The sequence below is a fragment of the Wolffia australiana genome, chromosome 6 (assembly GCF_029677425.1).
Source record: "Wolffia australiana isolate 7733 chromosome 6, ASM2967742v1".
NCBI classification, from domain to species: domain Eukaryota; kingdom Viridiplantae; phylum Streptophyta; class Magnoliopsida; order Alismatales; family Araceae; genus Wolffia; species Wolffia australiana.
Genome location: NC_135840.1, coordinates 15,517,373 through 15,587,363, shown reverse-complemented (window position 1 = coordinate 15,587,363; position 69,991 = coordinate 15,517,373). Strand labels below are relative to the sequence as shown.

At 42.6% G+C, this 69,991-nt stretch overlaps 5 protein-coding genes across 22 annotated transcripts; 4 read left to right on the top strand and 1 right to left on the bottom strand.

Annotated features, from left to right (window-relative positions):
• The first annotated feature begins 10,402 nt into the window (after positions 1-10,402).
• On the top strand, positions 10,403-11,875 carry LOC144704562 (small ribosomal subunit protein eS27y). The gene is made up of 4 exons (XM_078577024.1): positions 10,403-10,502; positions 10,628-10,729; positions 10,838-10,866; positions 11,572-11,875. The coding sequence occupies exons 1-4, from the start codon at positions 10,500-10,502 to the stop codon at positions 11,696-11,698; spliced, it is 261 nt and encodes an 86-aa protein (XP_078433150.1). The 5' UTR covers positions 10,403-10,499; the 3' UTR covers positions 11,699-11,875.
• A 5,889-nt stretch (positions 11,876-17,764) lies between these two features.
• Positions 17,765-27,109, top strand: LOC144704557 (uncharacterized). 9 transcript variants are annotated; one of them, XM_078577011.1, is made up of 13 exons: positions 17,766-18,062; positions 18,405-18,436; positions 18,881-18,976; positions 19,716-19,801; positions 19,889-19,987; positions 20,168-20,254; positions 21,124-22,072; positions 22,168-25,189; positions 25,264-25,523; positions 25,732-26,062; positions 26,338-26,460; positions 26,564-26,692; positions 26,978-27,109. In XM_078577011.1, the coding sequence occupies exon 8, from the start codon at positions 22,203-22,205 to the stop codon at positions 23,358-23,360; it is 1,158 nt and encodes a 385-aa protein (XP_078433137.1). In that variant the 5' UTR covers positions 17,766-18,062; positions 18,405-18,436; positions 18,881-18,976; positions 19,716-19,801; positions 19,889-19,987; positions 20,168-20,254; positions 21,124-22,072; positions 22,168-22,202; the 3' UTR covers positions 23,361-25,189; positions 25,264-25,523; positions 25,732-26,062; positions 26,338-26,460; positions 26,564-26,692; positions 26,978-27,109. The 9 variants fall into 9 exon arrangements, 7 of the variants coding, with proteins under 7 accessions (XP_078433141.1, XP_078433137.1, XP_078433142.1 ...); XM_078577016.1 differs by having other exon boundaries at positions 17,767-18,062; XM_078577013.1 differs by having other exon boundaries at positions 17,767-18,062; positions 21,124-24,743; positions 24,820-25,189.
• Positions 27,110-27,590: 481 nt separating this feature from the next.
• On the top strand, positions 27,591-30,315 carry LOC144704558 (uncharacterized). 5 transcript variants are annotated; one of them, XM_078577021.1, is made up of 5 exons: positions 27,591-27,796; positions 27,895-28,091; positions 29,004-29,215; positions 29,339-29,399; positions 29,481-30,315. In XM_078577021.1, the coding sequence occupies exons 3-5, from the start codon at positions 29,013-29,015 to the stop codon at positions 30,045-30,047; spliced, it is 831 nt and encodes a 276-aa protein (XP_078433147.1). In that variant the 5' UTR covers positions 27,591-27,796; positions 27,895-28,091; positions 29,004-29,012; the 3' UTR covers positions 30,048-30,315. The 5 variants fall into 5 exon arrangements, with proteins under 5 accessions (XP_078433147.1, XP_078433144.1, XP_078433146.1 ...); XM_078577020.1 differs by having other exon boundaries at positions 27,593-27,796; positions 27,895-27,998; XM_078577018.1 differs by having other exon boundaries at positions 27,591-28,091.
• An 835-nt stretch (positions 30,316-31,150) lies between these two features.
• Positions 31,151-56,228, bottom strand: LOC144704511 (ALBINO3-like protein 2, chloroplastic). Of its 6 annotated transcripts, none has more exons than XM_078576953.1 (14): positions 55,336-56,228; positions 54,102-54,208; positions 51,866-51,993; positions 50,563-50,634; positions 49,279-49,380; positions 43,160-43,219; positions 42,797-42,862; positions 35,443-35,490; positions 34,303-34,455; positions 33,926-33,981; positions 32,588-32,705; positions 32,176-32,244; positions 31,901-32,010; positions 31,151-31,765 (listed from the first exon to the last, which is right to left on the bottom strand). In XM_078576953.1, the coding sequence occupies exons 1-14, from the start codon at positions 55,632-55,634 to the stop codon at positions 31,642-31,644; spliced, it is 1,512 nt and encodes a 503-aa protein (XP_078433079.1). In that variant the 5' UTR covers positions 55,635-56,228; the 3' UTR covers positions 31,151-31,641. The 6 variants fall into 6 exon arrangements, with proteins under 6 accessions (XP_078433079.1, XP_078433081.1, XP_078433083.1 ...); XM_078576955.1 differs by lacking the exon at positions 55,336-56,228 and adding an exon at positions 51,306-51,442 and having other exon boundaries at positions 51,921-51,963; positions 54,102-54,157; XM_078576957.1 differs by lacking the exon at positions 55,336-56,228 and having other exon boundaries at positions 51,866-51,963; positions 54,102-54,209.
• Positions 56,229-61,028: 4,800 nt separating this feature from the next.
• Positions 61,029-68,034, top strand: LOC144704686 (RNA-binding (RRM/RBD/RNP motifs) family protein). Its single transcript, XM_078577193.1, has 12 exons — positions 61,029-61,263; positions 61,490-61,561; positions 62,673-62,897; positions 63,548-63,629; positions 63,750-63,917; positions 64,626-64,787; positions 64,892-65,062; positions 65,141-65,228; positions 65,726-65,784; positions 65,855-65,920; positions 66,050-66,129; positions 67,649-68,034. The coding sequence occupies exons 1-12, from the start codon at positions 61,037-61,039 to the stop codon at positions 67,689-67,691; spliced, it is 1,443 nt and encodes a 480-aa protein (XP_078433319.1). The 5' UTR covers positions 61,029-61,036; the 3' UTR covers positions 67,692-68,034.
• The last annotated feature ends 1,957 nt before the right edge of the window (positions 68,035-69,991 follow it).

The window sequence follows — 69,991 nt, the reverse complement described above, 5'->3', positions numbered from 1 at the left end:
ACACACTAGAAACGTCTTGTGGACGAACAATTGTACTTAACTATGATGTATGAGCCTCTAATCGTTGGATTATAAATAGTCTTAGTTCGGGTGCATCAAGAAGTCCAAGAAGATGATTGAGTGGTTAATATAGGATTGTCCACAATTGGTATAAGAGGTGACATCTCAAGGAAGACGATGCGATTAAGTCCTTGGCCAAGGCAATGAAATATCAAAGAAGCGTTCTCCGATGATTTTCAAATGCATTAGTACTAACTCGGATGACCGATTAGGGTTTGATAGTTGACCATACCCTATGTTGTCCCATGAGCATCAAGTGGATGAAGGATTATACATACATTGTAATCCATGTTGAACATGTTCATGTTGAACACTCCTTTGTGTATTGTATACCAAAAGGTGTATCTTGGCACCACGCGTGTTGTAGAGTCAGCCTATCGATTGAGTTAAATCGATCTGACGTTAACTAATATATATGATAATATAATTCATTGAATTTGGAAGGCCAATAAAGGTTATTTGCCCCCTTGAGTTGTTAACTAGGCCGATACATGGGCCTAGAGGGTCACACGCAAATAGTCTTTTGGAGGTCAAAAGATAAAATTAACTTTTGAGTTTTATGAAAAATACCCACATAGTATAAATAAGGGAAGGCCCTGAACGAAATTAGGTCAGGCGAGAATTTTTCAGGGACTTCCCCTTCTCCTTTCTCCTACACTTCCTCTCCACTCCTAATGTGATTGGAACAACGTAACGATGACTGCGAGGGTTGACTTGTTCAACACTCATGTTTAGTTTCCAAAATGATCTAAACTCTTCTAGAATCTCCTAGATGCTTCTAGAACCTCTAGATGCTTCTAGAATCTTATGAAGTCCTCTAGTCCATCCTAGAAGCTAATGGATCTTTCTAGAAGCTTGTGGGACTTTCTAGGTGTTCTAGAAAGTTGTGGAAACCTTTTAGAGGAGGTTTCTAGAAGCTTCTAAGGAGTTCTGTAAAAGGAGGTGTCTATAGTGGCAACGACGTCAACACACCATCTTCGGATATGCCTCCACCGTCATCCGAGACATCCCAAATCATAGCTCGTCGTCATCAACTGCAGGACTGCCTAGATGGCGACCACGTCAACGCACCGGCATCGAACGCGCCTCCACTTACACATGAGATGTCCCGCGTCAAGACACGTTGTCAACGCCAACTGCAGAACCACCCTTTGATGTGACTGGCTAACACGTTGCCTACGTCGACATGACATTTATCTTTATACTTATTCTCTTTCCTCCAAGGCCTATACATAGGCCAATGTTACAAGGAGCACTTGGTGAATTTTATTTCAAGAGTTGAAGTTTTCTTCTTGAGAAATTTGCCCTAATCTTCTCCCCTTCCGTGCTGCCACCACTACCGCCACTACCGTTGGCGTCGCCGCCAGGGGGGAAACATCCGCACATCGCCCGCAGGCAGGCCGCCGGCCACGCAGCCCGCCAACCACGCCACTGCGCGCAGGCTACCTGCACTGTGCACAGGCTACCCGCCCGCAGGCAGGCCGCCCACCCACGCAGGCCACCCGCCCGCCCACGCAGGCCACCCGCCATGCCACCGCGCGAACGCCGCCCATCCAAGCGGCCGCCGCGCGCAAAAGCCCGCCCACCCGACCGCCGCAAGTAGCCGTCTGCCCATGCGGCCGCTGCACGCTACCGCCTGCCCTCGCGGCCGCTGCGCGTAGCCGCCGCCCTTCATGGCCCTCACACCCAACCGCTCACCCACACAGCCTCCTCGCGCGCACATGATCCCTACGATCAGCATCCTGGCTTCATATCCTTCATTCTGCAAGCAGACGCCCTGTTTATCGTTTAGGTTTCGGGGCGTTGCCCCAAACCCTGCAAGGGGGCGACTCCCCCCTTGACCCCCACCAATTGATCGCGTAGCTGGATTCGCGACACCCTATCGAAGCGCACGTCAGTCGTCCCACCAACGATGCGTCAAGAATTTCTCGCATCGCCACTATGCACTACTCTAGTGCCAAGGTACTTTCTGCACTCTTTGGTGATCGTGTTCTTCATCTAGTATGCTTCGAGTGTTTATCCACCGCCGTCGGATTATTTTTGGATTTTGAATCTTCAAGTGATTAGACTGAATAGGCCTTTGAATCTTCTAGTGATCGCCAGTTTGAATTTATTGAAATTGTTATTCTGATTTCACCGCGGTGGTTGTAAGACAGTACTCCCGCCCTCGACGAGGAAAGTTGCTGCACTATCAGTATTTACACTAGACTTAAACTTTTGAATTCAATTGTGTGATCCGTGGTCTATTTTATCCCACCCCACACTAGATAATCTTCTTACCCAGTTTCCCCTAGTCACCCTGCATCAGTCTACCTCATATTGTAAGAGGACTTCGGTGGAGGAATTCTAAGGGAATTCTGGAGGAGGAATTCTTGAGAGCATCCTATGAGCTACGTTGGAGGATTTGATTTTAGCTAATTGGAGAGTTGGAGAAGAGTTGGGAACAAACCATCTTGCAAAGAGGCTTTTGAATGAAGGTGACACCAAGGGTGTATCTTCTTGTTGGTTAGTCCCTTTGGTGAACTTGTTCTCTTTTCTCCTTTTGTACTTGCTATTTTGGACCTCTATTGTGAACACTTATCATCCCATTCAAGAAGGTTATTTTCCCCAATTCAGTGTGTGGGTTTTGTTTACTCTCATCCTTATACTCATGGTGGAATCATGAGCTTGGTTGGACACATACTTTAGGCCCCATTAAGCTAAGATCCTCAACAAACTGGTATCAGCGCCAAGTTGAATCTTGTTGGAGAAGATTGGAGTCTATTACTAAGGCATTGCTTTTGCCCAAGATGGCTACTAAGTTTGATATTGAGAATCTTGATGGAAGCATGAACTTTAGCCTTCTCTAAATTAAGATGAGGGTTATTTTGACCCATCAAGGACTTCATAAGGCACTATTACGGATTGAGAATATGCCCAAGATATTGTCTTTTGAGGAAAGACAAGAGTTGGATGAAAAGGCACTTCTGGTCATTCAATTGTGTCTATATAATGGGGTGTTGAGAGAGGTCGCCGATGAGAAAACTTCAGAAGGATTGTGGTCTAAGTTGGAGCGTCATTGTATATGACTAAAACACTTATGGAAAGCTATATTTCAAGCAGAAATTTAATGTTGAGAATGTTTGAGGGAGCTTCTATCAAAGCTCAAATTGAGGAGTTCAACTCCATAGTCACGGACTTGGAGAATGTTGATGTAAAGATAGATGATGAAGATCAAGCTCTTCTACTACTTTGTTCATTGCCACCTTCTTATAAGAATTTCCGTGAAAATTTGATGTATGGAAGAGAGTCAATAACTCTTAAAGATGTGAAAGCTGCATCATTGCCGAAGGACATATTGGATAAAGGGCTTATTGGTGAAAGTGGTGAAGGGCAAGATTCTGAAGCTTTGGTGTCTAGAGGGGGACCCAAAGAAAGGAGCCATGATGCAGGAGATAGATCAAGATCAAAATCAAGAAACAAGGATAAATCCTGCAATTGTTGTATAAAGAAAGGGCAAATCAAGGCTGATTGTTGGAAGCTTCAAAACAAGCAAAAAAGCCAAGAAAGGAATTCTCCAAACAAGTCTGAAAATGCGACAGGGGCAAATGTGGCCAAGGAGGAGGTAAGTGAGATGGTTCTTTCTGTTAACACCATTAGATCTAAAGATGATTGGATTTTGGATTCATCATGTATGCATCACATGACACCCAGTCAAGCATTGTTCTCCAATTATGAAGCAATTGATGGAGGAGTTGTCTTGATGGGGAATTCCTATTCCTGATTCACATGAAAGCTCTTTGAATAATGATTACTCTCTTGCACGAGATTGTAAAAGAAGAGAGATAAGACCACCATTAAGGTATGGATATGAAAACATGGTTGCTAATGCACTCTCTATGTCTCAAGACACTACTTATGAGGAACCAATAAATTTGTCCAAAGAAATTACCTCCAGTGAAGCTGATAAATGGTTGGTGGCCACGAAGGAGGAGATGGAATCTCTTCAAAAGAATCATACATGGGATATGGTGAAGAAAGGTAAAAGTTCAAGTGTTGAAAGAGAAAAAGACAAGGCACCTTTGGTTGCAAAAGTTTATAAATAACTGGAGGAGGTTGACTACACTAATATGTTGACCAAGACTCTTCCAACAACATAGTTTGAGAAATGCTTGGATAACATTCGAGCACATAATTAAGCTGTGTTGACCAAGCCAAAGGTGGAGATTTGTGAGGGTTGACTTGTTGAACATTTATGTTCTAGAAGCTTCCAGAATGATCTAGAATTTTCTAGATCATCCCTACGGTGGAATCCATATATTCTTGGATACCATTGGGTTTTGTTTACTCTCATTCCTATACTCATAGTGGAATCTTGAGCTTGGTTGGACACATACTTTAGGCTCCATTAGGCTAAGATCCTCAATAATGACCATGGAGATTGAACGGGGTTCATCAATGAGAAGGGGGACATCTGATGTGCCAAGGACCGCATGGATACTTCTAGAGGCTGCACACATGATAAGCTCCACATGACTCGTTCGAGGATCAAAGGAATCACGGATGTGATCCATGTCGAGGAAATTTTGTTCATGATTTTAACGATGCAGTTTGATTCTGTTACATGTCTTTCGTTGTGTGGAACCCTCGTGTTCATCGATATCAAGGCCTCTAGAACCCAACACCATTTCAGGCGGTGACTCACGTCCCTAATCTTAGAAGCCAAGGCCCACATGGTGGTCATGCTCGCTAGTCGAGGATAGGCAGGAGGGGTCGCTAGAGGTCGCACGTGTAGTGTGCACAAGGCATGGGCGATGCGCACACATGCCGCGCAAGCAGCGAACACAGTGTGTCTGGGCATGGGGCAAGATGCAACGCCTCAATGCTAAGACATGGCTCATGGAGCGTTGAAATGGTTGCAGGGTGTAGGGCATCCCTGCGGGTAGTGCTCTAGCGCCAATGCAGACCAAAGGGGTAAGGGTTAGTGTGAGTGGTGGTAGCGCGTGGAGTGTCAAGGTGGGGCACCAAGCACAAGGGTGTTGCTTATGGATGTCAGGTCGTGGTATGATTGACCATAACATGCACCCAAAGCATGGCCCAAGAGCGTGATGCCCAACACGTGGGCACGCTTGTGGCAGCAGTGCCCACAGATGCACCTCGTGGGCCTACGTGCCTCAAGGCGGGGAGCACCGCTACCCAAAGGCACGAGATGCACCTTGTATCATTACTTTGATATCAACCATGGTCTTCCCCTTTCATAATGGCTACGCCATCAACGCAATCCTGGATATTATAATACAAAGTCCCGATTTAATGATGAGGGCCTAGCCCTACCCTCTCTCCTTAATCTCCACTTAATCTTCAACTGTCCAAAGCGACTACCCCTATTAATAACATGCATTTTTAGTACCTTGTATGACCACATGATTATTTGCATTAAATCACTCATACTTGCATGTTATCAAGCTTAAAATCATTAAATCTATTTTTAGACTGATTTTCTGAGTTTTCCATATTTTTTGGGATTTTTTTAACGATAGATTCTATAAGAATATAATATTTGAGACAAAATATGATTTTTTTGGAATATTTTGACATTAAATTTGGAAAGATATGATTTTTTGAGTCAAAATATATATTTATACGTATTTTTTGGCATTTTATTTTATTTAATATGAAATTTTAAAAATTTTGGTTTTTTTATGGCATAGGGTGAAGTGGCGCGCTAATGCGCCGCCACATTAGCATCGAGAAAGAGATTTTTTTCTTTGTTTTTTTGTCCTTTTGTCATGTACACGTGGTACAGAATACAAAAAAACCACAGAATATGAAAAGCCAAGGAATACCAAGTGCTTTGACTTCTTAACATGCACGAAATTAATGACATTGATGAGGAGAGAGAAAAAATAAAGGCTAGGATTGCTTCAACTTCAAATGGCCATAACTTTTGATCTTCCCCTCCTCTTTCTATCCATACCCTCTGATCTATAAATAGAGGCCTGGATTATTGTAAAAATCATCTTGAACTTGCTTCCTACTTTTGTGGGTTGATTGAAAGATAGTGAGTTTTGAGATCTATCAAGAGTTTTCTTGGTGTCCTAAATGATGCAGGACAACTAAGGGAGATGGGAATGACGACGACGAGTGGAAGATGAAGGACAACTAGGGGAGAGACGACTAGGGAAATGAATATGACAATGATGGTGGAGAATGCAGGACGAGTTTGGGTAGAGGGAAAAAACAGACTGCAAAATTCACACGATCGAATTCGAAAACCTAAAACCGATGAAATAATGGTGGTGCAACCCCATTCCTCGTCGAGGGCCGGAGTATTGTCTTCAACCACCGTGACGATGCCAAAGCACCAAATCCAATACTCGAATTCACGTTCGCGAGAAATCTCACGAAAGGAAGAATTTTAAGGAAAGAGAGAGATATTCAAATCAAATCTGACGGCGGTGGAAGAATCCTCGCGGAACACTGGACGAAGAACACTCGACACCAAAGAGTTCAAGCGTACCTCGGCACCGGAGTGCATGATGAGGTTGCGGGAAATTTAGGTCGAGACATAATTGGGCGATCCGGGAGTTGTACGGCCAATTAGACGAAATATCTGGGCATTTCGGGCGTTGAGTAGCCTTGGCGAGGAGCGTGACGGAAGAGAGACGAACACAGACAAACATGCATGAGCGGGTACTGGCGCCGACGGGTGCTGGCGTGCGCTGGTGCTGGTGACACTGGCATACGTTGGCGCTGGCGGGCGCTGGCGTGCGCTGGCACCGACGGACGCCGGTGTGCGTGGCGCCTGCGGGTGCTGGTGAGCGCTGGCATCGTCATGCGCTGGCGTGCACGGCCGCCCTACAGGTGCTGGCGTGAGCCGGCGCTGAAGGGCACTGGCGTGCGCGGCCCCTGCGGGCGTTGGCGTGCGTCGGCGCTGAAGGGCGCTGGCGTGCGCGGCGCCAATGGGTGCAGGCGGACACTGGTGCCGGCAAGAGATCTAGGTCAGATATTTGACCGGCAGGGCGAGGAGAAAGAGAGAGAGGGAGGAAGAAAGAAAGAAGAAAGGGAGGGAGAGAGAGGAACGGAGGCGGCTGCCGGTGAGACGTGGCGGCGACGACGGCGAACAAGAAGAGGGAGGGAGAAGGAGGCTAGGGCAAGTCCTCCAAGAAGAGTTAAAAGAAAACTCAATTCCTGAATTATGACTTGCCTAACTGTTTCTTGGAACATTGGCCTATACATATAGGCCTTAGAGGAAAGAGAAAATACAGTTAATAAAAATAAAAATAAAGACGAACGACGTGGTTTCGTGTCACGTTAGGGGGCAGTTCTGAATTTGCCTTTGGTGACGTGTTAGGACGCGTGAAGGGGCGTGCGTGGGTGGAGACGTGCCTGATGCTGGCGTGTGGACTTGGTTCGGTGACGATGGCGGTGTGTCCTTAGCAGTGGCGTTGACTTTGGATGACGGTGGTGGCGCTTCCAGTGTCGATGCGTTGACGCTGTCGCCACCACTAGGTGTGTGGGGAGAAGCATTGGAGAAGAGGGGGAGCTTACCGGCACTCGTAAATCGCTGTGATCCTAGCGGAACGTAAGGATCTAAGGTAAGTATCCTCGCCTTACATTGTCTCTTTCCCGACGCCATAGTTAACATAAGTAATGTTTATCATCGTTCTTGCACTCTCATTTTACTCTCTTCTCTCGTCTCTCCATCTTCGCCACTACACCACTTCACATCTAATCACTATCTTCGTTCATACCGTCGTTCATCATCATATCCATCACAATCACTTACTCTTTTCATTAAGTTAAATTAGCTTATAATTACGTATCTTTTATCGATATCACTAGCTCGCGTCCTCAAATCTTGCTTTCGTCGATCCTCTCGTCCATAATCACTAGTATAAGAAAGTAATTCCTTAATCATCATTCCATGTGGAGACGATCCGTACTCATCACTAACTACATATTTCTAAGTATGGTTAAATATGTTTTTATTGAATAATCTCAATCACCAACCACAAATTTTAACCCTAAAATTAAGATTATCACCTAGACAAGTGAATGCATCTCAATGTTCCCACCCAAGAGTTGAGGCGGGTATGCATTCGATCTGAGGATTATTTTGAGCTCCGAATTTGACCACGTGACACCTAGCACTACGTAAAAAATGATGACATGCTAAAATAGGAATCTTCACATCAGCTAAAATGGATGGATTGATGAAATTATTGCTCCCCATCAATTAATATTACCACTCTGAATCTTTTAATACGTCCCCATATTTTCGTGGACAGTACTGGTGTTGATCTTTTTGAATGTATCAAATTTAGTATGGCAAGAACAAAGCTCTGTTGATTATTAGTCCATCATCCATAAGCATCAAATCCTCTTACGATGCTCTTCTAAGACATGAAACCATATTGCAATGTACTTTCGATCAGTGCAAAGCTCGAGTGAATAAACAAGAAAATTTTGTCATTCCCTTACTGATCATCGTCTAAGGCCTCAAGACATGATGGTTTTTTTTGTCTCAAGTCAAAAAAACCATCCTGTTTTTTCATCTTAGGATGAATTTTGTCCCGTTATTCATCCGACCTTGCGGCGAGATGATATTTTCATCCTAAGATGAAAAACTGTCCCGTCTACGGCCCTATACTATACGTATTATATCCTCTTTTGATGTTCTTCTAACACATGAAATGGTACTGCACCATAACTTCATCTCTTTATTGAATCATAAGGAGATTTAATTATTTGTGCCGTGTGGATTAAACTTTTGGAAGTTGGAGGTATAGGTTTGGATCGGCCGAGACGTGGACGTTGGACTAGACAGGATGAATATCATCCCGTCCATTGTCCATCTATTTCAGAATTGTCCGAACCGTTCCGTCTAGGAATTAGTCCGCGAACTAAGTAGTTTGTGCGCGTCCCGTATCTGCCATATTCATACCGACCCTCATCCCGGACGAAAAAAAAATTAGCTTTTTTTCATTAGGACATTACTCTGGCTCTCTAGCCCTCCCCCTTATCCACCCCCTCTTGTGAGACTCACCGGCTCCCTCTCACTTCCTGCTCTCCCTCCTTCAATCTCTCCCTCTCTCTCTCACCCTCTCTCCCTCTCATTCTCTCCTTCTCTCTCTCACCCTGTCTCCCACTCTCTCTCTCCTCTCTCTCTATCACCCTCTCTCCATCTCCTCATTCCCCTCTCTCCCTCTCATTCTTTCACTCTCCCCATGCTCTCACTCTCCTCTCTCCCTCTCATTCTCTTTCCTGCATCCTCTCTGGCACTCTCCCTCTTTTCCACCCCCACTCTCATCCTCTCTCCCATTCTCCCACCTTCATCCTCTCTCTATCACGCTCTCCCTGTCTCCCATTCTCACCCTCATTCTCTCTCCCTCTCTTATTCTCTCCCTCTCTCCCTCCCTCTCTCTCTCTCACCTTCTCTCTCGTTCTCCCTCTCTTCCTCTTGAACTCTCTCCTCTCACCTGCTCCCTCTCTGTATGTATGTTTGTCTGTCTCTCTCGCTTCTTTCACCTGCTCCCCCTTTCCCTATCCGTATGTCTCTCTCCTCACACGATGCCACCTGGTAAGATCTCAACCGTTGGAAGAGAATGCAGCAAATTTATCGTCCATCCCCGACTGTCCATCGTCCAAAACCTTCGGACGAGACAGGTTTTTCATTCGACGATAGGAAAACCGTCTCGTCCGTTTGCCCGTGGACAAATTTCTGTCCCGATTTTTCGTCCGCGTTCCTGCACTATAGTTTGAGGGAAAATTAGGGATAGGGTTCTGCAGCCGTCTTTTGTCAAATTTCCGTCCATGGTCGCACAAGAGAGGGAACAAGATTGTGAACTTCAAGGATGGTTTGTTAAATGACGATGATTTGACATGACATCCTCCAAAATGACGACGTTATGTGATTGATCTTTAATGAATACAGGGACACATGACGCGACGAGTGACGTGATGTAATTGTCATGTCACTGACCATCTACCGTCCATAGTTGTCCTTTCTCATCACATATGGGACATGCCAAAACCCTAAAATGTACTATGACACCGTGGCATGAATTGATTGGTGACCACAATGTACTCTCATGGCTTTTTCTAAATTTCAAGGATGCGTGATGCAACGAGTGACGCGACGAAGTATCTGTCATGTCATCAACAGTAAACTATCCGTCAACGTCCCGCCCCGTCACGTCCAGAACGTTCTAAACCCTAAAATGTGGGGCACAAAGATTCAATCAAAAGATAAAACGGTTTTACCTGATATATTTCGGATCTGGATTGTGGGTCTCTGAATCCGAACCGAAACCGATCTCGTTTTATAATCTCTATAAATACCCCTTTTGTTCGTATCTTTAGGGTTTCTCCGAGCGTTCGCAGCCGCCTCCCTGAGATTATCGCTGCTCGACTCGATCGCTCTCGCTGCTCCTCCGTAATTGATCGTTATTGCAATCATGGTAGACTGATCCTTCCGGCGTTGTAGTTTCTATATTTTTCCCGATTCCTGGTTCAAACCTCGTCAATTTTATTTATTTTGAATTTGTATCGTGAATTTGGCTGTTTTTTCAATCGATTCGTACAGGTTCTTCCGAACGACATCGACCTCCTCAACCCGCCGGCGGAACTCGAGAAGCGTCGACACAAGTTCAAGCGTCTCGTCCAGTCTCCCAACTCCTTCTTCATGGTTAGGAGGAAATATTTCTCCTTTCTAGTATTTGCACCTTTTGGCCAACTTTTCGACAGTTGCTAATTTTTATTTGTTTTAATTTTTGGCTCCCCCGGGGATTCACAGGACGTGAAGTGCCAAGGATGCTTTAACATGTAAGTCGTGTCCTTTGATTTTACTTCGAAATTGTGGATTTTTTAAAGTCGTTTATGCCTAGATCCAGGTTGCCCAGTCCTAAGTTTCATGCCAAATAATTTATTAAGAATACATCCCCGCGCCAGATCTTATTTCGTGTCCTAATAAGTGATAACAGTTCACAAACGTTCTAATGATGGGTTGATCACCGATTTCGGGTGATCATCCTTGTTTCTCTCAGAAAACGCACTTATTTAATAATCATGTATACTTTTATTTCTAATCTCTTGGAAAGTTCTCTCTATTTGTATTATTTCTTGATACCCAGATATTAACCGACGAATCCCATGTGTTCAATTTTCTTGTTTTATTTCTAATCTTACTAATCACTGCGATCACATACTGGAGAACAAACATTAAATAAAACAAATGATTCAAACAACAGTTGTGGATAATCTTGACATCATCTGATCTATGTGTTCTATGATTAATTTACAGAACGACTGTCTTCACTCTTCTTTCTAATCTCTTGGAAATTTCTCTCTATTAACCGATGAATCCCATGTGTAATTTGTGTTCAATTTTTTCATTTTAATTCTAATCTAATCTAATGGCCGCAGATTTGAAACTGTGATCACGTACTAGAGAACAAACAAATAATTCAAACAACAGTTATGGATAATCTTGACATCATCTGATCAATGTGTTCTATGATTAATTTACAGAACGACTGTCTTCAGCCATTCTCAGACTGTGGTTGTGTGTGGGGGCTGCCAGACTATCCTCTGCCAGCCTACTGGGGGCAAAGCAAGACTCACCGAGGGATGCTCCTTTAGAAAGAAGGGAGATTAAATTCTCAGCCACTCATGGGTAGATAAGATCAAAGATGAGGGTTTGATAAAGAAAGGATTTCTGAGCAGCACACGTGGAATGAGCTATCGGCGTACTTGTTCTTCCAAACTTTTGATTCCTTGTTTTTCTTCCTTTTTTGTCTAATTTTGTTATGGTAAAGGTTGGAGTTTTATAGTTTTTCTGGTGTGTTCGTCCTGTTAAATTGGCAAATTTTCTCTCTAAATCTTTGTTCTGTTATTTTATTTCAAGGTTATCTTCTTCAGAACAATTTAGTATGGGCGATCGATTACACGCTCATTCTTCTTGGGCAAGGTTTATTAAAGTGATAATTAGGTCTTTACAATATTATGGATTTTTAGCTATGAGTTTTTAATTATACTTTCAATGAGTTTATTGAGGAAGGAGTATTTGTCATTCTATGTTGGCATCCGTTTCATAAACTTAAGCAGAGGGAGAGAGTTTCCCAAACGTTTCCTATTTGATTTTTTTTTCAATTTATTCATGATTCGTTTGAAGATTTTTAATTTTACCGGCATAATATGTAATTTTGAAACGTTTTGCAAGTTGATTGGGGGGATTCAGAGAAAAGTTCCAACTATTTAGCTAATTATTGTCTCAATTCAGTCTAAATTTCTCTCTTTAGATCAAATATCCAATTTTTCTCGCAAGCTCTGTTTTGAATATATCCAACTTTCCCCGATCTATTTAGATCCAAAACTAACCCAACGTAAATGAAAATAATCTTTTTAATTGGGTGTGTGCTAATCGAAGTTCCTCTTTTTTTTTGGTTGAAATTTGTTGTTGAAACCACCTCTTCGGACGAGGGCTTCTGAAAATCTTTCTTTTGTGTAATTCTCTTTATTTGGATTTTGGACTAATAAATGCAAGACGAGGGAGACGCAGAGAGAGAAAGAGAAAGTAAGAAACAGAGAGAGAGAGAGAGAGAGAGAGAGAGAGAGATAAATGGAGAGATGAGATAGAGCGGAGAGGGAGACAAATCGCTATTACATAAATACCAATGGTAAATTAATTAGTAAATTAGATATGGCTATTACATAAATACCCTCACAAATCGCTAGGCTCCTTGCGGATGGTCCGACCACTGACGGTAGGCCGTTGCCCAGTTCAAATTTTCAAACCACACTTCACACCGTCTCTGTGCAGGCTCGTTCTGAGTTACCCCATCGCCACTGTTCCGTTCCCTTATTCGACAATGCTCGATGGGAATGTCTGCTTATATAAGTTTTTTAGCTGTTTTGAAGAATTGATTCTCTGGAAAAGTGATTTTAGGGCAAAATATAGAAAAAAATTGACTGCATTTCTCAAAATAATGTGTTTACTTAAACATTTGGGGTCAACTTTTGACCAATTCTTTATGCAATCTTTTTCAAATGTTCTAGTAAGGAAAATCAATATGATTGTTTTTGGACTAGAAATAGCTTTCACTATAAGATATAGGATGCTAAATCAAAATGAATGTTTCCCAGATTTTTATATCTGGTTTACAAAGTGGTCCATGTTATATCATTGTTTTTTGTAAAATACAAAATAATGGTATGTTCCCTTTAGCAAACATCGGTGGAAGAATTTACTGTTTAAAAATCTATTCTCAAAGCAAGAAAATTGGATTGGAGATCTAGAGTATAGGGTTTCCCATCAGTATTTTACAAAATAAAATAAAATAAAACAGTGATAAATTCTACTCGCATCATTTTGCAAAAAAAATTGAAATAGTTCTGCCAACTTCTGTACGTTCATGCTATTAAAAAATTGAAACAGTATCTTCAGCATTTTTTTACTGTTTTGAATAATTGTTTTGTCTCTGGAAAAAACGTTACGGTGAGCGATTTTAGGGCAAAATGTAGAAAAAAATTGACTGCATTTCTCAAAATAATGTATTTACTTGTACATTTGGGGTCAACCTTTGACCAATTCTTTATGCATTTTTTTTCAAATTTTCTAGTAAGGAAAATCAATAAGATTCTTTTGGGACTAGAAATAACTTTCAGTATAAGATATATGATGCTAAATCAAAATGAATGTTTCTAAGATCTTTTTATCTGGTTTACAATGTGCTTATTCTCTTTAGCAAACATCGGTGGAAGAGTTTACTGTTTAAATATCTATTCACAGAGCAAGAAAAATGGATTGGAGATTTAGAGTATAGGGTTTCACTACCATTCCAGCTTCCAAGCATTTACAAAAAAAACTAAAATAAAACGATGATACGATTCTACTTGCATCATTTTGCAAAAAAATTGAAATATTTCACCAAACTTCTGTGCATTCATGCTATTGAATGTTTATAGATTTGCTAGTTTCAGTAACTTCCGCTTGTTTCCTAAATTATCATTAAAATCATTAACTAGTTACATACACAAACCCCAATGTTTAATATATAATAAATAACAATTCATAGTAACTGTATAACAATATCAATAAAATATCTAAACTATATAAAAACAAATTGAAAAAATACATTTTTATATTTACTAGTGTAATTTTAATTGACAATTATTAGGTCAGTTGGGATTTCCTTCCCACAACTATCCGGTTCGCTCGGCAGTTTTGGGGCGGTCGAGTAATAGTTCAGTTGGGACAAATTTCAGCACCGAACCGCGTGACCATCCCTAATTGATGGCCGAAATCCGAGTCTAGTGGGGTCTTACTCCCTAGTTTGGACCTCAGACGTAGTCAATGTCAACACAAAGGTTGACTCACCCCTTTTCAAAACCTATGTTATAATACTAATATTATTTCACAAATGTCATGAAATACCTTCATCGTATTCCATCTATGCATTTCTAGAGAAGAGAGAGAGGTGGAGTTTGAGATAGATATGGACATATAGATATATAGTGACTGATGCCGGACGTCGTCTCAACGGCGTCCGACCGTCACCGAGGGTAGGAACTCGGTGTCGTATCACTAACTAATCGGGTTACGTCCACGACGTCAACCGATGGATGTGCGGAGAACAGAAATACATGTATGACGATAACGAGGGCGATGGTTCTACGATGGTACGTGCAATGCGCCGACAAGCTATGAGAGCCAACCCGGAGCGGGGACGGGGTCGCCAAGCTGGGTCGAACCAGCCCTCCAAGTCGTCCGAGGTGGGTCGAGGGCGCGCACGCCGTCGAATGGGGTAACTCCCACTGGAATGCTCACACGCGTCGGGGCGTCCCGACTCGTACCGGACAGGTAGACGCTCGTCTTTGTTTCGTCGTTCTCTCAACCTGTCCCACTCACCTATCTAACCCGAGCGCGGTGGAGGCAATACGAAAGAATACTGAAGGAAATAAATGACGTAAAGAGGCGAGGGGAAGCAGAGTACCTTCGTCGCGCTGGCGACGGGATCTTCGTACCAACTGGTCCCGGAGGAGGGAGTTGTCGGGTGCGCCGGAGGTTGACTGGTGCGGAGGGGCGGCTGCGCGCAGTCGGCGCGGAGCGGTGCAGGGAGGCGTGGTCGACGGCGAGCAGTGCGGTGGGACGACGTCGCGAGCACGGCGGCGATGTTGCCGCGGTCGGACGACGGCGGTCACGGCTTCGCGCGACCGGAGCGGCAGCTTGTGGCGTGGCGGAGCGGCGGCGCGGTAGCGGCGGCGCGGGCGGCGGCGGCGAGCGGCGCGGCAGCGGCAGCGGCACGCGCAGCGGGCGGCGCGGGCGGCGGGCGCGGCGCGTAGCGCGCGCGTGGCGCAGCGCGGCGCGCGCGCGGCGGCGCGGGCGCGCGCGGTTGGTGCGGCGGCGCGGCGGGCGCGTGGCGCGGCGGCGGGCGCTGGCGCGGGCAGCGGCAGCAGCGGCGCAGCGCGGCGGCAGCGCGCGGTGGGCGCGCGCGACGGGCCGCGCAGCGGCGCAGCGCGGCGGGCGCGGCGGTGGATGGCGCGGCGGCGGTGGCGGCGACTCCCCTTCCTCCTTCCTCTCCCTTTCTCCTCTTCCTCTCTTCTTCTTCTTCTTTCTCCTCTTCTTCTTCTTTCTTCTATTCTTCTCCACGACCTGACCCTTCTTTCTCAAAATGCCATTCTTCAAAAATTTAGGTCAAAGTAAGGGAAGCGCCCACCTCTTCCCCTTATATATGGGTGAGATGGCCCTTCCTTAGTCCAATAACACAAAAGAAAAAGGAGAGAAAATAAGCAAGAAAATAGGAAACGGGCTTGTCAGGCCCAACATAAAAGAAAAAGGGGGGAAAAAGGGTTCCGCCTATGGGCCCTTCCCCCGCTACACGACAATACGAATAAAGGGAAAAACTATAAGATAAAGTAACCGACTGTAACGGTGTGCTTCGGTGGTCGGCGTCCGCGTCATGCCGAGTAACGGAATGCGGGATCCTGTGTTGCTGCGGCGGCTCGTCGTGGTGGCTGGACTCGTCTCGATGGCGAGCTGGGTAGTGCCGGCTCCTTGGGTGCTGAGTCGGGGAAGTCCTGCTGCTCCTCTTCTGCTGGCTCGATGACGACCGGTGGTGACGCGCCATCAGTGACAGAGAAATAGATATGGATAGAGAGATATATAGTGACAGAGACAGATATGGATAGAGAGATGGTGATAGAGATATATATAAAGAGATAGACAGTGATATATATAGAGAGACAGATAGATAGGCATGCACACACAAAGTGAGATAAATAGATAACGATAGAGAGACATCAAGAGAGAGCTGGAAAGTGATATATATAGTGAGATAGAGATGTATAGATAGAAAGACAGATATATATATAGAGACAGAGAGATGGAGAGAGAGAGGAGAGAGAGAGTACCACAAAGAGAAAAGGGAGGGAAAGAGGGAAGGGGGAGAGAGAAAGATAAAGAGGTAGACAGAGATAGAGAGATAGAGAGAGACAGAGAGACAGAGAGAGACAGAGAGAGAGCCAAAGAGATAGAGAGATAGATAGACAGAGAGATAGAGAGAGACAGAGAGAGAGCCAAAGAGATAGAGAGATAGAGAGATAGAGAGATAGAGACAGACAGACAGATAGAGAGAGAGAGAGAGACATAGATAGCGAGAGTACCACAAAGAGAAGCGGGGGGAGAGAGAGAGTGAGATAAAGAGATAGAGAGAGATAGAGAGAGAGATAGAGAGAGAGCCAAAGAGATAGAGAGATAGAAAGTGAGACAGAAAGATAGAGAGAGAGAATGAGAGAGACAGATAGATAGAGAGAGTACCACAAAGAGAAGAGGGAGGGAGAGAGGGAAGGGGGAGAGAGAGAAAGATAAAGAGAGAAAGATAGAGAGACACAGAGAGATAGATAGAGAGAGATAGAGAGAGAAAGATAGAAATATATATATAGAGAGAGAAAGATATATATATACAGAGAGAGAGTACCACAGAGAGAAAAGGGAGGGAGAGAGGGAAGGGGGAGAGAGAGAAAGATAAAGAGATAGAGAGAGAGATAGAGAGATAGAGAGAGAGAGCCAAAGAGATAGAGAGATAAATAGATAGAGATAGAGAGAGACAGAGAGAGAGCCAAAGAGATAGTGAGATAGATAGATAGAGAGAGAGACAGAAAGATGGAGAGAGAGAGAGAATGAGAGAGAGAGACAGATAGATAGAGAGAGAGACAGAGATAGAGAGAGTACCACAAAGAGAAGAGGGAGGGAGAGAGGGAAGGGGAGAGAGAAAGATAAAGAGATAGAGAGAGAGATAGAGAGACACAGAGAGATAGAGAGAGACAGAGAGATAGAGAGAGACAGAGAGATAGAGAGAGAGGTAGATAGAAAGAGATAGAGAGAGACGGAAAGATATATATATATATATAGAGAGAGAGAAAGATATATATATAGAGAGAGAGATAACGAGAGAGAGAGAGAGAGAACCAGAGAGAAAGAGAGAAGGTAGATAGAAAGAGATAGAGAGAAAGACAGAAAGATATATATATATATATATATATATCTATCTATACTACTATAATAGAAATACATGTGCGCTTCTGGCCTCTGATTGGTCGAGAGAGAAGAGAGAGAGAGAGCAAGAGATTGAGAGTGAGAGAGAAAGACGGTGAGTGAGTGAGACACCCCCCCCCCCCCTCCGCCCCCCCGCCTCCTTTCCCCCCGCCCTCCGCCCCGTTTCTCCCCGCCAACCGCCCGCCACCCTCCGCCCCCTTCCTCCCCCCCCCCCCATACAGCAGCCCTCCGCCCCTTTTACCTTGCACACCCACACCCCACCTCCCACTCTCCCCCCCTCCCCCCGCCCCCTCTCTCCAGCCCCCCTCCGCCCGCGCTCCTCTCCCCTAAGCCGTCCGCGCCCCCTTCCCCCGGCCGCTATCTGCCCCCTCCCCAGCGCCCGCGGCCCCCTACCCCCTCCCCACCGCCCGTGCCCCCCTTCCCCTGCCGATCGCATTAAACTCACAGTTTTTCCTGTTCTCAACAGGTATTTTCCCGATCTCGGCTGCCGATTCTTCATATCCTTTCGCATTTCAACACAATTGAGGAAGAATCCCATTAAAAGGATTCTTCCTCAATTCATAATGGGATCAAAAGGATAATGGGATCAAATTCGTATCCTTTTACTGGGATTCTCTACCCTCAACTCAAATTCTTCATATCCCCGGCCGGTCGCGTTAAATTCATAATGGGATCAACGGCTGCCGATTCTTAATTTCTTTTTAATGGGATCAATGGCTGCCGATTCTTAATTTCTTTTTAATGGGATCAATTTCAATATATTCTTCTGAATTGTTGTGATCTGAGTGTTTTTCTTTACATATCTAAGGTGGAGCTATCACAACGGCGGATCTTGGCCAGGTTTGTTCATCAGTAAATTCTGTTTTTCCTGTTTTTCCTTTTTCCGCGCCAATTTTCTTTCCACGGAATGCATCCCACAAGTCTTTCTCCGATTATTATTCCGATTATGTTTTTTAAGCTTCCGCCCTACACACTCTCTCTTTTTCTCCTTACTACTGTCGTTTTTCTCTCTTTTTATGTCTCTCTTTTCACTCTCTGTGCCTTTCTCATCACATCTCTCTCTCTCCTTCTTCCTTGCATTATTTTCCTCTCCCTACCTCTTTTGCTATATAGTTTCTCTCTCTCTCTCTCTCCTCTTTCTTCATTTGATACTTTTCTCCCCATCTCTCTCTGTTGCACAGTGTTTTACTCTCATCTATGATTTAAGTGAATCCCGACATTTCTTCTTTCTCCGAGTTCTGATCATTTCGCTCTATGATGACTAATCTCGAGTTATTGTCACAGTTCTCGCTGTCGAGTTGTAAGATCCAAACACTTGGACCGTCGCTAACTTCCTTTATTAATTTGAAGGAGTTAAGGCTCGCTGAAAACGAAATCACTGTAAGAAGTGACTCTCTCTATCTCTCCTTCTCCCTCTTAGTATCTACTTCTTACACTCTCCCCCTTACTACCTCTCTCTCCCTCTCCTACTCTCTTACTCCACTTATTCTCTCTCTCTCCTTCCTTCTCTTTCTCTCTCTCACTCTCCTCTCTGTTTAATATCTTTCTCAATATCTCTAGACTAAACCATCCCCCTTCCCAGACTCCTACCCTCTCTCACTTCCTCTTACTCTCTCACTCTCTCATATGCTCTCTCACAATCTCACTTACTCCCCCTGTCTCTCTTTCTCCCTCTTAGTATCTTACTCTTACTTTTACTCTCACTCTCTCTTCTTCCTTCTCACTCTCTTACTTTGCTTACACTCTCTCTCTCTCATACTCTCTCCCCCTTACTATCTCTCTCTCCCTCTCTCATACGCTCTCCCACAATCTCCCTTACTCCCCCTGTCTCTCTTTCTCCCTCTTAGTCTCTTATCCTTATTTTTACTCTCGCTCTTTCTCTTCTTCCCTCTCACTCTCTTACTTTGCTTACACTCTCTCTCTTACTCTCTCCCCCTTACTATCTCTCTCTCTCCCTCTCTTACTCTCTTTCTCCACTTATTCACTCTCCCTCTCCTTCTCTTTCTCTCTCCGACTCCCCTCTCTTATTTTTATCTCTTTTCAATTGTTATCTCTTTCTCTCTGTACCATTATGAAACCCATTAATTTCTTACTCTTACTGTTTGACAAATGCCTCCAGACTTAGATTTCCAATTAAGGGGGAGTAAGTGGAGATTGGTAATTTCCCCTACGTCGTGTGGAATACAGGAGCAAGCCGTTGAATTGGTAAAGCACGGACTGCTTAATGACTCTTATTTTCGTTTGCCATATAAATATCTCTGCTACGATTATCGCAATTTCATTTTTTTCCAGGGTAGGATCTTGCCAAACAGTTCGCGGTTCTAGGAGCTCAGCTGATTCTCTTGGGTCGCAACGTTGCCGAGCTTGAACGTGTGGAAGGAGAGCTTTCTGGTGAATATTATTTCCTTTTAAGATTTCTAGAGTTCTGTTTTCCTCTTTCTGATGAATAATTCTATGATGAGGGCGTATTATATTACCGTAGAAATTGAAAGAGACAGTAAGTTACTGACGGATACATTGAGTAAGATTAAATACAACGTTACATTGACCTTGCTGTTTCCCTCTCTGCAGCTTCAGATTCGTCTCGGAAAGCGAGATAAACCTTTACGAAGGGAACATTCTTTTAGGAAACTAATACAACTTCATTATCTGTCGAAGGTTGGTTATCCCATCCACTTATTGTTTACCCCAATCAATGCCAATATGCTTTCCTATTTTCCTATTATTTGATTCAAAATTATTTATTTCCCATTTCCTGAATTCAAGCACAAAACTTGGCTTCCCATCCTTATCTTGATTAGAAAATTTTGAAGTAATCGAGATTGTGGTTCTCCACAAATTACAATATTGATTTCTCCCACCTTGATCAATATGAGTTGATGAAGAGAACTGAATTGAGCGAAACACAAAACTTTCTAAGACCAAATACTGAGACGAGATACCAGACTATTTCTTACATCGTCCATAGTGCTGACAAGTCACTGTTGAAGCACCGGCTGAGAGAGGAAGTCAGGGGCGGAGAACCACTGCTCCTCTCTTCCCCAGTCCCCGTTGTCCCAATTGAAAGGATTGCTATAGATGAAGAGATGGATATAGATGGACATCGAACTTCTCCATCAATCAATGATGTGCAGTTGACTGCTCATCTGATGTGCAGATTCTAATGCCTGCTCATTTCATGTCCAGTTGACCTAACACAATTATGCTCCTGCTGAAGAGTGTAAAAAAAATTTGGAGCCATCAAGAATGACTTCAAATTTTTTTTCCGTTTCCGTCTCCACTACCGATATCAACTTATAATGTCAGGAATTGATCCCTAGATTTTGTTCCACTCACTACTACTAATGGCCTCTAACAATTTTAGGAACTCATAATGTTTTCGTCTCCACTACCGATGTCAACTTATAATGGCCTCTTCTACTTACATAATGTTTCCGTCTCCACTACCGATGTCAACTTATAATTTTAGGAATTGATCCCTAGATTTTGTTCCACTCACTACTACTAATGGCCTCTAATAATTTTAGGAACTCATCTTTCTGTTCGCTTATTGAGCCCACCATTGTTCACAACCGTATGGCCGAGCGGATCGCATACCGTCGATCTACAGGATCAGCCAACGTGAGGACCCTCCTCGCAGCTTCGCGTTCAGTTGAGAATGTTCAACCACATTCTCTAGGCGGCATGTCTGCAACATGCGCTTCATGCCAATCTAAGATGTGGATGCAAGAACGCAAACATGGTTCTGGTCAGAGGAACCCAGTGTTCCAATTATGCTGCAAGAATGGCGAGGTGCTGCTTCCGGCTTTCCCCAATCCGCCGGTAACGCTTCTCGCTCTGTTGGAGGGGACGACAGATGAGGCGAAGCACTACCGCAATTTCCTTCGAGCCTATAATTCGGCTTTTGGATTCACGTCCAGCGGGGAAAATTTTGACCGAACCCTTGCTGACAACCATGCTGGCATTTACACATATCGCATACAAGGAGGTGTTTATCATCATATCTCCAAAGCACTATTGCCCCCTGTTGGTGAAGCTCCCTGTTTCGCTCAAATCTACATATACGACACGGACTACCAGATTGACCGGCGAATCTCTATCTTCCCAGATCTCCATCGCTGCATTCTTGAAAAGATCCACCACTGTCTGCGTGAGGTCAATCCCTTTGTTCGGCAGTTTCAAGATAACAATGACGAAGTGCTCCATGATGCATCCACCCAAGAATTTGAGCTACGAATCGGTGAACCTTCTACTCTCGACCGTCGTTATGATCGACCCACAGCATCTGAAGTAGTCATACTTATGCCTGGAGATGGTAATGAAGGAGATGGTAGGCGCAATATTGTTCTTCGAAAGCGTGGAGGGGGCCTACAGTTCGTGAATCAGCTTAACAGAAATTATGATCCGCTTCACTTTGTGCTCCTATTCCCATATGGCACTCAAGGGTGGAGCATGCAACTAAAAGAAAGAACCAAGGTAACGATGAATCAGTTCTATGCTTGCCACTTCATGGTTAGAGACTCATCACGAGTGCTTCATCTTTCTGGCCGGTTTTTTTCAATAATATGTAGTGGACGCCTACACCAAGGTTGAAGAGTCACGCTTAATGTGGATTCGATGCAACCAGAGGACATTGCGTGCAAGCCTCTACCATGGGTTGTTTGACCAAGTTTCCACTGGCGATGTTGCTACCACTGTAGGGAGGATGATCATTCTCCCACCATCCTTCACCGGCGGCCCGCGCCACATGCAAGGGCTGTACCAAGATGCCATGGCTATCGTAAGAAAGATGGGGAAGCCTGATTTATTCATCACGATGACTTGCAACCCAAAATGGCCCGACATCATCGAAGCTCTGTTACCCGGACAGAAGTCGCAAGACCGATTCGACATATGTTGCCGCGTTTTCCGATTAAAATTGAAGGAACTCCTCCATTTGATCATCGACAAGGAAATATTCGGCAAAGTAAAAGGCCGTGTGTACGTTGTCGAGTTTCAGAAACGTGGTCTCCCACATGCGCATATGCTGTGGATACTAGATGATCTGTACAAGCCAAGAACTCCTGAAGACATTGAGAAGATTGTGTGTGCCGAGTTACCAGATCCCAATGAGACCGAGTTGCTTAATTGTGTGGCCACCCATATGATCCATGGTCCTTGCGGTTCTGCAAACCCAAGATGCCCATGTATGAAGAACGAAAAGTGCTCCAAGAAATACCCCAAGGAATTTGTCAACACAACACAAGTAAACAACGATGGGTACCCTCTATACTCGCGTCGCAATAATGGTCGTGTTGTCCAGAAAGGTTCACATCTCATTGACAATCGATGGGTCGTTTCGTATAATATGTATTTGTGCAAAGTGTTCAACTGTCACATCAACGTTGAAATCTGCTCTTCCATCCAATCAGTAAAGTACCTGTACAAGTATGTGTATAAAGGCCACGATCGCATTCAAGCAAAATTATCGACAAAGGTTCTGCTAGTTACCGATGCCATTTTACGTGCACCTCAAAACATTACATCCAATGATGAAGCCCAACAATATCTCGATGCCCGATACGTGTCTACATCAGAAGCCTTCTGGCGTATCTGCAAATTTAGCATGCAGAAAATGTATCCAAGTGTTTATGCCCTCCAGGTACACGATGAGAATATGCAATCCGTGGTGTACGCAGAAGGTGAACCAATTAGTGAAGTCGTGGACAGGTCAGCAAGCACCCCACTCACTGAGTGGATGCGCAATAACCGGGAGCATCCATAAGATGAATTAGCTAGACGGACATTGTACGGTGACTTCCCGTCTTATTACACGTGGAACAATTCTACTCGACGATGGTCACGACGTCATCGCCTGGAATGTATTGATAGGCTGCACTTCGTGTGCCCCCGCGACACTACGCGATACTATCTCCGGCTGATGCTTCATCGCGTTCCAGGAGCGAGGTGTTACGAAGATTTGCGGACCGTTGATAATGTTGTTTATGACACATATCAGAGTGCCGCTGAAGCCCTTGGCCTACTCCACTCCGACACTGAGTTTGACAACGATCTCGCACTATCCTCAGCCATTGCTTCTCCCCGTCAAATACGAGAGCTATTCGCAATGATACTACTTTACTGTGAACTCTCCCAACCACATGTGCTTTTTGAAAAATACCTTGACGCAGTGACAGATGACATACGTTTAGAGAACAGTGCTCCACAAGTAACTACCCATATACGACAAAAAGTTTTGAGGGCGCTCCATTCAATCCTTTACCATAACTGATCTTCTCTTGAAGCATACCCAGTGCTGCCCCAAGTCGTTGAACCTCAAGTTATAGATGTAGGATGCAGTCCAAGCCATGGAAGCAACAACCAAAATGTAATGATCGCAGCAGAACGCCTACGAGACATGTTGAATGTAGAACAAAGACAATTTTATGATGCAGTATTTGATGCCATCGAATCAGGAAATCATGCTAGAGAGCCCAGGGTATTCTTCCTTGACGGGCCAGGTGGATCTGGAAAGACTTTCCTCTACTCAGCTATTCTCTCACAAATCAAGGCCTTTCGCCTCACTGCCATACCGACTGCGACAAGTGGTATTGCAGCGCTTCTTCTGGAAGGAGGTCGAACGTTACACTCCACATTCAACATTCCAATTCCTGTCACTCACATCTCAACGTGTGGAATCTCACCTGACTCAGTGATTGGCCAACGAATTCAGTGAGCAAGTATTATAATTGTGGACGAAGCTCCAATGATGCACCGCCATGTTTACGAGACATTGGATCGATCTGTTCGAGATGTGATGAAGACCATAGATGCAACTTTAGAAAATGTTCCTTTTGGTGGCAAGGTTGTTGTCCTGGGAGGTGACTTTAGGCAGATGCTTCCAGTCATACGGAAAGGCTCACTGTCAATGATCATCAGTTCGTCTCTTAATCGAAGTGATGTATGGCGCCATTGCTCTATTTTCAGCCTCATAACCAATGTCCGTGTTTCACCAGAGCAACATGCATGGAGCAAGTTCCTACTTGCGGTAGGAGAAGGACGCCTTGGCCCTGATGTCCATCTTCCTCTTGAGATTCAGCGCGTCCCCTCATTGCTTGATCTGATTGCCAAAGTTTATGGAACCTTTGATGATACCGCAACTTCGTTGGTAACGAAGACAATTTTGACGCCCTTAAACGTTGATGTGGTCAAGGTCAACAACATGGTTCTCGATGTCTTCCCAGGTGAAGTTATGGAGTACTTCAGTTTTGATGCAATCCCTCATGGCGAAGTCGACAACGAATCTCTCTATCCAACCGAGTTCTTAAATACAATAGATGATGCGACAATGCCACTCCACAAGCTCCGACTCAAGATCGGTTGCATCGTGATCCTCCTTCGGAACTTGAACACATTGCAAGGTCTATGCAACGGGACCAGGCTACGAGTGGACAGCTTTCTCCCAACAATGATACAAGCCAGAATCATCAGCCAAGGCAATTTCTACGGTGATGTCCATCTCTTACCACGAATTGCACTCTACCCATCTCAATCGAGGCTTCCATTTCGATTCAAGCGCCTGCAGTCGTAGAAGACGATCGACTCCGATCTCAGGTACAACATCAAACTTCTCCCTCTCAATTCTCATCCCCATAAAAAACGAGAACTAAATTAGTTTTTAATTTCAGGTACCATGAAGCCATTCCGTCATCTGGGCTCCACTAAACAGAACAACATCATGATCGCACACATTATTATTACACCGTCTTCGAGTCATAAAATCTATCCTGTCAGAGAGGCACAGGCCTAGCAACTCTTCAGTGTGACGTGCCAGCGTGGGGTTGCATCCATTTCTATCGTACGCCTCAAATACAGCATGAGAAACAAGCTTCGTCATCTGAACTTCCCACTGTCGCAATGAAGCCCAACGTACCTCCACATAAAAAAGGCAAGAAACTTCTTTCTTATGTTCTTCCCCCCCCCCGCTCCCTCTATCTCTATATAAAATCTCCCCCTTCCCTACCACGGCGCATCTCCTTCTATCTATCCCACTCATTCGCTCACTTTATTCGTCTCGCACTGTCTCTAACTCTATCTCCCTTTGCCTCTCCGCTTTTCCTCTCCTTCTCTTTCTCTATCTCTGTCGGCAATTGCAGGTAAAAAACGAAATAGAGAACTAGAGAAGGGAAAAAAGAGCGCCAAATAGTTGATCGGCGAAACGGTCGCATGGGGGCCAAGCAAGGTTTATTTGTTTGGAGAGCTTTTTGGATTCTTCACAAATAATTTTTTATTATAGTAGTCAATGGCTGATCATTGGTGGTTATCAAACATGTTTTATTCTTCTCGGTCTACTCCAAGTGAGCATTGCAAGAGGGCCACCAGTTCTCTACGCTACCGTCGAGATGTTCTCCAAATGAAGTAGCTTTCTTTCTTCCATTCACCTTCATCTGTCTCCAAGCTCGATGGAGGCGACCTTCTCTTTGACGGGTACGTCTACAGTCCTTGATTTACCTATATTCGTGTGTTGCTGTACAAGGGATTCACTGCAATTTTTTCGTAATTGGCGCACTTTAGTTGTCCTGTTGTTCTTAGAATCTCCGCAATTAGCGCTCATTTTACAATTTCTCTGCGGTTCTGCTAACTTCTTCCACGTTTTTTGTTATCTTTTAAGAGTTTGCACTTCTCATATCCTCCCGCGCGTAACTGCCTTCTACTCGGGAATCTATGTCCATTCATGATTATGCCTCTATCTCTCTTGGCAGGTTAAATTGATGTGTCGCAGTTGGTGATCTTCCGATTTCAACAATTTACTCTACGAACAACAAATTTCTAGAGCAATCGTTCGCCCAGATTTTGAGTTTGCAATACCTGAATCTATTTATTTGGTGAGCTTTTTGGATTCTTCACAAATAATTTTTTATTATAGTAGTCAATGGCTGATCATTGGTGGTTATCAAACATGTTTTATTCTTCTCGGTCTACTCCAAGTGAGCATTGCGAGCGGACCACCTGTTCTCTACGCTACCCTCGACATGTTCTCCAAATAAAATAGGTTTCTTTCTTCCATTCACCCGCATCTGTCTCCAGGCTCGACGGAGGCGACCTTCTCTTTGATGGGTACGTCTACAGTCCTTGATTTAACTATCTTCGTTTGTTGCTCTACAAGGGTTTCTCCGCAATTTTCCTGTAATCGGCGCACTTCAGTTGTCATGTTGCTCTTAGAATTTTTCCCCTTCGAACAATTAGCGCTCATTTTACAATTTCGCTGGGGTTCTCCTAGCTTCTTCCACGTTTTTTGGTTATCTTTTAAGATCGTGCACTTTTCATATTCTTCCGCGCGTAACTACATCCTACAAGGGAATCTATGTCTACTCATGATTATGACTCTGGCTCTCTTGGCAGGTGGAATTTACGTGTCACACTTGGTGATCTTCCAAGTTCAAGAATTTTCCCTACGGAGTCCGAACAATTAAACATTTTTTATTACATCAGTCAACGGCTGACATTGTCAATACCAATCATTTTTTATTCCTCTGGGTCGACTCCAAGCGAGCATTGCGAGCAGGCCACACTAGTATATATATATATATATATAGAGAGAGAGAGAGAGAGAGAGAGAGAGAGGTAGATAGAAAGAGATAGAGAAAGAGACAGAAAGATAGATATATATATAGAGAGAGAGAGACAGAAAGATAGAGATATATATATAGAGAGAAAGATATATTTATAGAGAGAGAGATAGAGAGAGAGAGAACCAGAAAGAGAGAGAACCAGAGAAAGAAGAGAGGGAGAGAGAAAGAGAGCCAGAACCAGAGAAATAGAGAGAGAGAGAGAGCGAGAACCAGAGAAATAGAGAGAACCACTGAACCAGAGAAAGAGAGGGAGAGAACCACAGAGAGAGAGAGAGGAAGTGAGAAAGAGATAGGTGCACATGACATAAATACCCTCCCCATATTCCGCGTATCAATTTCCGAGAGAGAGAGAGAGAAAGGAAGAGAGAGAGACAGAGATAGAGATAGAAAGAGAGAGAGAGAGAGAAATAGAGATAGAAAGAGAGATATATATAAAGGAAGAGAGAGAGAGATAGAGATAGAAAGAGAGAGAGAGAGAGAGAGGAGATGAGGTAGGGAGAGAGCGCTTTCAACGCTTCACCATCTCCTCTCTCCTTGCGATCTCCTCTTCCTGGAAGGCGCCTGCCCTTCTCCTCCCCCTCCTCCCCTGGTACAATCCCCTCCTCCAATCTTCGAAGATTCTGCTCAGCTCGATTCGTCTTTCGATCCGCTCTCGTTTGATCTCTTCTGCGTCGAAATCGGTCCTAGAAAGCAGAAATCGCGATCGCTGTCGGCGGATCTTGTGGATCTCGAGGCCTTCTTCCTGCCGTGCAAAGGAATTTCGCGAAATCGAGGAGATTTGTTGATTTTAGGTGGGGGAAACCCTGATCCGTTGCGCCGGGTTGTAGATCGCCTTTGCATGTCGTTGATTTGGAGCTCGCGACTATCTTCTTCAGAAAAAAAACGTTTGTCTTTGTTCTAGCTGGAGCTTTTCTGTTGCTCATGATGTCGTGATTTTTGACCGTGAATGATGGTTGGATCTTGGCGAGAGTGGGCTGGTTGTTTACCTTGATTCGGAAAATCTTCCCTTTGTTTTTGCCATGATTTTATTTCGTAAACGAACTTGTGTTCTTGCCCATTCATCTGATCGAATCACTCTTTCTTTCTTTCATTAAACCTTTCTTTTTGTAAACCCGATTGGAATTTCAGGCATCTTCTTTGGTTTCAGTCTCGTTCTATAAACGTAAAGAGATAAGTTTTTGAATTATTGCCTCACTTTCTGAAAGTGTTTATGCTTTAAATCAAGTCTTCTTCTGTCCTTATCGCATCAGATGCCAGAATTAGGCATTTGAATGAGAAGGTGTGCTTATTTTTCCCCTTCGATTACATCTCTCTCAATTTAATTCCAGTTCCTCTTTTTTGCGGAACAGTCTCTTCATGTCTCTTTTAATTATTCACCACCTAGGCATGATTTATTCGAAATAAAGTTTCTGGATCACAGATCTTGATCAGTCTTCATCTGGTATTGTGATTTTCATTACCCACTTTATAGAATGTCTCATCATTGGTGTCTGAAACATATTATTTTCCTCTTTGCAAAATATATATTATTTTTCTTAAAAAAAGTTATTTTCTTCTTTGCAATAGAGGCTTCCCAGTCTGAGAATGAAGGCTAGAGGCAACAACTTTAAATACCTTATTAATATCAGTTATTCTCCATTTCTTCAAAAAAAAATCACATATATTCTCCGGTCATCCAAAAAAGTTCCCCTTAGTTTTGTGAGACTTCTAACCAATATCTTTGTAAATTTTAAGAAAATTATCTCATCAGTAGCAGATTCTTTATATATTTCTTCCTTTACTTATTTTTCTAACAGGTTACCTTGATGGAGTACTTCCCATCTGGTCTTGGCGCTGTGAGGCAGTTGTACCCTGACACGGTTCCGAGTAACATTTCAACCATTGGCCGTCATCTCCTCAACCATTACTGCCACATAACAGAAGAAATCACGTGTCCAGAACCGAGGCGAATTATCGGAAAGCAAGCACCTGTTGAGACCCTCAACAGATTATACTCCAAACAGAGAAGGTAGGCCCCTGCTAATAAAGTTTATATAGTTTTTTTAATTGAATGAAACTCAGTTAATATAGTCGATTAGATGATAATCAACATACATATGAAATCAATTGTGCCGTTTTGTTTGGTCTGCAGCTTCGTAGCCCGGCCGAAATGGGAGGCCCCTGATATTATGGACATCATCTTGAGTAGCAGTGTGAGTTTAGTTTCTCTCTCTTAATTGCATCCTCCTCCCTGGAATTCTTTCCAGCATCATCATTCTCTTATTGTTCCTCAGGATGACTCGGAAGCCGACCTCGACTCGCCCCGCCAGCTTGGCTTCCTCTGCGGCTCACCCCCTGTCCGGGCCGGGAACCCTCTCGTCTTCGACACAAAGTTTGAGAAGGAAGCTCCTTCACTTTCCCCACTCAGTGGCTGCAATGAAGCAGAAATCATCATGGCTGCAAAGAGGAATCTGGTCAGAGAAACATTTCTCACACCCAATAGTGAGAATTCTGTTCTGTCGACGCCGACTTGCGCGGATAATCATCGATCTCGGCAATTGGCAGTGTCAATACCTGAGCATGAGAAATCTGTTCTATCAGCGTCCATGGTAAATACGCTTCCGAGCTTGGGTGATCATCAATCTCGGCGATTGGCCGCACCACTGCTGAAACCGGACCGCGAGAATTCTGTTCTATCTCAATCCAAGGTAGAGAGGAAAGGCCCGCCGAGCACAGACGGCAACGGCGATTCTTGGAAATCGGTAGTGGCGGCAGCCGAGGACAAGAGGCAGTTGTTGTCTTGTGCAGGAAAGCCAAGGGTGAGAATTGAAGGGTTTGGTTCAGTCTCTGCTATGGCTTGAAGGGCATTTAAGTAAATTATACGGCGGCGGCGCGTTGTCTAGTTTTCGGGTTGTCCTTGTTGAAGTGTGTGTTCATCTGACGGAGATAAGTTAAGGTTCTCCAGCTGAGGGAACGGAGGATCTTCCCCAGTCCAACTAATAAAAGTTATGAAGGCCGGTGCGAGTTGGTGTCTCCCTTTGAAGGATGTAAAATTGTACAGGAGAGTCCAATTTTTGTACAAAAAAATTGCTTGAGTAATGTTGTATATCGTGTGTTTTTTCTTACCCATCTCTGGAGAATTGAACTGGGCCATTCCCTTGATTGTAGATATGGAATGATGATTGTATATATATGTGAATATGATAGTGGCATACGCACACACACACACACATATATATATGCTACTAGTAAACATTTTAGATACATACCCAAGTAAATCAAAACCATATTTCAATGAATGATGATAGTAGATATGGAATGACAAATTCTTTTATACAACTTTGAGCTATTCAATTTTATCCTGTTTACTTATGCACTTCATGGGAGCCTCACTTCATGGTAGTTAAATCCTTCACTTGTGTACAAGTGCCGAATTTAATAAGGGCAAATCAATGTTAATTTTACTTCAGCTGCTAGGGCGAGATAATGTGTGTTTAACATGAACGGAGAATGATTCTATTATGAAGAATTTCGTATCAAATGAATTGTTTTTTTTCTAAAGAAAGACAGGGGAGATCACACAAAGTCGGTGACTCTCTCGAATCAAATGAATTTTTTAATAGGTTTTGAATGTTTGAAGACTTTATTTTTTGTTTCTTACTTTCCTTGGATAGATATTTTTTAGATAAACAAAAAGTCACTCTGACTTGCACAGAATAGAACACATATAGGAACATACTAACTGATATAATTCATACAAAATAATATCACTTTTTGATTACAATGTTCATTTAAAATAAAGATTAGAATATAGTGGATATTTACTTAATCAGTTTGACTTTTCTGCAATCTCTCCAATTTACTGAGTGCCTCAAAGTCAGTCTTTGTTAAAAATTCTGAAATCATATTGAAAGAGACTTTCTAGATACGGTATTATACCGTCACTGGCTTTGACGAGAGCATGAGACAAATTAAATTGATTGACCTTCAGAAAAATATTTTAACTCAAAATTTTCACCCATATTAAATCATAAAAATGAATCTTTTCGAGCAAATAAGTCTAAGCAGTAGAACATCGGATCTCGCACCAGCTCTCACCGATTTGATGCCTTCTCGACCACCACTCATGAAGTAATGGCATCATGATACGAACCTTGATCTAGGCTCGTATCCGGGAAGGGGATCTACACGAGAAGTGCAGATGTTCCCCGGGTTTGAGAGTAGAACAGGAATGATCAGAAGAGAGGTCAAATAGAAGAGGCAGTGAAGTAGAGACGATCACGAGGAACGCGGATCGCAGAGGGACAACTCTAGCTTCATTTTTCTCGGTTCCCCTCTTCGAGGGAGGGCGGTACTATTTAAAGGAAAGACACAATGGTGAAATGACCAAAATACCCCCCCCCAGCGATCTAATTTGACTAAACTAACCCTAGATAGGACGGGTTGCGTATTACCTCAACCTTCTTCTTTTTCTTCTTCTTCACATTGCTTTAAGTATGCCTGGACACCGGGGTCATAGCTCACTGCCATTCTAAGATATTTTGCAGCTTCTACCTTATCCCCTTCATTATACAGAGTGCTGAAATGTTGAGAAAAAAATATAAGGTTAACTGAGAGAATCTAGATCTTGATATGATGAAATAGGAAGTTTAAAATTAAAATAAAAAGAAAAAAAGAAATATCTGGAAATCTACAAAGATGGGTGAGGGGGCACCTTCCCAAAAGCACCAGAGCTGTGTAGTACGAGGCTTTGTCGGTGGGATTCTCGGGCTCATTCATCAATGATATTCTCCTCAGATGCTCTATTCCCTCTTCCTTCTTTCCCTAATTAAGATAATGTCATTCACTAATTTTATCCTCCAGATTTTTTTTTCAAATTTAAGCCAAGAAACTCAAAGAAAAAAGCCCAATGATCGAGAAGCAAGAATAATGCTAAGCAAACAGATTCCATAAAACAAATAAATAAGACTGAGATTATTTGATTTTCACCTGGTTGATCCGCGAGAAGCCAGCCCCAAAAGATGCTAGAATTATGTTATCCGCCTCGTGCTCCTTGCTCTGCGAGAAGATATATTAGGAGTTTTGCTAATAAAACAGAAAAATATTGATTTAAGATTTAAGATTTAAGATAGTAACAAGATGAGCTTCAAAAAAATATGATTAATACTTTCCTCCCTGAATTGATCTTTAAACCTTATTAAACCTACAACATGTAACACTAGATAAATGATCTTCCCGAAATTTTCTAATTGAAATACAACTATTGAATCGCTTGAAGCTCAGTTGACCTCTTGAGCTGGCATAAAAGGCTTTCATACAAACCGTGAAGACTATTGACTCATCAATGTAGATTTATTCAAGTTCTTCGTGACTGAAATAAATATTAAAAAAATGCATGAACCTTGGACAAGGCAAGCTCAAAGTACTCTGCGGCCTCCTCAAGTGACCCTCTGGAACAGGATACCTGCCCCAGGGCGATGTAAGCTTTGACCAGTTCTGGGTCTCTCTCCGTTGCGAGCCTGCCAAGGAGAATTCAGCATTCGAAGTAGAAAATAAAACAAAGAGAGAGAGAGAGAGAGAGAGAGAGAGAGAGAGAGAGAGAGAGAGAGAGAGAGAGAGAGAGAGAGAGGGGGGGGGATGTACTGAGAGAGAGGGAGAGGGGAGAGATAAAGAGAGGGGGATATATATAGAGAGAGGGAGGGGGGGGGGAGAGAGAGGAGGGATATATATAGAGAGATGGAGAGCTGTGGAGATAGAGAGAGAGAGAGAGCAAACCAGAGAGAGAGAGAGAGAGAGGAAGTGTGTGTGAGCGAGACAGGGAGAGAGAAGGAGATCGTGCTAGTGAGAGACAGGGAGAGAGGGAGTGTGTGAGAGAGAAGGGGAGAGAGGGAGACTGTGAGAGAAAGAGAGAACAAACCAGAGAGAGAGAGGAAGGGTGTGTGAGTGAGAGAGCAAACCAGAGAGAGACGGAGGGAGTGTGTGTGAGTGAGAGCCAACCAGAGAGAGAGAGAGAGTGTGAGAGAGGAAGGGTGTGTCTATGAGTGTGAGCGTGAGAGAGAGGGAGAGAGTATGTGTGCACATCAGCACAGGAGAGAGAGAGAGAGTGCGCCTGTGGGTGTGCGTTTGTGCATGAGAGAGAGAGAGGGAGTGTGTGTTAGGGCAAGAGAGAGAGAGAATGTGTGTCAGAGAGGGAGTGTGTGTATGTATGTGAGAGAGGTAATGTGCATGTGCGTGTGTGAGAGAAGCGAGAGAGAGAGGACAACATAGAGAGAGAGAGAGAGGGAGAGAGAGCGAACCACAGAGAGAGAGGGAGGGAGAGAGAGAGAGAACCACATGGAGAGGGAGAGAGAGAGTGAACCACAGAGACAGAGAGAGGGAGAGTGAGAGAGAACGAATCACAGAGAGAGAGAGAGAGGGAGAGTCAGAGAGAGCGAACCACATACAGAGAGAGGGAGAGTGAGAGAGAACGAATCACAGAGAGAGAGAGAGAGCGAACCACATACAGAGAGAGGGAGAGTGAGAGAGAGCGAACCACCTACAGAGAGAGGGAGAGTGAGAGAGAGCGAACCACATACAGAGAGAGAGTGAGAGAGAGCGAACCGCAGAGAGAGAGAGTGAGAGAGAGCGAACCACAGAGAGAGAGAGAGTGAGAGAGAGAGCGAACCGCATAGAGAGAGCAAACCATAGAGAGAGAGGAGAGTGAGAGAGAGCGAATCACAAGGGGAGAGAGAGAGATTACCGGAGCAGCGGGAGAGCTTTATCCGGGGACTTCATGTTCATGTGTTGGAGAGCCAACTACAGAGATTATAGACAAAACTCAGCATGAGACTATTGGATAGAGACCTCTCGTAATTCTCCATAGAGAATGACTCTGAAATGTCGACAGAGATAAATAAACAAATGACAACAGGCCCAGCTAAGCGCCTGCACCTCTTCTGGGACAATCTCCCAGCCTCTATTCAATTGAAACCTTGACTGCCCTTCTTTGGAGTGAAGGGCTAAAACTATTGAAAGGTAATTGAAGTAAAAACAAAACGCCCAAAATACTCACAGGAATATAATAATTGCCAACAAAATAAGAAACGAAAAGTGGCATTCATTCATTTTCACAGTCACCTGAAGAAGTCTCTCGGGGGAAGTTTCCTCCAAGGAAGCTTGATCATCAGTCGATAAGTACTTCTCAGGTGAGCGGTTTTCTTTTGAAATATCAGGGGCAGTCGCAGGCAGTCCGACGGCCTTGCGGACTGTTGGATGTTTGAAACAGAGTTGCTGCATAAAGAATTTCTCTCTTATTCTTAAGATTTATTCCAGAAAAGATGTAGGAGAGCTTTAATAAAAAATTCAGACAACACAACCCTTTCATCCAAATTTAATTAGTTCTACGTCTCAATGTATTTTCATCTCTCCGTCATGTCTGAAGAAAGTCATCACGAAATATTCCAACACAAGGTCAAAAGGTACAAAACTGGCTAAATAAAAAAATGAAAAAAGAAGATCAAGATGTTGGACAAATAGACCATGCATGAATGTACTTTGAAATATGTATCTTGTCTCATTCAATAAATGCGGCAAAAGTTTTCAGGAAATAGTTCTACGTCTCAAGATGTTGCACTGAAATAGTTCGATAAATGTACTTTGAAATAAATAAATTTCTCTCTCATTCAATAAATGTACTTTGAAATAGTTCTACGTCTCAAGATGTTGCACTGAAAAATCAGTGCAACGTTTCCCCTCCGTTCACATGTATATAATTCTACTTCTCGATGCATTTTCATCTCTGTGGATTTTTGAAGGAAAATCACTGAATCAAAATTAAAGGAACGAAGCTTACCAAATAAAAAAAGAGCAAAAAATAAAAAAGTCTCGGACTAGAGTTTAGTATCAATATGTTTCTGTTGAAACTCTTGCTACTGTGCGGCTTCACTGGCAGACATCCACGCAACGTCAGCGGTTAGAGCAGGTGATCGAGAGGGAGAAGGAAAAGCGTATGAGTTATAAGAAGAAAAACTCCCTCTCATTATTTTTTGGGTCAAATGCCCAATATATAGCACAAATGCCGTAAAGATCTTAAGTTCTGAATCATGTCTCTTACAATGGTCATATTTAATAGACGTTACACGGTTATATATGTAAAAATGCAAACAAAATAAATGTCAGATTCTAACAGTTTCCCATCGGAACCTAAAATACAGAAGAGAAAGAAAAAATAAAGGTCCTCAAAAAGATGAAGATTCTAAAGAGGGAAGCAAGAGAAACCTGAGCCAAAGTCAATGAACTGTTGGTAACCCAGTAGACTAGTGAACCCTGTAAAAGTAGCCAAAGTATCAATAATAATTCCACCGAGGTAAAATTTGAGATAAAATAGAAAACTTGGAGCAGAGGGACTCATGGCATGAATGTATGAAGAATTCAACGTTTTCTGATGGGATAGTCGTTTTAATGAGTATACCAGAGGTTCTCCAGTCGAGGAGTATACCAGAGGTTGAGAACACAACACAATGAGGACCCGATCATCTTAGGGACATGTCGCTCAATTTGGAGGCAAAAGATACCTCTGAAGGTTATGGTGTTTGCCTGGATGCTCGCCAGAAAGCGGACAATGACCCGCGTGAGACGTCGAAGGTTTTTCCGGACAGAATCATCACTGTGCCTTCTGTGTACAGAGGAGGAAGAGGAGTGCGAGCATCTTTTTTTCCAATGTCGGCTTGCCCGTGTGATATGGGCTAGCCAGGGGCTAGCAGAGATTACATCGAGTTCGTGATACGATACCCATAAGAGTTTATGAAAGAAGGAAGAGGAGTGGAGGGATGGGAAGTGGGCCAGCGGGAGCTGAGCTGGCCTAATAACCCCTTTCTTGAGTTAGTTAGTAGGGAATAAATGGGTATAAATAAGGAGGTCGGGGACAAGAAGGGGGGTACGAAGCATTTCGGCTTTTCTTGAGCAAGGGGGTCGGGAGATCGTAGCTGCATTCGGCGAGAGGTTTCTCCGACGAGCTTGAAGGAGGAGGCTCGAAAGCGACATGGGAGTGTTCTCATACGGGGAGCTATAGCAAGATCAATCTGTAAGTCTACGTTTACTGCACTTCCTTTACCTTCGATACTGCATCGTATCATTGGTATCAGAGCCGCGGTCTTGGCTATCCAATGACGCTGAAAGACGTGGAAGCGAGGTTGGAAGCGAAGGAGGTGGAAATGGGCGAGATGAAAGAAGAACAAAGGAGGATCGGGGAAGAAATGAATTACTGAGAGAGGAATCCAAGGAAAATGGTGAACTGTTAAGGCAGGTACTGAGAGATCTGGCAATGATGAATCAAGGAAGTACGTCTGGAGAACGAAGTAGAGGGGACGCCGTCCAGAGAAATAAGAAGAAGGAGAAAGATCAAACAGTAGGGGATGGGGATACGAGGAAGGAAAAGCAAGCTGACAACATGAATAGAATCCAGATGCAACAAACCAAGAGCAAGATGGAAGCCCCGAAGTTCCGGGGAGATGATGTAGAAGGGTGGGTAAGAGGAATGGAACGATTTTTCCAAGTTCAAGAAGTGCTAGAAGAAGATCGTATAGATGTGGCAATGGCCAACCTCGAGGGTGAAGCATTGCAATGGTATCTATGGACTACGGATCGTTACGCATTTACAGGATGGAACGATTTCAAGATCCAAATCGGGAAGCGATTTGATGATACATTAGGCGACAACATTAAACATCAGTTTATGAACATCAAGCAAACGGGGACGGTGAAAGAATACCGGAAGGAATTTGAAAGACTGTCGGTTTATTTGCCACCAATGCCGGAAGACATCATGTATGACATTTTCCTCAAGGGGCTGAAAACAGAAATACAGACAGAAATGGATGTCGAAGAATTTTTAGGCTTAAGAAGACTGATGGATCTAGCTCTGAAGACAGAGAAAAGGCTGATGGCGCTGTGGAAAGCGTGGGAGAGTCATTGTCATAAAGGGGGGCAAATCCCCAACCAAGCATCTCGCCTACAAGGAAGTAAAGTTCGCACTACGTATCAGCAAGGAACAGGAGAATGGAGTCTCACCCAAAATAAGCTCAAAGAAACAGAGGCCGTCCAAGGGACACCAGCATACAGAAAGAAATTAATGTTGACTGGGGAAGAGTTTCAGAGACAACGTGAGAAGGGCCTGTGTTACCACTGCAGTGAAAAATTTGGGCCGGGTCATCGATGCAAGAAGACTTTACAAATAATCATCATAAGCGAGGAAGAAAGAGACAAGGACGAACCGGATATGACAGACATTGTGGAAGGGGAAGAAGGAGACATTCCGCCGGAGGCACAATTATTATCAGCCCATGTTTCACTTAATTCGATGCTCGGATGGACCCATCCAAGATCCATCAAGCTGAAAGGAGAACTACGGGGTAGACAAATTACAGTATTAATTGACAGCGGGGCTTCTCATAACTTCCTCTGTGCAACACTTGTGAAGGAGTTCCGATTCCGAAGTGACTCCTCTGTATTGTTTGAGGTGACATTGGGTAATGGCGAGTCAAACAAGGGCCAGGGCTTATGCATAGGGGTTGAATATACACTTCAGGGGATTGAAATGATCAGTGATTTCTTGCCGTTCAATCTGGGAGGGGTCGATATGATACTAGGAATGGCCTGGCTGTACTCGTTGGGATGGACTCATATTCATCGGGAAAGGCACATCCTCAAATTTAGAAAAGGTGAAGAGGTGGTTACCTTGAAGGGGGACCATAGTCTGACCAGGGCATCTATGAATATAAACTCAGTGGACAAGGAGATGAAGAAAAGTCAGTTGCTCGTGATGGAGTTATATCATGTCGAGAAGAGTATCAGTCAACCTCAGACGGTGCAAGGAAGTGCGCTAGAAGCACAGTTGAGACAAACGTTCTCCAAGGTCTTTGAACCTCTCTCTGCACTACCTCCTGCCAGACCTACCGATCACGCCATACAGCTGTTACCTCAAGCGCAACCGATCAATCAAAGGCCATACAGATATTCATATTTGCAGAAGGATGAAATTGAGAAACTGATCAGTGAACTCTTGCAGGCGGAATTCATCAGGCCGTCGCATAGCCCTTTTGCCAGTCCAGTTCTATTGGTAAAAAAGAAGGATGGAGGTTGGAGATTTTGTGTAGATTATAGAGCATTAAACAAGATAACTGTACCAAATCGGTATCCTATCCCTGTCGTAGAAGAATTACTGGATGAACTTCATGGTGCAAACATATTCTCCAAGTTGGATCTTAAATCAGGCTACCATCAGATCCGGATGAACGAAGAAGATATCCCGAAGACTGCTTTTAAAACCCATGAAGGCCATTATGAATTCAGAGTCATGCCTTTTGGGCTGATGAATGCCCCTGCGACATTCCAATCTCTGATGAATCATCTGTTTCACCCTTATCTCAGACAATTTCTGCTAGTGTTTTTCGATGATATCCTGGTTTAGAGTCACTCACTGAAAGACCACGAGAGGCATCTACAACAAGTTTTTCATGTCCTTGCTGAAAATGATCTTCATGTCAATCTGAAGAAGTGTCAACTGGCGTGTGAACAGTTAGAGTTTTTGGGGCATTGGATATCTCAACAAGGGGTCATGGCTGACAAGGCAAAGGTAGAGGCCATGTTAAACTGGCCAGTCCCTCAGAACATCAAACAACTGCGTGGGTTTTTGGGGCTCACTGGTTATTATAGAAGATTCGTACAGAATTATTCTATCAAGGCAGCACCATTAACAGCACTGCTAAAGAAAGATGCATTTGCGTGGAATGAAAAGGCACAGAATGCATTTGAACTACTCAAAAAGACAATGAGCTCCACACCAGTATTAGCATTGCCAAATTTTAGCTTGCCTTTCGTCATTGAAACAGATGCATCAGGAGTGGGTATCGGTGCAGTACTCCTACAGAATGGGCGACCCGTTGCATACTACAGCCAGGTCCTCCCAAAGAGAAGCCAGGTTAAGTCAGCCTATGAACGAGAACTTATGGCTATTGTGTTGTCAGTTCAGAAGTGGCGTCACTACCTGACGCATATGCCATTCATATTACGCACCGACCAGTACAGTCTTAAATATCTGTTATGCCAAAAGCAGATCCAAGAGCCCTATAGCAAGTGGGCCTACAAACTACTCGGTTTTAATTTTGAGATCGAGTACAAGCCGGGCAAGAGTAATGTGGTAGCAGATGCATTGTCTCGAGCTCCGATAATACCTGAATTCAAAGCCTTGCATATATCCCACCAACAACTTCTGGATCAATCCATTATTCAGGAGGAGATCAATCAAGACCCAAAATTTCAAAAGGTGGTTAAGGACTTGAGACTCAATCCTCTATCACATTCAAAATTCAAACTGCACAATGGTATCTTACTCTATAAAGGCAGACTAGTGTTGACTGAGAATTCATCACTACTACCCAAGATCTTACAGACCTATCATGATTCCACAGCAGGAGGACACACAGGGTGCAAAAGAACATATAAGAGGATTGCGCAAGATCTTTATTGGCCACGCATGAAGAACCACATCAAGAACTATGTCACCCAGTGCCACACGTGCCAGGTTAACAAGATATCTTCCTTATCACCGGCGGGGCTGTTAAAACCGTTACCAATTCCAGAACGAATTTGGGAAGATATATCCCTTGATTTTATTGAAGGGCTACCCACATCAAAAGGGTTCAATTGTATTATGGTGATAGTTGACAGACTGAGTAAGCTGAGTCACTTCCTACCATTGAAGCACCCGTTCACGGCCGTTACAGTGGCAGATCTGTTTGTCAGAGAAATTGTGCGCTTGCATGGGATGCCCTCGTCCATTGTTTCTGACAGAGATAAAATCTTCACCAGTTGTTTATGGAGAGAATTATTCCGCCTACAAGGCACCACATTACGCATGAGTTCATCTTACCATCCTCAAACAGATGGCCAGACAGAGGTGGTGAACAGATGTTTGGAGGCATATTTACGTTGTTTTGCATTTGAACGACCTAAGTCATGGTCCCAGTGGCTTCATTGGGCTGAATTTTCGTATAACACAGCCTTCCATTCATCGATCCAAATGACACCATTCAGAGCAGTATATGGCCGGGATCCACCGAAATTGCTACACTATGGTTCTCCATCGTCGCCTCTGGCGTCTGTAGATAACCTTCTAAAGGAAAGAGATGATACCCTGAAAATACTGCAACATAATTTACAAGCCGCTCAGTCTAGCATGAAACGTAAAGCTGACAACCATAGGAGGGATCTTGAGCTGCAGGTTGGTGATCGAGTTTATCTGCGGATCAGGCCTTACCGCATGAAATCATTGGCTAAAAGAATAAATGAAAAATTATCTCCGAAGTATTTTGGCCCTTTTCGAATCTTAGGAAGAGTTGGGCCTGTAGCCTATAAGTTGGAATTGCCTGAAGGCTGCTCTATTCATCCTGTTTTTCATATATCGAAGCTTCAGAGGGCTCTGGGCTCGGGCAAGCAAACTCAAGTACTTCCCCCATCGTTTACTGATAACTTGGAGTGGCCAGTATATCCAGCAGAAGTTGTATCTGCCAGAAAGCGGAATGGTGTGGTGGAAGTTTTGATCAAATGGGCAGGATTACCAGATGAAGATGCTTCATGGGAGCCCTTATCAGTCATTCGTAATCAGTTTCCAGATATTCACCTTGGGGACAAGGTGATAGTTGATGAGGGGGGTAATGATACGATACCCATAAGAGTTTATGAAAGAAGGAAGAGGAGTGGAGGGACGGGAAGTGGGCCAGCGGGAGCTGAGCTGGCCTAATAACCCCTTTCTTGAGTTAGTTAGTAGGGAATAAATGGGTATAAATAAGGAGGTCGGGGACAAGAAGGGGGGTACGAAGCATTTCGGCTTTTCTTGAGCAAGGGGGTCGGGAGATCGTAGCTGCATTCGGCGAGAGGTTTCTCCGGCGAGCTTGAAGGAGGAGGCTCGAAAGCGACGTGGGAGTGTTCTCATACGGGGAGCTATAGCAAGATCAATCTGTAAGTCTATGTTTACTGCAGTTCCTTTACCTTCGATACTGTATCGTATCAGTTCGGTCTTATGGGCCACACTGCCGCGGCGTCAATGTGGGTTTGAGAAGGAGCGGGGGCTGAGATTCGCGGTGCTTTGGGCGATACGGTCCCACCGCAACAAGGTCTTATTCAAGGGGAAGGCAATGTCAGTGGATAGGGCTATAAATGAAGTGGAGAGACTTGTGTTCTGTTGGTTTGGTCCTGGCTGAGGTGGAGGGTATGGGGGGCATGATGGGCCATTGTATTGGCCTAGATACCCCCTGTCCACGTGTGCGGAGGTTCACCAAACTGGGTGATCTTTATTGTCCAAAAAAAAAAAAGTATAGAACTAAAGTCCAACACTATTTAGCCTATTTAAATTCATCCATAAGGGATAGTCGTCGAATATCAAATGGAAGAACAAAAATGACAATCTGAAATCCAAAATAATCCTCGTAGGTGTACTCACAGATAATTCAATTTATAATTAAACCCTCGCACATGAAGATTGCGATTAATATGATGACAAATTGGAAAAGAGATAAACGCTGATGAAGTGAGGTCAATTGACTGAAAATAATATTAGTTAATTGATTAGTACCATTCAAGAAAATATCAAAGAAAGAAGAAGAGAGTGCCTGGTCCATGCACCGTTGACCAGGCGTTGTGACCTCAAGCCTACGTGAAGCCATCCTATAAATAAAGGGGTCGACAGACAGATATGGACTAGAACATTTTCTTGACACAACTGCCGATCACCACATGGGGGGGGCCAGAGCGGAGGATCAAGCCGACGCCACCTTGAGGGAGGAGCTCTTCCAGATCTGGAGGAGACGCCCGAGTGTCGAGAAGGAGCTCCGCCTGGAGGGAGGAGACGTCTCGGTTGCCTACGTTACCATATCCTGTATACCTTGCAATTTACCATTCTTGGAACACGAGTACTCTTTGGGCATATATCGTTGGTTGGAATTTCGAGTTCAGATAGGTTCAGAGTTGAACCTATCAACTCCGATGCCAGTTGATAGGTTCAACTCCGATTCCAGTTGATAGGTTCAACTCCGATTCCAGTTGATAGGTTCAACTCCGAACCTATCTGAACTCGTGTTCCAAGAATGGTAAATTGCAAGGTATACACGATATGGTAACGTAGGCGACCGAGACGTCTCCTCCCTCCAGGCGGAGCTCCTTCTCGACACTCGGGCGTCTCCTCCAGATCTGGAAGAGCTCCTCCCTCCAGGCGGCGTCGGCTTGATCCTCCGCTCTGGCCCCCCCCATGTGGTGATCGGCAGTTGTGTCAAGAAAATGTTCTAGTCCATACCTGTCTGTCGACCCCTTTATTTATAGGATGGCTTCACGTAGGCTTGAGGTCACAACGCCTGGTCAACGGTGCATTGACCAGGCACTCTCTTCTTCTTTCTTTGATATTTTCTTGAATGGTACTTATCATTAATCTACTTCGATTAAAAGATACGGGAAGTTGTTTTCAAAAAAAGATACGGGAAGTCCTCTGCCTGATTGATACCATGCCTGGAAAATCACATTAACATGGAAAACAAAATAATCCATCGGAAACGAAAAAATACTGGAAAGAGGTGATGCAGACCTGTGGAATGTTAAAAGCGATCAAAAGAATTGGGAGCGTCAGAATGTCCAGATATAACTTGTAATACTGCAATTGAAAATAAACCGGGATAAGTTAGCTCTTATTCTGTAAAAGTTTAACAAAAAAAAGCAGGTAGAGACATCATTGTAAGAAGTGTAGACCAGTATTTTTTAATCTATCCGAACAGTACAAACCTCATTAAGTACGAAACAATTGAGAATAAGTTTGAAAAGACACGGATTCAATTCATTTGACTGTGTTCAAAATAGTGGAAGAGAACTTGAGCTAGCAAACAAAGAAATCAAACAAAGACATGAAACTACATGGAGACGATAGGAGCAAATGAAATCAGCAATAACTCACTTTCGCCAATAAGCCAAAGATGCCAGGAGTTTGTGCAAGCTTAATATTCTGAAAAGATACCTGCGCCCATTGATTAAAGAAATTAATAAATGCGAATGCATGAAGTAAGATGATAGGAACCCCTCTGGAATAGGGCATGGAAATAATTAATAATAATACGCATAAATAACAATAGAATAATGTGGAAGAAAGGAATTTCGACAATCCATCATGCGTACTGACTAATACGAGAGAAGCTGCAGCATGACACGGGAAAAATCCATTTTCCCCAGACACGAACTGATTCTCTGATCCTATAATTTTTTTGTCCCCTAATTATTGGAACGAACCATTAAAGTCATAAAAAGCTAAATATCCAAAAGTAAGGTCAATAGATGAATATCAAGAAATTATGGCCTGGATAATATTATGCAGCATACTGCGTAATAAATAAATCACATTATTAAGTGGATCATTACCATGTGAAACGTACAGAGGATCTCAGTGCTCCTCGATCCAGTTTTCTGACTTGATATGGATATATATGAGAATCTCACTCACCCAAAGACTGTAGTATTCAGGACAGGCTTGAGTTTGATCTATGGATAAAATTCATGCCGCATGCCAGTGTATTTTTTCCAGCTCTGTAGGAAATTTCAAAATTAAAGCCCAACAACTTGGCCAACTATTTATGATAATGCAGCGGAATGTCCTCGTTTGTTAGAAATTTCAACATAAATTGATCGGTATTGACGTAAAATTTCTGAAACGTTACATTGCCTTTCCATTTTTGGACCAACCATAATATGGTCATGAGTTCCCCCTCATAGGTAGATTAGAACTATGCTCTTGTAAGGAATGGCTGGTTGAATACGAGATAGGACTTCTTGTATGAATAATCAAGGATAGTGGTGAAATTAGCTCTCTGTAATCAATACACATCCTCTATCCAAAACCCTGTTTGTTCACCAATAATGCAGGACTGGAAAGGAGCTGATCGAGGGTTGCATAATAATCACGGATACTTACTCTTGGGTGAGCTCTTCTGGCACATTCTTCTGTAGGTAAGAATATCAGTGAGGACTGGTATTAACTGGATGAGACCACAGAACAAATTGGATACGATGGTTGAAATCTCTCTGCGGAGATGATGAACTTGGAGTGGAGAAAACAGCCAGAAATTATTTTCCAATTTTATCACTTAAGGGATTTATGGTGATGGAATATACCTCTAGCAGAGAGCAGACTGATGACTCCAGAGTTCTCGAGTTCTATCCAATGCTGCAATCCAATATTGATGAGCTTGTTGGCGATCACAAGAATACAATTTGGAGGGGTATCAGGCTTTGTCAGCTTGGAGAGTGAATTTTGCCTCCTTTTAATACACTGAGCACAAGGAAATCATGGTTGAAATGGAACCACCCCAGGGTTCGTAGCCATTGCATGTCAAGAATTATACGAATGCGTTCCTCGGAAAATGGGACAAAATTCTGATTGATTTATAGGCCTTGCATAGTAACTGGTATATTTGTATAAATACCAGAGGAATACTAGGTAGATACATCTCCCAGGATAACGGCATGACAATAATTTGGTCTGATCGGAACAGATGGAACAGATAATTCCTGAAAAAGGGACGGATGAATTAAATTGTAAGAAGCCCCTCCAATCATAACAATTACCATATAGTTGAATACAGTAGCATAAAGCTTTAGGGGCCATTAGAGCTGGGGGGAGCTCAGATAGCATTGAGAGATTCCTCAATAGCAGCTGGATCATTTTTACGCATCAGTTCTTCTGTTATCGTCTGATTAATCTGTTGGTCCTCACAATGACCAAAAAATTAATCAGATATACTTAAAGATTTCCCTGGCATCTATGGCCAGGTAGATACTTGGAAAGTAGCCCCTTCTTCTGTGGTAAAATTCTTCATTCAAAAGTCTTATAATCTTCTTTTGGGTGGTGTGATTTGCTGGTTTGATAGGAGCTATCAGTGGCCATTTTCCCTAGACATCCGTAGTTTTATTGAGTGATTTGGGTTGAATTTGCAATGGTGGTAACACAGGGGTTTGGACATGTGATTTGCTGACCTGGACTGGAATATGCATAATTTCAGGGCACCAGTGTCACAAGCTTCTGGTAGGGCCTGTATGAGAATGCTTTATATGAACCTACCCCAAGAATACCTAAGGAGGATGCATGCTAGACGTACACATGCTTATTCATACAGCATGTGAAAAAGAGGGGCCAACTCGTGGGAGCACTGCCAAAAATGGAGGAAGATTTTCTTGGAGTCGATAACTATGGCGACCAGGGACTGAAGCTCGGGAGATCCTCCCGATCCAGAGGGAGACTAGACTGATCCGGCCAGACTTTGCTTACTCTTCTATCAATCTTCTGTTATTCTTCTTGTATCTCTGTTCCCTTTGTCTCGAATTCTTCTATCCTTAGAGACTACTTCTATTTACGGTAACCCTTGCAATTCATGGCTCATATCCGCTCTATTTGAGTTTTGAGAGGAGTGTCCATTTTCAAGTTAGTGTCAACCACACTAGACATATCCATAACCTCATGAATACCATAAGGCCGGTATTTCATGAGCACAGCTCAAATTTCAGGCTTCAGTGCATTAATGCAGGTGCCCTCTAGTACACCTGGAGGCAAGTAACTCAGATATGCTGCAATCTGTTCAAATTTGGCTTGAAATTCTGACACAGCTTCATTTTGCTGCAATGAAAATAATTTCTGGCATTATGCTTTAGATGAAACCATCTGAATTCAAAGAGTTTCCTAAAAGCGATCCATAATTCCATACAAAAATGTTTTTTGATATAGATAAACCAGTTTAATGCCTGTCCTTAGAGATGAAAAGAAACAAGACGGATCTTCTCAGTGTAAGAAACTGGATTTAAATGGAATATGCACTCAACAATAGTCAACCATGATGTTAGGAAACCACCCCAGTCGCTTCACTACTCGCGTGGCAAGCTGAAATGACAAGGGGCCTCACCTAAAATAAAGGAGGGGGAAAACTGAGATAAGGCAAGCAGAGTATTTTGAAGAAAGGTCCCTCTGGAGAGGGAAGCTCCCGGAGTCAAAATTTCAGATGTTTGATGTTGATCCGAAAATAGCTTGTCCATTCTTGGATCTTGATTTTCCATGGACACACGGTTAGATTTTACTGAAACACCAGTGATATAGATTTAACCTTGATCTGAACTGTGACATTACAAAATCATGAAAATACTGACGGTGAAATGAAAATGCAGTGGCCAACCAAATTCTCACCATTCGCAATCAAGAAAAAGAGAGACATAAAGTATATAGAGTGAGAGAATTATTTAAGAACAGATGAGTAGCCTGGAGAAACTTGATGAAGCTTCTCCCCTTCCGGCCTTAGAAACGTTGTGCCATCCAACCCAGTGACTCGCGGCCCTCCTGATATAGGAACTGCTTCCTGAAAATTTTAATGCCCACAAAGCTCTCACCAGGCTTGAACTTATAGGTTTTCACATGAGCTTTTCTAGCCACACGTGCAGCTGCCAGCCAGTCCTTTCGGGCCTTTTCTCCTTTGAAAGGTTCTGTGAAAGAACATATCAGTACAGCTATCTGCCACAGAAAACTGTAGAGCCTCTCCTTGAATCACAAGATATACCAGTAAAGCATCTCCATGAAGACACCATAGACCATCCTGGCTAGTGGGTGTTTCCAAATGTCAGCAGAAGCCCTATTTCCTTTCTCTATTTATTTTTATTCTGTTTTACTCTTTATATGTACTCCGAACATAAGAGGTCCACTTATCCTCTTATCGCATCTACATGAGCCAAGAACATTTTCTTTTATCCCACTGGTTTTTAAACCAGCGAAAAGCAAGTCAATGTATGTGTGGTTTTTCATGAGTTCTCTCCTTCTGGCTCGCAGCTATGTCAACAGCCGATCAGCCAGGGAGCTTGCAAAGACGACGCCCTATTTTGCAATATAAAAGTAAAGGATATAAGCTTAGCACAAATGCACAATGTGTACTTGTGAGGTCAAATAAATAACAATAAAATATAATACTAGAAATATGAGTAAAATATGCTAAAAATACATCAATGCGTCAAGAGAATACTGATTAGAGCCCAGTTCATAGTGGGAATGAGGAGGTGAAAGAGAACAGCTACGTGCTAAAGGGAGACAAGAGAAAACGAGAATATGGGCAAGAAAGTGGTAGGATGCCCGAAGGTTAGAAGAGATGAGGGTGAAGAAATTCTGAATAAAAAGATGCTCAACCCCGATTATCAGTATTAGGGTTCATTACAGGGCACTTATAGGAGGGAGGAGAAAGAGTACGAAAGAAGCCCATTTAACAGAGTAAAAACTGAGAGGGCTCCGCAGAGGAGGAATCTCCAAGTGAGATAGATGGGTTGTGGAAGAAGAAAGATACCCCTAAGCCAGGGAAGGGGAAGAGAGAGAGATCAAAATGGTCTTTACCAAAAGCACAAGCTTCGCACAGGCCCTTCCGCATTTTAGGATCTTAAGGTTAGGCTAAATACATGCGACAGATGGACCAGCCTTAAACTAAGATCATTTAAAAAACTTAATGACTAAGATAATCCATCTGCTATGCAGTTGATACCTGATATGAGCTTACCGTGTACATACAAGAGGACCAAGAGTCCTCAATCAACATAAGAGACAAGGTCAACATCACCTCACATGCGCGGGCATCTTATAAATAAGGGGCAAGGGAAGACGATGGAGGGGGGATTCATTTTCTTGAAGCTGTTGTCGTGAAAACTGCCTAGTTTGAGTTACCTAGTCAGTAGGGTTATGGTAAGATCCGTGAACAATATCAATTCGAACAAAACGCTGTTCGGTCAAAGATAGCCAAATATGGAAATGTAGAATCAAGAAAACCACAGAATGGGATAGCGTTCCACCAAAGGTGGGAATCGTCTGATACAATTGAGAAAAGAGAAGGTAGCAAACCAGGATCTCTCGATCCGCAATCTGGACGCAGGCCTCTCCTGCTCTCCAGCCCTCCCGCGCGCTGACGGGCCTTTGACTTTCTTGAATCTCGATGCCCCTTATGCTGGCGTCCTTCTTTATTTATAGGGTGGTTATCCCCTAATGTAGTTGGCCTGACGTGGCATGACTAGAGCGATTGCTCCTTCTCCTCTTATAAGTTCTTGGAAAAAACTTATCAGGTTACCTAGTCGGTAACCCTAGTTGGAGTTCCATCATTCTACTCTTCTAATCCTTAACTTCATCATTTTTTGTACTACATCCCTCTACGACTTTCTTCACACTGTTCTTGACTATTCTTGGAATCAAAGGGCATTCGTTGCTAAAACTATTTCTTCAAAGTTTGTTACTTCAATATAATAGGAACCAGATATAAATTATAAGTAGTCCTAAAAAATCTCCCACTAGTGAAAAGGGATGCACTAAATTGATGTCGATTCATTGTCAATGGAAAAAATGGAACCATCCACCAGAAGAAGCATCATATGTAACAGAAATAAGAATCCCTCTAACTTTTACCAAAAATATGATCCCGAGGTAAATTTAAATATTATCCAAACGGCATTAGTTAATGGCCCTTCACTTGGGACTTCCTCTTATTATGGGCAATGTAGGTCTTAACAAACAGTTTTTGGTCTTTGTTGAAGAACAACATCCTGCTTAAAGAAGAAAAGTAGTGCCCTTGCTATCAGCTATAGCTTTTAGCACAGTTGGTAAGCGCTTGATTCCAACAGTCTTTACGTAAGGGACTCCACGTTTTTGACATATTTCCAAGCTAATAAACCAATTAGGGGCTACTTCGACCGGCACTAAGTCCAAGCCATTAACTCTTGTTCTAGAACCATATTTGTATATGTCGCTATCCAAGTATTCTCTGGAGCTATTAAAGAAAATAGTCTTTTTTTCTCCCTTACTCTTCTTCCATTTATCTCCATCTCCTTTCTAACATTCACAAAATATATCCGACCAAAGGAATTAATGATCAGCTAAAGTGAATTTGCAGAGTGTTGACTTCATTACTGAGGAACAAGACAATTGACTGAACGATGACATTCAATGCATTTTCAAAGATATCAATGTCAATGAGCATATGAACGTGGTGATGAGAGGAAAAGCATCTTGATGTATATTACCTGGACATTGAGATAATGAAGACCTCCAATTAAAATCGGAAAAATGCAACCTAAAGCACCTTCAGGTGTTGCTGTTAAGTTTTGGAACCAAAGAATACCCCCCTGAAAAAGATTTGAATGAAAAACCATCATTCAGTCTGAAAATAACGGTAGTAAATATTCTGGACGGATAACAAGTAACAATCCCGAGCCATTTAAGGATTTAAGAAAATCTGGATCAGAAATTTTGCTCGCCATCAGATTTTCTCACGGACGATCCTACATTTTTTTATAGATCACTAATTAATAGACATTTGCTGGCATGAATAGACATTTATTTCCAACATATTGGAAGGTCAATTTTCAAGTCAAATCAAAATAAAAGTAACGAAAAAATTGAGCAGTACCTAACTTAGAAATGAATAAGCTTAGTTTTAATGTGAGAGAGACTTCATAGATGCATTATCGAAAAAATTATCTTGAGTTTTAATACATATCCTTGACTTAGACTTTACTAGGCACAAAATTAAAAATTCCATGAAATTCGGAGATGGTATCCCAAGAAAAAAAAAGAGTTATCTTCAAATTAAAGAACGCCTTAAGTAATTATGGACCAAAATTTGAAAGTTATCGAAATAATTCCAGCAAAAATTCCATGAACCTAACAAGTTCATAGAAATAATTGTTGAATGGTGTTAAACAGAGCCCCTTATTGTATTTTTTATTTTACTGTTTAATTGACCTCTTTATGTGAATTAAATTACTTAAACTCGGGTCACGACCAGGCCTAGTCTCGGCCCCACTCCAGGCCCGGGCCCGGGCCTAAGCCCACAATGTAAGTCATGGGCATTTAAACCCCAGACTCTGAGCACGAATTTGAAGTTGTCTTTTTTCTTTCTGAAACCCTAAATGTGGAGGCTGGCTACTGGTCTGTTCTGCTCCAGCAGAGCTGACAAATGGGTTTCTTTATTTTTCTCTCTTCTATCTCTATGTAATATCCCGTTAATCTGGGACCATTTCAGATTCTCTCCTTCCCACTATCAGTAACGTGTAATGAACCCTAAATCAGTCTTATAAGGGTTGAGCCTCTTTCAATTCTAGGTTTCTTAAAAAATGATTCAACAGTTTGATCCAAACAATAGCAAGATCTCTACAGCAAGATCACATATGTTAATAATATTTCTGGGTTGACCTCCGAGTTCCGGGTGGTCTTCCCTCTTTTAATTCAAAAAAAAATAGCAAGATCTCTACAGCAAAATGAGGAAATGTGTAACAAATTCTCAGATGTGTTTTCAGAATACAAACTCCATCAAAGCCCGGGTGACAATCCAAAGACATCCTTCGAATGCTAAACATCCATACAAAGAAGCAAGGGATCTGTGGAAAAGAACGGGGTGAGAATCATATATAGAAGAATACTGTTACATCTGAGTGAGAAAACTGAAAAATCTGAATGATAAAAGGCATTGTAAGTATTCTAAACAAGAACAAAATGAATTATTCGAATGAGAAAAGTAATATTTTCCAGCGATCACGGGAAAGCTGCATGAAAACGTTAAGTTCACGTGAGAAAGAAACAAGTAACTTCTGAAAACGCTTGTCTATTGTTGAGAAATATGTGCTACAGAAGCCCAAGTCTAGAGGAAAATGGCCCAAGCCCAATGGAGAACTATCGGGCCCACTAGAAGGAATATCAGAGAAAGTGGGGCCCACCGCAAAGGCTAACGGCTAGTTCAAAACTAGCCGTTGGGCGACTGCCCAAACGGCTAGTATAAGTACTGATGAAAACAGTGTTTATGTAATCTTTTTCTTGATGAAATAAGAAATTTTTCTCCTCTTTTCTCTACTATCTGCACTTCTACAATCTTCAGCAACTTGTTATCTATACTAAACAACAATTTAAAACCTGTGATCTCGGTGTAATAAATGCCAAAGATAAAAGATGCTTGTGAATTTCTTCATGTTATTACTATAAGGAGACTTTTTTTTAAGAAAACTACAGGGAGACTATATTTACGCAAAATCACATCAGCAGGTAACAGGCGAACCTTAACAGCTCTTTGGAACAAATTGTGCAACATACTACAATCCAAATAACCACTTCTGTATGTGTTTTGAAAAAGACTAGACCAGACCTCTTGCATCTTCAACTACTATCCACGAATAGCTTTATTCTTAGCATTAACTGTAATGATCAGATGATTATGTCATATTTCTATGCACAAAAATTATAAAAAATGAACACGATCAAACAACCATTTTTGCCACGACGACAAGTGCAATATCTACCATATGACTATGCCCTTCATCCAAGATTTTCAGGACGACATGGCAAAATAAGACAGATAAAAATGAATCATGATGATTAAGAGTCACTTGCAAGTTTTTTCATTAACAAGCCACAGGATTGAACATACCATGGCATTTAATCTTTAAACAACTCATGGTTTCTTCACTATTTTTTGTGGATTCTACTGTTAACACAAATGCCAGCGATCAGGGTGAAAAAAAATAACAAGCATATAATAACTGACTAAAATGTCTATTTCTTATCAATCGACTCCGCACCCAAATAAGGTGTAAAGGAAAGAAAAGGACAGGAATTTACCTGCACAGAAACATAGATAAAATTCCACAGATATGAGGGGCAACCAAGCTCTAACCTCTTTTTTCGAAAGAGCATATATTGTTCCTTGAAACTTTTTCCTGAAAATGGTGGTGGAAGGGGAGGAGGCACTTTGAGAAAGGGGTGAAAGGTCAGAAATGGTTCTCCGGATATTTCAAATCATACTTGAAAAACAGCAACCTACATAACGATTGATGATATCACAAGGATGGTGCTTCATAAGTACCAGCTAGGGATCGCCCGTCCCGATACCGGCGTCAGATTACGGTATCGGAACAGATGCTGTACTGGATACCGAAAATCAAATTTTCGGTATCAGTTTTTTCCGATATCCGGATATCGGAAAACGATATCGGATATCCGTTGCTTCAGTACCAATATCCGATATCGGTATCCGTCTTGATGTCGTCATCCGCCTCCGTCTCTCGGGGAGGATGACGATATCAGATATCGGACGTGGATATCGGATTTCGATATCCAACTTAGAAAGGTTGTTTAAAAATATAATTTAACCATCATTGTGCCGCAGTTAGAAGGGATCAAAGTGGGCAAGAGGGTAATTGGAGAGCTTTTTTATTTATTAAGTGGCTCGTTTAATATATACAGCTGAATCTTTTATTTCTTCCATTTGGGATAACAGGATTCGGAGTTTAACATCGAACTCCAAATCCTTTTATCCCATATGGAAGAAAATAGAAATTTTCAGCTGTATTTATTGGACGAGGAATTAATATTAAATATATTACATATATAACGGGCTTAAAATATAGCGACTATTTATTAAAATATTATTATATGATTTAATGTATATTCTACCTCATTTAATAGATACAGCGCAAGATTTCTATTTTCTTCCATATGGGATAACAGGATTCCCAGTTTACATTAAACTTCGAATCCTGTTATCCCATATGGAAGGAAATAGAAATCTTGCGCTGTATATATTAACCGAGGTGGAAAATATATCAAAAGCATACATCATTGATGTACATAAATCATTGACTGCGATGATAAAAATTAAATTAATTCTGTAGACACCAGATATCGATATCCGAATACCGGTTCCGATATCCGGATATCCAACTCCGATATACGGTATCCGATACCCGTTTCGTCCTTACCCCTCCGATATCCATCCTTACATCTTCGATATCGACTGATATCCGATATCCCATATCAGACACCATCCTGGTTTTTTTCCGGAAATCGGATATCGGTTGTCCGATACTGGATATCGGTTGGACAATCCCTTGTACCAGCGCATGCATGTTTTCGGCTGAAGGAGTTTTTCCTTTTGTTTTCTCATACCTTGTACGTTTTTTACAACTTTAAATTTCCTCATGAGCCTCACTGAGAACAACAAGACCACTAAGCAAGAGTAGCCCATTGGTAACCCCATAAATTCTATAGGTGGTTCACTGAATTCTAAGGAAGTTTTCTCTCTTCAACCCCTCGTCATTGTAGGCGGTTTAAGTGCAGGTGGAGAGCCAGCTCAGCTGATACATGCTTCTATGCAAAAGGGAAGTGAGAGATAACGGCTGTCTGATTCAGAAAATAGGTCGACAGAGTAATAGGCCAAAACTTGGAATTCAGGAACCAAGCAGGATCATGCGATGATCCTGATTGGGATCCTCTTCAAGTGCTCATTGAGTTGCTGTAACAAGTCAACGATCCTTAATTTAGGGCTAATATGGAGAGAGAAACTAGAAGGGAGGATAGATAATGGCAATAAGATAATCGCTTGATGTGTGTAAGAGAGAGAGGACCAGCAGAATGGGTCACCAGGAGGGAGAGAGAGAAACTGAAAACTTCAAATTGTATTCTTCGCTTCCCTCCTTAGGGCAGGGAAAAATAATCGAAAGAAATAGGAGAGAAATGCAGGAAATAGGGAAAAAGACAAGGGTTGGGGTTTGTATCAGATAATGAGACAAATATGATAGTGAGAAATGAGGGCAGAGATAGATTCATAAATTGAGAGAGATAGAGAGAGAAAGAGAAATAATCAAAAGAAAAATAGCTTCACTCAAAATAATACCAGTGTTAACTGCAACAAAATTACTGATCTACTATCCAATCCTCACCAGAGACTTTGAAAACAAACATGTATTAAGTAGGGCCCTGAGATAGGATATTGAATGAGGTAAAATAAAACTGAAGCTGAAAGAATCAACACCTAAAACAATATTAAATGAGGCAAAATGGAAAGTACAATGCTCACATTTCGGAAACAACTCAGACAGCTTTCGCATCTTCTTGAATTGTAATAACAGAACAGGAAATATTGACACTCTAAGAGCGAAGGTAGATGAAGCTATTGTAATCCACCTGCAATGCAATAGAAAATGGAATACATTCACCGTTCCGTAAAACCATTGAGAATAACATACTCTTCCGATTCAGCATTCATATTTTTAAAGTCCAATAGTTTGGTAAAAGCTACGATTAGCTAGGCTAATCTCACCTCTGACAGGTAATTGTAGTTTATTCGACATAAGTTATAATGACACTGTTTATACGGACCTAATCATACTGCTAGCAAAATGGGTGAATGTATTTCATTCCTAAGGCCGTTTATAGAAAATCTGAAAGTACATCCGTCTGATATAGTCACCATGTAACGTGAAGTGGTTAATCTTTTCAATCTGATTCCTGCGTCTGCAGTTTCAAAAGTTCTCGTTTGGCTGAAAAGGATCCCCGAAATCCAGAAATTAAGAACACCTAAATAGCTCCATAATTCAGCTTGGCGTGATATTGTTAAGGATCTTACTTAAACCTCCAAAACAATCAAAGTATTTTGGTAAAAGCTAAGAGCGACTAAGTTAGTCTCATCTTTGAGCAGTGTTCTTGCTTATTCAACATCAATTATAATGTCACCGTTTATATTGTAGCTTATGGATTATTCGAAGCAACAGCAATATGATCCAGAAACTATGTAACATGGAACGGTTAGTTTTTTCAATCCCATTCCTCTCTGTCACCTCGAGTCCAAACTCAATCTGCATTTTCAAGAGTTTTCGTTGGGCCGAAAAGTTTCAACAAGACATATATATTTCTCCCACTCAGCATTATCATCTCTAGAAGCTTGAACATTCAAAATATCATTAGACCACTTCCTGTTTCCCTCTGGGCCGAACTCAATCTAAATTTTCAAGAGTTTTGATTGAGCAGAAAAGTTTGAACGGGATCTAAAAGTTAGATTCAGCATGACCATACCCATCAAAAGCTCGAAGAGTCAAAGTATCATTAACCATAGCATCAGACCACATCACGTTTCCCTCTGGACCGAACTCAATCTAAATTTTCAAGAGTTTTCATTTGGCATAAAATTTTGCACAGAATCTAAAATTTTCTCAAATTACCATTCCTATCAAAAGCTAGAAAATTCAAAATTTCATCAACTATACGCATGAGATCCTGATTGATAGCTAAAAAACCAGATTTAGAGAGATTACCAGGGAAGACCAGTGAGCTCATGGTAACCATCAAGCAGCGATATCACTCCCCGCACGGGTGTATACCAGGGGCTGTCCTCGCCTCCGTCCCTGCTCAGCCCCTCGAATGATGAATATCGTTTGCTAGATCCCAAGAACGAGAAATTACATGGTAGAGAGCCGAGATCGTTAGTGTAGACAGAGATTGCACCGCCGGGCAGCGAGAAAGGGCCGGAGCTCGGGAACCGGCCACACGGCAGCGTTCCCCATGAACAGTGGCCAATGCGACGAAGATTGGCGAGTAAACGGATCGATCCCATCGAGAATATCAGAGAAGCTAAATTTCAGAGAGGAAACAATCTCCGTATTGATGAAAACTAGTGATAATTCTCGTAGAATCGAACCAAATCAACAGGAATATAATTTGGACTGTTCTGATGAATCTCGAACTGCGCTGCTGCACACGAGTAATCGCCGCTACAAGTGATGTTTCTCACAGATTCAAACCAAATAAACAGGAATATAATTTGGACTGTTCTGAAGAATCTCGAACTGCGCTGCTGCACGCGAGTAATCGCCGCTACTGGTGATGTCTCTCGCAGATTCAAACCAAATAAACATGAATATAACCTAGGATTATTCTAAAGAATCTAGAATTGCACTGCTGCGCACGATCAATAGCCGCTACTAGAGATATATCTCACAGATTCAAACCAAATCAACACGAATATAACTTGTCTTGTTCTGCAGAATCTCGAACGGAAATGCTGCGTACGAGCAATCGCCACGACTACTGATCTAAATGATTTGAACAAAAGCAACAGGAATTTAACTTGGACTGTTCTGAAGAATCTCGAACTGCACTGCTGCGCACGAGCAATCGCCACTACTATCAAGCTCGAACTGGCTCTTGATTTAAAAAATAAATGAAACTTGCTCTTACGATGACTGTAGAGGAGCTTTTATAGAGGCCCAATCTAGCTCTTAATGGGCCGATCCGATCTGATTCGATGCGTCATCCAGTTCGTCCCAGCGTGTCATAAGTAAAATGCAGGACGCGGACGGGACGGTATTTTCGTCCCATGACGAAAAAATCATTCCGTCCGCGATATTGGACGAAAACCAGGACAGAAGTTCGTCCCGGGACGAACGGGACGGTTTTCGTATCGTCAGACGAAAAAGTCATCCTGTCCAGAAGTCTCACGAGATGGATGTTAAGGGATGGACGAAAATCCGTCGGATTCGCTTCCGATGGTTGAGATCTTGCCATGGCATCGCTATATCAATTCCTTGACATTTTGCACCAAAGTCCCTACTTTTTTCGCGTGCTCAAAGTGACGCCACCAAAAAGTAATTGTACATATGTCCCTCTGCTTTCTCTCTCCTCCATATTTCTCTAAAAAACTAAAAAAATACATATTAATTTAATCAGACCTTGGAATTATTTTTATTGGATATTTATGCCTGCAACTCGCGACCGAGCGGTTTTAAGGGCATATTTGAAACGAAATTTGAAAAAGAGTCCCTCCCACTTTCAAAATTACTTTATGCTCTTACTTTTCTTATAATGGTATCCTTTTGCGATTTAAATATTCAATTCTTCGTCGATTAAAAATTATAAAGTGTGATTTTTTTTGTCCGGGACGAGGAGGGGATGGCTTTTCTCCGGACGGAACGAAACTGGCAAAGTTGAGACACGAACGATTTTTTTTCTTCAATGGACGAATCCTTGGACGGGACGCTTCAAACGAAGTTGAAATATGCAGACGTCGGACGTGACGATCTTCGTCCCGTCCCGGACGATCCGGAACTATAGTCATCAGTCATCCATCCCAACCCTGGGACGGATGACGTGACAAACTTGTTCCTCTCATTAGTCGTATAAATACATTGAATGACTAAGTGATTAGTGATGACATCATACTACAATGTTTACTATTATTTAAATGTGTTCTAAATATTCGTATTCAAATAATACTCAAGGAGGACTTCAAACTTGTAGAAAGAATAGTATTTACTCACACAATCATATCACGAGTATGACTTAGTCTATAGCAATTGAAGTAGAGGCATTAACATATAGTGTGTGCTCTTCATGAAAATAGTTCATTATATTCATCAATAGGAATCCTTGGATTGTATGCTTGACATCAATCCGGATAATTCATATCACGGATCTGTAAGTGGACCTAAGACTTGAGACACTGAATGTACATTGTGATGCACAATTGTGTTTTAACTATGATCTACAAGTCTCTGACCATGATATTTCAAACTGTATTAGCTCCGATGTATCAACATGTCTTCGAAGGCGATTATGTGGTCAACATGAGATTAACAACTTTATTAGCTTAGATATAACAGCATGTCTATGAAGGTGATTATGTGGCTAATATGGAGCTTTTCGTCCTCGATATTAAGAGCGACAGACTCTGGGAAAAAGATGTAATTAAATGCATGGCCAGGGTAATGGAAATACTGGAGAATGTGTTCTTTGATGATTTTGCCATGCATGAGTACTAACTAGAGTGAGCTTTTGGGGTTTGACAATCAACCATGCACTAAGTCATTCATTAAAGGTTTTATAAGAGATATAGAATACTCCTCTATATTTTCTCAAACGTGAGGTGTAGCATGGAAACCCACGGCTTGAAAACTTAACCAATTAATTGGGTTCAGTAGATCCTCAATTAATTAATAAGGTCAACAAATTATGGTTATTAGGGTCAAACAACACAACAAATTAGGGTTATATGTAAGAATGATTAAGTTTAAACTAAATATTAATGGAAGCGCTAGATTTCTTACCCATATAAGACTATGAAGTCTATTTATTTTAGCTCAATGCAAGTCACAATCATTTCATGCAGTCTCCATTATCAATAAACTATGTAAAACTAGATCCTATGCGACCTAATATTGGTGATTTTTTTTAACACTCAGTCATCATTATTATACAAACTATTTTATATGTTTTTAGTCAATTGGAGTGGCTAGCTTTGGATAAGATTTGGAAAGTGGAAGAAGTGAAGAAGGGGAATCCAAATAAATATACACATTTCTCAATAAACATAATGTGAACATGCAGATATAGCTAGATGTGTATACAACTAAAGATACGTATAAATATATATTGAACCTGGGCCTCTTTTAGCAGACAAGAAGCAGAGTGCCAAAATACTGACAACAACATCACGCTTTCCCTTAGACTCTCCCTTTACCCACCTCTTTCTCTTTCACAAACTCTCTCAATATCTTTCCCTCTCGCTCTCTCCCTCGACCTACTTTTGTCACTTTCCCTCTCACTCTCTCCCTCTACCCACATCTCTCTTTCCCTCTTACCCTCTTCCTCTGCCCACATGTCTCTCTTTCAATTTTCCCTCACTCTTTTTTTTTTCTCTCTCTCTCTCTCCCCCCCCCCCCACTCTGTCCCTCTAGCCACCTACATCTATTTCACTCTCCCTCTCTCAAACTCCCTTTCCCTCTCAATCATGACCTCCACATTCCCTATTTGTGTCATTATCGTGCCAAGTTTAAGACAATTGATGTTACCGGTTGACTGATTGGATTCTGCCACATCCATCATCCATCCATGACCGGACTAGACTTCAGGTCAAGGTTTAGGTCTTTGCTAAGACCGAAGTGAGACCAGACTGTGACCCTCCTTATCCATGCCATTATCATCCTGAGTTCAAGACAGTTGACATTGACGGTTGACGGATTGGATTTCCGCTATGTCCATGATCCATCTATGACCAGACTGAACTTCAAGCCAAGATTTAGGTCTTTGATAAAGTCAGAGCAAGATTGGAGTGTGACATTCCCTATTCGTGCCATTATCGTGCTGAGTTCAAGACAATTGATGTTAACGGTTAATGGATTGGATTCCGTCAAGTCCATCATCCATCCATGACCGAATCGTACTTCAGGTCTAGGTTTAGGTCTTTGCTAAATCCAAGGCAAGACCATATAATGACCTTCATTATTCATGCTGTTATCATCCCGAGCTCAATACAATTGACATTAACGATTGGCGGATTGGATTCCGCTATGTCCATCATCGATATTTGAGCAGAGTGGACTTCAAGTCAAGATTTAGGTTTTTGCTGAAGTTGGAACAAGATTGGACCGTGACATTCTCTATTCATGTAATTCTGGTGCTGAGTTCAAGACAGCTGAAATTACTAGTTGATGGATATGATTCCACTATCCATCATCCATCCATGACCAGGCTGTACTTCAGGTCTAGGTTTAGGTATTTGCTAAAACCGAAGCGAAACCAGGTCGTGTCATTATCACGTCGCGTTCAAGAAAAATGACGTTAATGGTTGACAGAATGGATTCCGCCACGTCCATCATCTATCCATTATCGTACTGTACTTCAGAAATAGGTTTAGGTCTTTGCTAAAACTGGAGCGAAAACGGTCTGTGCGGTTCCCTATTCGTGCCGGGTTCAAGACGGTTGACTTTAACGGTTGACAGATAGAATTCCGCCTTGTCCATCATCCATCTATGACCAGGTGTCACGCGGTCAAATCCCGAATTATGTCAATCGCTCGAATTTGGTGCGTGCCGAGCTCAGTGATTGGAGCAGAACACTGAGCAACCTTGATCTCTTGCAGCGGAAGTCTTTTGCAATAGTTTAAGATCACATAGAAAGGGGTTAGAGGAAAGGGTAGGGATGCATCCCCGTCGAGGAATAGTGTCATTGCATTAATATCATAAAAGGTTACATCGTAGTCGTGATCGTTACATGGGGGAAGACCAAGGATGATACAAAGTAACGAGATGAGGCGCATCGCGCCAGGATAGTGTTGCCTCTCTGCCTCGAGGCCGGCGCTCCGCGCACGCGCCCACCAGCCATGCCGCTACACATGTGCCATGGGCGTGGCGATCACACATGCCACCCCTGCCTTGACGATCACACAGGCCACCAACACCCACATTGACACCTATCGTGCTCAGACTGCGCGACGCCGCCGCATTCGGCGCCTCAAGCCAGGCGCAGCGCTCCCGACACTACCCCCGGGGTGGCAACGCCCCCGTGCCGCCTCGTTGCTCACTGTGCGCCACTACCTTGGTCTCCTGGCGGGATGTCTCCCGCCCCGTGCCCCGCACACGTGATGCGCGCGAGGGCTGCGCGGCCGCTGCTTGTTTGCCGCGCAACTCCGCGCGCTGCCCCGCGGCACTGCCGCCCCGCCTGCACATCCTATGCCAGCGTGCGGCGTTTGGCGCTCCCGCGTGGCGCTTGACGCTCGCACAAAGCGTTGGCGCCCGCGCGCTTACACTTGTCGGCCCGCGTGCCCAGCAAGCGCAGACTTTACTTGATCCGTTCCGCCTAAACGCGAACAAACGCACGCACTATCCGCAGTGAATAACCACTACGGGGGCGATGGCCGGAAAGATCAAGTTTGGGCGTCACTACCCTTATCGCATCGTAGCACTAAATATGACTCAGTCATTAAAGGTCGTGAGTCTATCAGGAACACGGCCTCCCAATAAGCACGCATGCCTCTGGGAAAGGAATGCCGCCTAGTCGGTCTAGGCTTAGGTATTCGCTGAAACCAGAGCGAGACTGGACTGTGACGCAGCAAGGGCCGTGTTGTGCAGAGGTCAAGACGAGAGGGGTTGACGGGATGGATTCCGTCCCGTCCGTCATCCATCCTTGAACCTCCTATAAATACTGGCCATGGCGGGAGGGGGAGCCCGAGAGGTAGCAGCAATGGCGGGACATCCGTCTCAGTTCGCTGTTCCTGGAGTTCATCAATGGCAGATTCCACCTGCTTCGTGGCATTCGGATTCTCAGGCTTATAGCGCGACGCCGCCTTCGAGCACAGGGCTTGTCACTGTTCTTGTTCGGCATCTGCCGGAAGCAATTCCTCAGGAAGTTCTCTCTCGTCTGTTCTCCTTCTATGGCGCGGCGTCTGTCCGTCCCTGCGTCGGCGGCAGGTCGGTTCCTCGTTTTTCTTGCTGCGTTTTCTTTGTGATCGATTGAATTGGCGCTGCGTCGTGTTTTTTTTCGCCTTTACTGATGATTTTTGCTTCTTTAGATTCGATTTTGTCGCGTTCACAATTTTATTTGGTTCAGTCTCAGAATGTTGATGAATGATGGATGTACTGTTTTTTTCCTTGGTTTTTTTTGTTCACCAGATGCAAGTAATTCATGGATTTTCAGGTTGAGAAACTGCGCCTTTGTAGATTTTGGAAATGAAGTGTTGGCTTCGCAAGCGCAATCCCAGCTTCACAGGTTCATATGCTTTAATCAATGTCCCTGACCAGATATGATTGCGTAATTTGTGGTTTGGCAAGTTATTTATTGTTTATCCTAACTGGGGCGTGAATGACGTCTAAATTCTTGTTGGACATATCAAATTATTGTCCTTACAGAGACTTTGCTGATATTTTGTTGGAGATAACGAACTTCAAAGGGAAGCACAATCTATAACATCTAAAATATTTTTTCAGCATCTTTGGTAATTACTGTTATTAACCTTATTGATGTGATCTCCGACATCTGAATTCAGCCTCTACTGATACTTTCTTCATCGGATTCGAGTTTATTATGGTCAAATTTTTTTTTGTTCAGTCCTAGAGTGAAATAGATCACGATGTAAGATGGCTTCTATTGTCTTTTTTCATTTCTTTAATTTCCCAGATGCAAATTTACTGCTAAACATTTATCTGTGGAGATATCAGACAGGCATGAGCGATGACAACAAAATTCAAAGTGATACGCAATCTAAAATTCAAATTATTTTATCGCCTTATGGATCTTATGGATCCTCTCATACTCAATGGCCTTTTCGTCCTTCATTTTAATTCTCGCATGTCTTTTAAACACGTAGCTCTCTTCTCTGGAGTGCAGAATGTTGAGTAATATGTGAATCGTCCCTTTGGTAATTATGATCCCCCCAACAAAATCCACTTTGCCACCCTCCTTGTCCTCATTCTCCTCAGCGTCATCGATCCTGCCAGAGACCCACTCCATGTCCGTCCTCGTCCATCCTCGTCCATCCTCGTCCATCTTGGCGACATCCACTCCGCCAACCCTCCTTGTCCTCATTCTCCTCTGTGTCATCCATCCTGCTGGAAATCCTCTCCTCTCTTGTTCTTGATACATCCCGGCAACAGACTGTATCATATATTTTGTTGATATTTTCTCCAGCATCTGAATTCAGCCTTTACTGATTCTTTCATCGTCGAGTTGGAGTTCATCATGTTCAGAATTTTATATGGTTCAGTCTTAGAAATAGTCACATTATTCTATCTTTTACTTTTTTCATAGGTATTCATGGGTTCATAAAAAATTGATGAAAGACGGCTTATTTTATCTTTTTCCATGTTCCTTAATTCAACAGATTAAAGTTTATGGGTAAAGTTTTATCGGTGGAGAGAGCAAGCAAAGCCAGGAGTGATGATAACAAACTTAAAACTGAAGCACAATCTTCAGTACACTCATCCATCCTAAAGGCTCAAGCATTGATGGAAAAAAAGACAAAAGGTGCAGAGATGCCTTCAACGCCATTGGCAGAACCCATTGCTCCAAGGCTTGGCGTGGATTTCCCCTTTCCTCCATACCTGGAGTATGTTGCCGAATCATTCCTTTCATAATCTTAGCTTCTCAGTTGAATTTTCTATTTTGGATAGTTTGATAATCCTTTCTTTTACCTTTATTATTTATTTTCGTTTGCAAAATTATTTTATCCTTTCTGATAATTGAATATGATAGGGACCTTGGTATTTTTCTCTATGGAGGAAGAATCTTGGAAGGGAAGACAGAAAAAACAGAAAGATAACAATGGCAACTGGTCACCTTAGGGAAGATCTCCCTCGCTCTAAATCCATCTGATGGAAAAGACACAAAATTAGAAATAGAAAAACGTACGGAAAAAATTATTCCATATATATTTGTTGGTAATTTGTTGAGTACATTGATGGGATTTGAAATATTTTAAAAGTAATATATAACCTTAGGGTCCAGATGTTGCCGTGGAAAAAATAGATATTTTTCTAATATATTAGTCTTATCCGGTATATCAATACATGAAAATAAAATTTCCTCCTTAGTAGTATTATTTTTTATGTTTTCAAAAAAGCTAGTATTATTTTTAATGTAAGGACTTGAGTCTGAAAATTTTATGAAAATTCTAACTCTATCAGTAGACTTTACAATTATGTCCATTTCTCCCTGCAGGTTTAACCTTCAGTAAGACTTGTTTCTCTACTGGTGCAGGTACGAGTACCCGCCTCCAGATGGAAACATACTGACCAATATTGTTAACGCATTAATAGCAGTCCCTCGATTTTATACACAGGTGTATTACACTCTTTTCCCTAAAGTATCTAATCATCAGTGGCTTAAATATTTTTTAAGTTCGCCTTCGCAGAAATTTTATTGTCATTGTTTTAAAGCTAGATGTTGCTCTCGCTGGCAGGTTTTACATTTGATGAACAAGATGAACATTCCAGCTCCGTTCAGAATGGCACTGCCCACACCACCTATTCCTCCATCGGCACCACCTCAGCCCCCACCACCTCCTCCCATCTCGGAATCTCATTTAGCCTATCTATCTGACGAAGAGTCAGAACAGGAGTCAGAAGAAGTGACGCTTCTCTTCCCTTCTAAATAACACTTGGTTCTCGAGTTGATAGACTATGATGAATTCGCGGTCATCATTGTCATCCCTAATTTTGGCAATGTCATAGCCATTTATGGATGGTTGGGGTAATGACAATGATAAGATCGTCGTTGGTGGTTGGATGATGACGATGAAATATCTTGGAAACCAGATGTCACAACGTTATTGTTCACTCATCATCTTCATTGTTGACGCTGCACTGGGGTCGGCGGAACATGAAAAAAATCAGTTTTGGCACCATCATCCCCAAATTTATTCATTTTGACTAATGACTTTGATGATTAAAAAAAACTGTTAGATGATTAGGGCAAAGAGGATGACTAATGTCCGGAATCAGATGGAGATGACAATGACAAAACATCATGGTCAACTCGTCACCTTCATCATTGATGCCAAAACTAGGTTTGGTAAATTCTTCATCATCTTCGTCATTCCCAAATCTTGTTATCATCATTGTGGTCCATGTTTGGGTGACGACAAAAGATGGCTATTACAATGATGATGATGATTCATAAACCGATAGTTTCTATGAGGGCGATGATGATTTGTCACCATCATTGTCATTGTTGCCTCTTTTAACAGACTTGAATCCTATTAATTACGACTTGAGAAATACTTCCTCAATTTTGGTAATTACTTATGATACTTCTGTTCCTGTATTGCTTTTTCCAGGAGGCATCTGGAGCAAACCAAAGGCGAAAGCGAGTAAAACGGGAGACCATTGTGGGTCCAGCCATTAACCGAGGAGTGTCTCATGAAGACGTTGGCTTGAAAGCCGTCAGCTTAGTTCCTAAAGAAGTTCCCATCATAAAGAAGAAAAACCCTGTTCTTAAGGTTTCAACCCCTCCAATATCATCTGTTTAACTTAGCTAATACTTTCATTATCATGCCCCTATCTTTTTTCAATCTTATGTAAATACATATTATATTTATTTCAGTTCAACATTCCTCCTAAATCAGTGCCAAAGGAAAGTAAAGCTGTGGAGGGCACTTTGCCCTCGTCTCCTGAGCCTGAGAGGCAGCCTGAGTCAAAATCCTACGTGGCAGCTGAAGAAATTGAGAGGGGGAAACTCCCACCAGAGGAACTGTTGTCTCTTCCGATGTTCAAGGTGAGAAATTCGACTAAATCCGCTAGCATTTTACAATATTTTGCAGTTTAAATTGATTGACGGTAAAATGTTGACTAGAATTACACTCCTGGAAATCCTGCCGCCGTTTTGTACGTCAAGAATTTGGCCAAGGATGTCATTGTTGACGATTTCTACTTCATATTTGGTAAGTTCTGCTAACCTCCTCGTCATGTAGGAAGTGGAGGACGGAAAAATGACCAGCTGGTCTGTCATGTATCTTTCAGGATCATATATCTTATTAATTTTTTCTTCAAAAAAAAATATTAATTTGGGGTCGATCACCCATTTCGGTTGATCTTCCTTCTTTTCCTTCAAAAAAAAACTTCTTCCAATCTTTTACAATTTCTATCCCTTTTCGAAAAGAAATCTGTCATTAGTTTGTCTTTAATTTCTATCGGTTATCTCTAGATTATTTTTTATATTTATATCCTTATCCATATTTGTCTTTACTCGTTTATTATATATGCATACCAATTTCTGTATTTTTTTTGAATGAACCAATTTCTACATTAATTATAAGTATATGCATATTTCTATTCTTCCATATATTTATATATGGAAGTCAAATTATTTCTCATCACTTTCCAAGCCAAATTTTTTATATAATTCAGGGAAGTCATCTATGTATTTATTTTTCTAAAGGTTCTCTTTTCGGTGGGGCTGACGAAGCCAAATCAGCCCTTGGAGTTAAGTTGATGCAGGTATAAAATATTTATATAAAAATAATTGATTTTTTGGGGGCGTTGTGTTTGACTGGGCGTTGACTTTCAGGAGGGGAGGATGCGGGGTCAAGCTTTCGTCACTTTTCCAAATGTTGACCTTGCTCAGCATGCGCTGGTATGTTCTATTATCGTTAAAAAATACAAAATATTTATAAAAATAGAATAAATGAAATAGTGTTCTAAGATTTAAATAGACCAGATGTAAGTTTCTAACGTGGAAACTCTTTGTGGTAATTTATTGCAGAATTTGGTCAACGGGTTTGTGTTCAAAGGGAAACCCATGGTCATTCAATTCGGCCGCAACCCGTCAACTGCCAAGCCCAGTTAAGACTCCATCACATACTCTTCTTCTTCTTCTTCTTCTCTCTCTCTCTCTATCTCTCCATCTTTGCCTCACTCTCTCTTCTCTCCATTTCTCTATCTTTACCTCGCTCTCACTTCCCTCTATCTTTCCATCTTCGCTTCGCTCTCGCTTCCCTCTTCCTCTCTCTATCTTCACCTTGCTTTCACTTCCCTCTTTCTCTCTATATCTTCTTCGCATTGCTTTCACTTCCCTCTTTCTCTCTCTATCTTCTTTTAGCTTTCACTTCCCTCTTTCTCTCTTTATCTTCATTTAGCTTTCACTTCCCTCTTTCTCTCTCTATCTTCACCTTGCTTTCACTTCCCTCTTTCTCTCTATCTTCACCTTGCTTTCACTTCCCTCTTTCTCTCTCTATCTTCTTTTCCTTGCTCTCTCTTCAGCACTCTCTCTCTCTATTGATCCTTCCACTCGTTGTCTTTCTTTCTTTCCAACTTTGACCTGTTGACCCACCATTAGCCTTGGATGCTGCTGCATTCTCTCTCCACCTTTCCCCTAGTAGTTTTGGCCTGTTGACCCGTCATAGCCATTACGGGTGCTCCTACTCTCAGTATCTCTATACCTTTATCTCCCATCTCTTACCAAAGTGATCCTTAGGCCATAATTCTCTCTTTACCTTTTCCTTTCCATCTTTGTGCACCATATTTTTTGTTGTTTCCTCTCTCTCTCTCTATCTCTATTCATCTCTACCTTTATCTTTCTCGTTTTTGACCCATTGACCCACCGTATTGTTAGCTACTGCTGCTGCCGCTTCTCTCTCTCTCTCTCTCGGTCTCTCCCTCTCTACTTCGTCTCCCCGCCTCTCTCTCTCTCCCTCCCTCTCTCAGTCTCTCCCTCTCTCTCTTCGTCTCCCTCTCTCTCTCTGTCTCTTCCTCTCTCTCTTCGTCTCCTCACCTGTCTCTCCCTCTCTCTCCGTCTCTTCCTCTCTCTCTCTCTCTCTCTCTCTGTCTCTCTCTCACTCTCTTCGTCTCCCCCTTTCTCCCTCTCTCTCTTCATCTCCCCCCTCTCTCTCTGTCTCTCCCTCTCTCTCTTCGTCTCCCCTTTTCTCTCTCCCTCTCTCTCTTCATCTCCCCCCTCTCTCCCTCTCCGTCTCTCCTTCTCCTTCCCTCTGCCTCCCTCTCTCCCTCTGGTTCTCTCTCTCTCCCTCCCTCTCTCCCTCTGGTTTTCTCTCTCCCTCCCTCTCTCCCTCTGCCTCCCTCTCTCCCTGTCTGTTTCTTTCTCTCTCTCTCCCCCTCCCTCTCTCCCTCTACCTTCCTCTCTCCCTGTCTGTTTCTCTCTCTCTCTCTCTCTCCCTCTCTCTGGCTCTCTCCCTCTCTTTCTTTTCTCTCTCTGGTTATCTTTCTCTCTCTCTCTCTATCTATCTATCTTTGCCCGATAGGAATCGTATATTCTGCCTCTCTATCTCTTTCTACCATCCCCTCCCATCTTTAACCTTCTCTCTCTCTGTATCCATTGATTAATGGATCACGGCCTTTTCTATAACAGGCTAAACGAGGAAGCTGGAACAAGCCTTCTTATTGGGCCATAACCCATTAATCCAGGCTCAGGGCTCAGATTTAAATTCCTAATTTCAGCCCTTCCAGGGGACACAATTTGCACGACACGTCACAATATCACAGCCCGTGCCGTGCCATCATGCTGTGTATACCCCTCTCATGCACCATGAGCACGCTGCGGTGGGGCATTGCCAAAAGGCTCAAAGTGCTGCAATATGGGGGATCATATTTCATGATGTCTATACATGGGTGTTCGGTTCCTTTTGTGCGAGTTTGTGTGAACTGTTCATTCTGTTCGGTTTTCCAAATAGAACAATATCAAATTCAAATAGATCATCGCACAGACCCGTGTGCGGTTCTATTGTTCGCTTTGTCCACATTTTGTTCTAATTTTGTTTGAATGTGCGAATTTTGTTTGTTTTTGAACAAAAAAATAACAGAACCACGAACAAGGCCCTGTGTGGTTCTTTTGTACGAATTTTTTGTTTGTTTCAAACGAACAGAACAAAACAACTATGTCTAATGATGTTAAACGTCTTTGCACTCGTCCTACCTCCACCATGAATGAATGACATATAACTAATTGATGGTTACTGATGGATCAGACAGGACTGAACGATTGTCTATTCAGTTGTCTGTTCGGAGGATTTATTCTCGTTTCGACCATCGTTATCACATTCTGTCATCAGTCTCGTTCAGTCATTTGTCTATGATGAAGAATGGGACATATGACAAAATTGACTCCCTCTCTAAACCTCTCACTCTAATCCCCTCTGCCATCCATCCATTATTTGCCTTCATTAGTCATCTGTCATCGAAGATTGATGATTGATGGATGGGGGGTTGTGGCTAAACAAATCTGTCATTTCTTTGTTTGTTTGTTGGCTTGGTGCTCCTGTCCATTGCCATGATGATGAAGTTCTTTCTAGTCATACTTCAAAAAATAATATGAAAGTAAAGATGAAATAAATAATAAAAAATAGAAAAATTCACTAATTAATATCAACCAGTATATAAGATGAAAGATCCATGACATAAAATACGCCACCTAATCTAAACAAATTTAAGGTGAAACTAAAATACCTGATATGAAGAAGCTAGTTAGGCATATGGGGACCACGAGCTCCCTATTGGGGCTCTTTTGTCCATCGATATTAACTAAATATAGCAAGCAAGGTGATCATGAAGTTGATATTAAAGATCCTAACTGATGGTGTATTTGGCAATGCCACTAGTTGAATATGACACAATTAGAGGCTGGTACGACTTTTGGCCAGGGGCCACCCCTCTTATCTAGCCAAATTAGCTTTTACGCCATAGCGCTTGGCTGGTGGTGGCTCAGGTACTAATGGCTAACATGAGAGTCCTATGGAAGGAACATGGATGCTTATGCTTGGTGGGAATTACTTTTGATGTTCCTCTTGGAATTACTACAGAGGAAACCAGCTTGGGGTCAAAGCATATGGTGCCCAACAATTATCCCTCGTGTCTCGTTCTTTGTTTAGAGGTTTATAAATTGCCAACACCCCATTGATGATCGAGTGAATGTATTGGCCACCACATCAGCTACCAATGCCATTGTTGCCTCAAATCTCCATATGTTAAAACTATGGAAGGCGTCTTTTACTGTAGTGAGATTCCTATGGAATATTGAATCTAATTTTTTGCACATTGACGTCAACTACTCTATACCCCATGACTCCAATACCACTAAAGTTTTTTGGCGTGATATTTACCTTGACATCACGCTTTAGGCTTAACCCTTATGTACACATCACCCTAGCATACCTATTATGGGATACTTAGAAAGGGTGAAATTCTTCTTGTTTTGTAGGTTTCCCACGTGCGCACATTATATCATGAGATGCGTTTAAACAATGGTTATGGAAAAACCATCACTTATTCCTACCTTCCGCACGTCACTCACTTTCTACCTGCGAGTCCTTGAGAATGTGGAGAATCTCAGCCTCGTTGACCCGCATCACCACTTGGCTAATGATTGTCCATTGGTATCCACCACTGATGGGCTCTCTCAAGCTCAATCTGCATGGTGAGTCCAATGTGTATCTGGGCACAACCAGTGGCGGCAACATCCCCTGCAATTACACATGGAACATCATATTTTGCTTTTCACGCTTGGCTTTTAAACTAACACGAAAGCAAAGACTATGGCGACACATGATGGCTTCCTCCTTTGTGAGGAGCAAAACCTTCATAGTATTGTCACAGAAATTGGCCCGTAGATGTTAGTTGATATGCACCACAAATGTTCGTGCTCCCATTAGCGTGAATGAAGTTTTTGGAGGAACCACCCACTAAAATGCAAGACTTA

What these genes read in the sequence shown, in the direction of transcription:
- LOC144704562 (XM_078577024.1), top strand. An exon ending in CTCCCAACTCCTTCTTCATG is followed by an intron (nt 10,730 to 10,837) that starts GTTAGGAGGAAA and finishes GGGGATTCACAG; the next exon opens with GACGTGAAGTGCCAAGGATG. An exon ending in TGCCAAGGATGCTTTAACAT is followed by an intron (nt 10,867 to 11,571) that starts GTAAGTCGTGTC and finishes ATTAATTTACAG; the next exon opens with AACGACTGTCTTCAGCCATT.
- LOC144704557 (XM_078577015.1), top strand. Translation starts at nt 22,203, where the DNA reads ATGTGGATTCGATGCAACCAGAGGACATTGCGTGCAAGCCTCTACCAT.
- LOC144704558 (XM_078577021.1), top strand. Translation starts at nt 29,013, where the DNA reads ATGGAGTACTTCCCATCTGGTCTTGGCGCTGTGAGGCAGTTGTACCCT. An exon ending in TTATACTCCAAACAGAGAAG is followed by an intron (nt 29,216 to 29,338) that starts GTAGGCCCCTGC and finishes TTTGGTCTGCAG; the next exon opens with CTTCGTAGCCCGGCCGAAAT. An exon ending in ACATCATCTTGAGTAGCAGT is followed by an intron (nt 29,400 to 29,480) that starts GTGAGTTTAGTT and finishes ATTGTTCCTCAG; the next exon opens with GATGACTCGGAAGCCGACCT.
- LOC144704511 (XM_078576953.1), bottom strand. Translation starts at nt 55,634, where the DNA reads ATGGGATCGATCCGTTTACTCGCCAATCTTCGTCGCATTGGCCACTGT. An exon ending in GAGCTCACTGGTCTTCCCTG is followed by an intron (nt 54,209 to 55,335) that starts GTAATCTCTCTA and finishes ATTGCATTGCAG; the next exon opens with GTGGATTACAATAGCTTCAT. An exon ending in TTGAGCTTGCCTTGTCCAAG is followed by an intron (nt 32,245 to 32,587) that starts GTTCATGCATTT and finishes ATCTTCTCGCAG; the next exon opens with AGCAAGGAGCACGAGGCGGA.
- LOC144704686 (XM_078577193.1), top strand. Translation starts at nt 61,037, where the DNA reads ATGGCGGGACATCCGTCTCAGTTCGCTGTTCCTGGAGTTCATCAATGG. An exon ending in TTGGAGTTAAGTTGATGCAG is followed by an intron (nt 65,785 to 65,854) that starts GTATAAAATATT and finishes GTTGACTTTCAG; the next exon opens with GAGGGGAGGATGCGGGGTCA. An exon ending in ACCTTGCTCAGCATGCGCTG is followed by an intron (nt 65,921 to 66,049) that starts GTATGTTCTATT and finishes AATTTATTGCAG; the next exon opens with AATTTGGTCAACGGGTTTGT.